This window comes from Lathyrus oleraceus, chromosome 5 (genome assembly GCF_024323335.1).
Source record: "Lathyrus oleraceus cultivar Zhongwan6 chromosome 5, CAAS_Psat_ZW6_1.0, whole genome shotgun sequence".
Classification (NCBI taxonomy): domain Eukaryota; kingdom Viridiplantae; phylum Streptophyta; class Magnoliopsida; order Fabales; family Fabaceae; genus Lathyrus; species Lathyrus oleraceus.
Genome location: NC_066583.1, coordinates 537,501,536 through 537,573,624, shown reverse-complemented (window position 1 = coordinate 537,573,624; position 72,089 = coordinate 537,501,536). Strand labels below are relative to the sequence as shown.

At 39.0% G+C, this 72,089-nt stretch overlaps 3 long non-coding RNA genes across 3 annotated transcripts; 1 reads left to right on the top strand and 2 right to left on the bottom strand.

Moving 5' to 3' along the window:
- Positions 1-26,585: 26,585 nt before the first annotated feature.
- LOC127083066 (uncharacterized) lies at positions 26,586-27,415 on the bottom strand. Its single transcript, XR_007788296.1, has 3 exons — positions 27,107-27,415; positions 26,761-27,018; positions 26,586-26,662 (listed from the first exon to the last, which is right to left on the bottom strand). It is a non-coding gene; the product is annotated as an uncharacterized LOC127083066 (long non-coding RNA).
- Positions 27,416-37,064: 9,649 nt separating this feature from the next.
- LOC127086191 (uncharacterized) lies at positions 37,065-41,032 on the bottom strand. Its single transcript, XR_007789423.1, has 2 exons — positions 40,773-41,032; positions 37,065-38,904 (listed from the first exon to the last, which is right to left on the bottom strand). It is a non-coding gene; the product is annotated as an uncharacterized LOC127086191 (long non-coding RNA).
- On the top strand, positions 40,137-41,294 carry LOC127086190 (uncharacterized). Its single transcript, XR_007789422.1, has 2 exons — positions 40,137-40,777; positions 41,026-41,294. It is a non-coding gene; the product is annotated as an uncharacterized LOC127086190 (long non-coding RNA).
- Positions 41,295-72,089: the final 30,795 nt, after the last annotated feature.

Here is a 72,089-nt window from a genome sequence, read left to right as displayed (position 1 = left end):
ATCACAAAGGATACAAATGTCAGTGGTCTGCATCACCAATACAATACTCAGCCAATCTTCACAGGAGGGAAGTATCTGCCGGAGAGAAAAAGTTGCAAAGGAATGAACATGAATCATCTGCCTCAAAGGCTCAACCCTGGTTGGGGAAAAGGAAAAGGCTTGCCGAAAATCTGCACCATCAACTCTGTGGGGGATTTTAGGTCAACACCATATCAAATGGGAGACAACCTTGTAGAGGATCGAAAATCCTGCTCAAGAATCAGGGCTAACAGGGGTCAGGGATAACTCTGCTGGCGACTTGAGGGGAAACAAAATTTGATGAATCTATGCAACCTGATGCGATAATGCGCCTAGAACTCGAGGGCGGCAGTTACGAACTCAGTTGGGGAAACCAACAAAACTCGGCTAGAGATGTTGAAATGAGGCTGGGGAAGAAACAAAAATCACACCAACTGCTTGGGGTAAACCAAAAATGTTTCGCATTTTAGGGCTTACCTGTTCTCGGACCATTGTGGACATCCCTTAAATGAAATTGATTGCTCTTAAAAAAGTAATTGCTTTTATTATTTAAGAAAACATGATTTCTATTTTAAAACTTTAATTTCAAAATGATCACAATAAAATTTAATTCTATTTAGCAGAATAAATAAGAGTAGAAACAATTGGATAAAAAGCTCAACTTTATTTAATAGGATGGTAGTCTGTAAATGACAAGACCCCATAGATCTTTACAAAAGTTGAAAAATGGTAATTTACATGGAAAAGGGCTACATTGAATACAATGATCACTAATCCTTCTACCAACTCTGATATCCGCTGCGCTCTTACCTTTGGTTGAAGATGAATCAGAACCAAATATTGTGCTCAAGAAAGTCTTCAAGAATGAAGATCAACAGGGTGCAGTTACTTGCCATAAATCCCTAATTTTTGCATAAATTGTCCTGAGGTGGGGTACTCAATTTATCGGGATAATTCTTCTGTTTTATGTCTCTAACTTTTGCCTGGATCACCCTTTCGGGTCTTTAATCCACCGAGACGCTCATTTTTCTCCTAAGCCGCCCTTTAGGGTTTTCAACTTAGCGAGCTGTTCTTTTCTTTTCAGGCGAAGTATTTCTTGACTGCATTAGCATTCACAGGACTAGTGAACTCTTCACCATCCATAGTTGTGAGAATCAAAGCACCGCTTGAAAAGGTTCTCTTAACAACATATGGGCCTTCATAATTAGGAGTCTATTTGCCCCTAGAATCTAGTTTGAAAGATAAGATCTTCTTGAGCACAAGGTCACCTTCTCCGAATACACGAGGTTTGGCCTTCTTATCAAATGCTTTCTTCATTCTTTACTGGTATAACTGACCATGACACGTGGCAGTTAGCCTCTTCTCTTCAATCAAATTTAACTGGTCAAATCTGGTCTGACACCATTCAGCTTCAGTCAACTTGACTTCCATCAACACACGCAATGATGGGATCTCAACCTCTATCGGGAGCCCATCTTCCATACCATAAACAAGTGAGAAAGGGGTTGCCCCTGTTGAAGTGCGGATGGATGTTCGGTACCCATGCAAGGCAAACGGGAGCATATCATGACAATCCTTGTACGTCATAACCATCTTCTGGATGATCTTCTTGATGTTTTTGTTCGCAACTTCAACAACCCCATTCATCTTGGGTCTGTAGGGAAAAGAATTATGATATGCAATCTTGAAGTCTTTGTAAAGAGCTTCCACCATATTATTATTCAAGTTAGATCCATTATCAATAATGATCTTACTTAGCACACCATATCGGCATATAATCTGATTTTTGATAAACCTCACAATAACTTGCTTGGTCACATTCGCATACGATGCCGCTTCAACCCACTTTGTGAAGTAATCAATAGCCACCAGAATGAAACGATGTCCGTTAGAAGATTTGGGCTCAATCATGCCAATCATATCAATTCTCCACATGGAGAAGGGCCATGGAGAGGAAATGACATTTAACAGTGTCGGAGGAACATGAATCTTATCTGCATATCTTTGGCACTTGTGGCATTTCTTCACAAACTTGCAACAGTCAGATTCCATTGCCAGCCAATAGTAACTTGCTCTCAACATCTTCTTAGCCATAGTATGTCCATTGGAATGAGTACCAAAGGAACCTTCATGGACTTCAGTCATCAATAAGTCTGCTTCGTGTCTATCCACGCATCTGAGCATAACCATATCGAAATTTCTCTTGTAAAGCACATCACCATTCAGGTAGAAGTTGCCAGTTAATCTCCTCAAAGTCTTCTTATCTTTCAGAGATTCCCCAGGTGGGTAAATCTGACTTTGGAGGAAACACTTGATGTCAAAATACCATGGCTTCTCATCTTTGATCTCCTCAATAGCAAACACATGTGATAGCCTATCAAGACGCATCACAGTCAAATTAGGAACTTCATTCCAAAACTTCACTACAATCATTGAAGCCAACATTGTAAGAGCATCTGCCATCCGGTTTTCATCTCGAGGGATATGATGAAATTCAACCTTTGTAAAGAAAGTTGAAATTCTCCTCGCATAGTCTCTATATGGTATCAAACTGGATTGATTCATTTCCCACTCACCTTTGATCTGATTCACGACCAAAGTTGAATCTCCATAGACATCCAAATACTTGATTCTGAGATCAATGGCCTCCTTAATCCCCATAATGCAAGCTTCATACTCGGCCATATTGTTCGTACACTTGAAAGTTAATCTAGCTGTAAACGAAAAATGTGTGCCTTGAGGAGTAATAATCACTGCCCCAATGCCATTACCGTACAATTTAATAGCTTCATCAAATACCATGCCCCAACAGGAGCTAGGTTCTGGCCCTTCTTCAAGCAATGGTTCATCACAATCTTTCATCTTCAAGTACAAAATCTCTTCATCAGGAAAATCATACTGCACTGACTGGTAATCTTCAATTGGTTGGTGAGCCAAGTGGTCAGCCAAGACACTACCTTTAATCACTTTTTGAGATCGATATTCAATATCATACTCGGATAACAACATCTGCCAATGGGCAATCCTCCCAGTTAAAGCAGGCTTCTAAAAAATATAATTGATTGGATCCATTTTGGATATCAACCAAGTAGTATGATTCAACATATACTGACACAGACACTTAGCAACCCAAGCTAATGCGCAACAAGTCTTTTCAAGCATAGAATACCGAGTCCCACATTCGGTGAACTTCTTACTCAGGTAGTAAATTTCATATTCTTTCTTTCCAGTTTCATCTTGCTGACCAAGAACACAACCCATACTCTCTTCGAGCACAGTCAAATACATGATCAATGGTCTTCCTTCAACAGACGGAGACAGAATTGGAGGCGCAAGTAGATACTCTTTGATACTGTCAAAAGATTTCTGGCAATCCTCGGTCCAATCACAAGACTGATCTTTCCAAGGAATCTTGAATATAGGCGCACAGGTGGTGGTCATGTGTGAAATGAATCTTGCGATATAATTCAAGCGGCCGAGAAAACCTCTGACTTGGTTCTCAGTTTTGGGTGCATGCATCTCTTGTATTGCTTTGGCCCTGGAAGGATCAACTTCAATACCTTTCTCGTTGACAATAAAACCCAACAACTTACCAGAACGAACACCAAAAGTACACTTATTGGGATTCAAGTGGAGTTTGTACTTCCTCAAACGCTGGAATAGCTTCAACAAATGCTCGACATGTTCTTCTTCATCACTGGATTTAGCAATCATATCATCAACATAGACTTCGATCTCTTTATGCATCATATCATGAAAAAGAGTGGTCATTGCTCTCTGGTACATTGCACCAGCATTCTTTAAACCAAAAGGTATCACTCTATAACAGAATGGTCCATAGGGTGTAATGAATGTGGTCTTCTCCATATCCTCGGGTTCCATCTTGATCTGATTATAACCAGAAAAATCCATCCATAAACAAAAAGATTTTGAATTTAGCTGTATTATCTACCAACATATCAATGTGTGGCAGAGGAAAATCATCTTTTGGACTAGCTTTGTTCAAATCTCTTTAATCAACACACATGCGGACTTTTCCATCCTTCTTTGGAACAGGCACAATATTGGCCACCCATTGCGGATACTCAGCAGTAACAAGGAAACCAACATCAATATGCTTATGCACTTATTATATGATCTTTACTTCCATATTAGGATGAGTCCTCCTTAACTTCTGCTTGACTGGCGGGCTTTCTGGCTTCAACGACAATCTATGCTCCACAATCTCAGAGTGCAAACCAGGCTTGTCTTGATAGGACCAAGCAAACACATCTAAATACTCTCGAAGAAGATCAATCAACCCCTTCTTAACCTCTGGACATAGTTGAGACCCAACCTTGACTTCCTTCACATCATCCTTGGAACCCAAGTTGACTAACTCAATCTGCTCTTCGAATGGCTGAATGGCTTTTTTCTCGTGCTCAAGTAGACGAGACAATTCATCAGACACCTCTTCATCACTTTACTGGAAGATCCACCTCACCAATAACAGTCTTGCGAGAACCCTCAAAAGCTTTGATGATCACGCCACTGTATCTCATCGGATCTCCTTGGTAGGATAATCTTGACAGAGTTGATTTTGGGAGTACATTCAACGAAGAGCCGGTATCCACCAATACATTGGATAATGCATTCTCCTTGCAGTTCATTGATATATGTAGTGCTAGATTGTGATTCCTACCCTCCTCGGGGAGTTCTTCATCACAGAAGCTCAGATTATTGCAGGAAGTAGTGTTAGCCACAATATGGTCAAATTGATCCTCAGTCACATCGTGTTCCATATAAGCTTGCTCCAATACCTTTTGCAATGCTTCTCTGTGCCCTTCAGAATTCATAAGCAAAGATAGCACTGAAATCTTGGATGGAGTTTGAAGCAGCTGCTCCACCATATTGGATTCACTCTTCTTTATCAAGCGAAGCACCTCATCATCATTGTTAGGCTTCAAACTGCTGGATTCTCCAGACTGACACGTTAGAGCACTAACCAGACTCGCTGCAGGCACTTCAACCTTCTTACCAACATCCTTTACATCTTTTGGGAAAATGGGACCAAAAACACGACCGCTACGTGTCACCTTTGTAACATCAGCAATGTTCACAATAGAACTAGTCATAGGCAATGGAACCTCTTGACCATTCTCCAACATGGTAGCATTATATTGATACGGAACAGCTCTATCGGATGCATACGGGACTGGACCCACTAACCGTATTACCAACGGCGATACCGATCTGTTAATGATGTTACTGTTGTTGATGTCAAATTGAATTACTACCCTCTCCGGGGTATTGAACACAGGAACAATTACATTCACGTCGTTACCCAAGTGATGGGACTGAAAAATCTGGATCATACCTTCATCCATCAACCTTTGGATGTCTCTCTTGACAATTACACACCCTCGGGGGTTAACACTGCAAATTGCACAACCATCATGGTCATGCTCACAATCACTCACCATACAGATATCCTTATGCATCGTCACCAATGACCTTCTGATGAAACGAACATCATAGATCTTCAACTCCCCGGGACAACCCTCTACCATATTAATTGAGGGATTACCATGAGCAGGCAATGGATTTTCTTTCATATTTGGCGCACGGTCCTCGAAGGACATCATCCCACTTTTTACTAGCTTCTGGACCTCATACTTTAGCGGGTAGTAATTCTCAATATCGTGGCCGGGAGTTCCTTGGTGAAAGGCACAACGGAGTTCTGGCTTATACCACCATGGAAGTGGTTCTGGAATTTGTGGTGGATTTCTTGGTTGGAGTAGGTTCTTGAGAACCAAAGACGGATATAACTCAGCATAGGACATAGGAATAGGGTCGAAAGAGACCTTTTTTGCTCTCAAAGTTATATTGTTGTTGTTGATTATTGGTGTTGTTGTTGTAGTTGTTTCTTCTTTGTTGTGGTTGTTATTGACGATGCTGTTGTTGAACTAGAATAGATTGATTGTTGGAAAATACTAGAATAATGGATGAAACCTGATAATGATGTTGATGTGGTTGCGTACTTATTCTAACATGAGGCCTCCTCTTCCTCCCAACTGATACTGCATTGGTTTCACCTTCCTTCTTCCTAGCAAAACTGTTACCATACTTCTTGCTCGAAGATACCTCTTCCTTAGACAAATGTCCCTCACGGGTACCCTCTTCTAATCTCATCCCCATATTTACCATTTCGATAAAGTCACTGGGGGCACTAGCAATCATTCGTTCATAATAAAACGAACTTAGGGTCTTGAGGAAGATCCTAGTCATCTCTTTTTCTTCCAACGGAGGGTTGATCTGGGCAGCTAGCTCCCTCCACCTCTGGGCGTACTCTTTGAATGTCTCCTTGTCCTTCTGAGACATCGACCTCAATTGGTCCCTGTCCGGTGCCATATCCATGTTATATTTATATTGTTTCACAAAGGCTTCACCCAAATCATTAAATGTGTGAACACTTGCACTATCCAATCCCATGTACCACCTCAGAGCGGGACCAGTCAGACTGTCCTGAAAGTAGTGAATCAATAACTGATCATTATCAGTTTGCATCGACATTTTCCTGACATACATGATAAGATGGCTAAGCGGGTAAGTATTTCCCTTATATTTTTCAAAGTCATGGACTTTGAATTTCATCGGGATCTTGACATTCGGCACTAGGAAAAGTTCAGCAGCACTCTTACGAAACAAATCTTTTCCCCTTAAGGTCTTCAACTCCTTTCGCAGCTCAAGGAATTGGTCTTTCATTTCGTCCATCTTCTCATAGACATCCGGACCCTCAGACGACTCGAAATGGTAGATGGTGTCCTCAACACGAGGCAGAGTGTGAACAACTGGAGGTGGAACAGACATGACTGGGCTAGATGCCGACATGGAAGCAAAAGTAGGTGCAAAACCTTCAGGCACAAAGTTCGGCGGAATTCCCCACGGGAATTCGGCAGGCATAGCTGGAGCAACCTGAGTGGCAGGCACAGTTGAAGTAGCAACCTCTGAAATAACGGTCCCCTGAGGAGGAGGAGTTACGGGCGTTGGGGGAGCCTGACTCTAAGCAGCTAGAACATACTCCATCATGGCAGTCAAACGAGCAATTTCGTCCTTCAACTCTCGGTTCTCTTGTTCCAGATGTTCCATGATTCTTGGTTGATTGGCACGAGTGTTGTATCAGTGAGTCAGCTTTGCTGAAGCTCAGAAGAATAACCAATAAGACATCTGGCGGAAGAAAAACCTGTTATGCAAATGATGCATGAAATGTAATGTTTTGATTGTTTTTATTTTCAAGGAACATACTTTTTCATTTGCAAATATATAATAACAATTGTAACAATTTGATTGACCATAAAAATCTTTTTTATTCATAAAATTTTGGAAGGATTACACTGAGTACAATATCAGAAACCAAAATACAAATACAAGAGGAAAGTAAACTAATCATCCTAAAGATCCCCTATCAACGGTGTCAGATGACCTAGTTGCTGATGTGTACTTCCTTCGGATGCGTCGGATCTCGGACTCAAAAGAGGTCTCCATCTGAGCCTTCTCGAGGACAAGCTGATCAACAATCTTCTTCCAAGCACCGGAAGGTTGAGGCATACTAGAGGAAGATGGACCCTCTGGCTCTCTGTGTCTCTTCACTTCTCAGTCTTCAAGAAGTTCAACAAGTGCATCCTTATCCTTAGACTCAAGCTGCAACTCCTCATGCTTTCGGCTCAAAGCATGGAACCGCTCTTCCCACATATCCTTCTCTTGCTTCATCTTGGCGAGTGCGTCTTCCAACTCCTCTACGTCTTGGTTAGGGAGAGTTAATGGCTCAACCACAACCAAAGACATAGGTCTCTCACAAGCATACAACATCTTCAATTCCAAAGCTCTTTTCTTCACCCAAAGAGTGTAAGCTTCCAAAGCTATACAGTTCCACGGACCAAGCTCGAATCTTCCTTTCCTATGCACATTATGCCAATAATGCACTATCTCCTGCTTCAAATGTTGGGGATCTTTACCCTCTTGATAGAAAAGACCTTCTAACTGAGTGTTATTAAGTTTGTCTCTCAAGGGGAACCCAAGTTGACGACGAGCCAAAGCAGGGTTGTACTTGATTCCTCCTTGTACACCATTGAGAGGAACATTAGAGAATTCACCATAACTGTGAATGATATCCAAGCTAATCAATGAAGAATCATACCAAACTATATCATCATTAGTGAGAGACATAAGTCTCTGAGACCACCGTAGACATTTTTTGTCCTCCACAAAAGCAGGCGTCTGAGGCAAGTGCGAAATAAACCACTTGTATAGAAGAGGAACACAGCACACAACAGTTCCACCACCTTTAGAATTCCTTAGATGCAAAGAGAAATACATATCACCCAACAGAGTAGGCACAAGATTCCCAATTAAGAAGATTCTAATGACATTAACGTCAACAAAACCGTCAATATTAGGGAACAAAGCCAAACCATAGATGAGCAACACAAAGATGGCTTCGAAATCATCCACACTACCGGCTTGGGAAAAAGTAGTAGCTTTCCCAATAAGGAACTCAAAAGTCAACCCAAACATTCCTCCTTTCTTACCCCAATGAGCCTCAATCTCAAACTTCTTCAGATGAAGAGCTTCAGCTATAAGATGAGATCTGGGAATCTCTTCCAATCCACTAAAAGGCACTTTATAATAAATTGCTATTCCCAAGAGATAGGCATACTCCTCCAACGTAGGCACACGCTGATAATCGGGAAAAGTGAAGCAACGATAGAAGGGATCATAGAACTGAACCAACACACTCAAGAGACCTTCAACTACATCAACAGATAAAACAGATAGATGCTTCCCATGACGTTGTTTGAAATCCAAGGGATCTAATACAAAAGATGATAGCTTCCTTAGCTCTTTCAAGTCGGGACATCTGAAACTGTATTTCTTAGTGTTCCTTCGTCTATAATCCATGGTCTGAAAATATTTGCAAATAAAACCTCAGTTCCTTGAAGTTATTTTTCGTGTGATGAAAGTCATGATGCGTATGAATGCAATAAGGGATCACACACAAGGAAAACAAATAAAGGTCAAGGGATGAATCAAGTCATTATCAAAATCAATCATCCATTTTGGTTGATTATGGTTTTCACCTTATCAACACCTAAGTTCCATTGATATTAACAAGACTTGATTGGATCAACCAAGAATCAAGGGTTTGTTGTGAGTCATGAGCATGGAGTCTGGTTAAGAACCATCCAAAAGGAGTTTACTAAGGATAAAAACTTGTAGATCATGTTCTAAAAAGTTCCCAGAGTCTTAATTCCATCTATCGGATATTACAGGTTAGGATGACTGACTCATCAACCCATAATATTCTCAAGAGAAACTCGTCTGAGCGTAGTATCGCGTAACAACTGTTATCAAGTCTACACTTGAACAGTCTCCATACTACATCCTAAAATAGGCCAAGTTGGGCTAAATGTTCTACGTTTCTCAGCTTCTTGGACCCCAAATCAGAGAAAGTAATGCCTAACCACCAATAACTTGTGTGACATCAATAGCTCCAAAAGGGTCTCCACTGAGTAGATGGGTCTCAAGCCGACTTGTTAAGGACTACTCCACACTAGTCGAACATGACTATACCATCCTCCTATCTTAATTGCACTCAAGTTCGGGTTAGAACTTATCTCACCACTCAAAGATCACCAAACACAACAAGCAAATTATATCATACAAACAAATATACATACATCAAGTATACAATTACATACACATAAAAAAGTAGGATAACCCCACTGAAGACTACTCCCTAGCAGAGTCGCCATATAATTTCTGTAGCGGTAAATTCATGACCATTAAGCTATGGATAAACTTAACGTCAATAAAACCAGAGTCGCCACCGCGCTTTTATTGTTTCCAAGGGAAAAGGGAAAAGTACGAACAAAACCCAAAGATAAGAAGTTTTCAAATCAAAACTAATAAAATGCCAGAGATTACAGGTAAGGGGGTCGGTTACACAGAGGGAAGGTGTTAGCACCCAAAGTGTCCTAGGTACTCCTCGGGAGCCCTTTTTTTATGTGTGTATGTGTTTTGGTATAAAATGATGTTTGCAATAAATAGAGTGTGGGGATGAGAAAAGAATTCATTAATTATATTTTTGTGTTTGACAAGACCTTCAGACTTGTGCCTACGTACCAACATAAAATGAGGGATCAAAACCTCGTAGTTCGTGGTATCAATTTCAAAGTGAGTGGATTGCTTTTAACAAAAATTTAAATTTTCAAAAAAGTCACAAAAAGCCTAAAAGTGTTTGAATGAGTGTTAGTTCTTTTTGTCTTTTGAAATTTTAAGTCTAATATGGTTAGATTCATTTACAAGTTTGATTAAGAAAAAGAGTTTGAAAATGCAATGGCATAAGGCCAAAGTTTCTAATTTGCAAAAGAGTCTAAGCTTAGAAATCACAAGCAAAGAAGATTTTGAAAAGAGGGAGAGATTTGAAATTAAAGAAGTGGGAGGAGATGAAGAGACTAATCCTAAGCAAGAATTTAAAAGTTAAGAGTTGAAAAGATCTGACAAATGGGATGCAATCCAATAGACAAGAATGTCATATAGAGACCCACTTTTCCCTTTGACTTTAGAATCAAGCAATATCAATACACAAATAGCAAGATGAAGAGAAAGGAATCAAATAAAGATAGTCACGTCCAAGCAAGCAACTTCATAGTCTTCTTCTTAAGCTCACTTGTATCAGCTGACATACTCCTTGAATGGCCAAGAATAAGACATTAGACACAGGTTCAAAGTAACATTTGCATCAAGACTATGTAGCAGATGAACTCAAGTGGATCCCAATACTTGCATCAGATGAAAGATCACTTCACAAGCACTTGGTTTCAGAAATGTTGGCATTGGACAAGTCCTTTTGCCTAGGGAATGTTACCTAATCCTAAGTCCAAGTTTCAGATCAAATTCAACAGTCCACACAAATATTTTTTTATAGTTTTTATTGTTTATTAAGTATCTTAAGGTCAAAAGACCACAAACACAAACAAAATACACAAACAAGTATATACAATCACAATATATGGCTCAAGTGAGCAAAGTGAAAAATGGGATTAAAATAAACAAGTTGAATGGTACGTATAATGACAAATGATAAAAGGCTTGAATTTAAAGTGCATAAAAGTAAATGACTTGAAATTAAAAGTTAGTCAAGTGTTAGTTGATTAGAAGTTAGTGGAGTTTTGCTTTTCAATTATTTTAAGTCATTCTTTGGAGAACACTCAACCCTCTAGTCACAAGCATGGATCCTTGAACCAAGACATCTTCCAAAGGAAGGAAAAAAGGCCAAGTTTCCATAGAATACCATGAAAGGGGGGAGACTTACTATCTCACTTACTAGAATGTTATACTTTTTGGGTAAAAATTTAGCACTATGTTAAGCAATCGTAATTGGACTTATGTAGAAGTCATAACTATCTGAGGTCGGGCAATAAAGTTTTTGGTGTTAATGCATGTTAGAGATATGGTATAATGAACCATACTCCTAAAACATACCACACACAAAAAGAAAATGGCAAAGGGTGGACCTAATCTCATCCATACTTCTGTTGCTTCATGAACCAATTAGCTTTAGGATATTGAGATGTCATTGGCCAATGAGAGTAATGGGATAGAAATGGATTGAAGATGAAGAGGTAGGGGAAATGAGACAAACACAAATTGGTCATGGGAGGAAATTTATCAAATTAAAATCATTCATTCATTTTGGGAGATGAAATGTACATTTCATCAATCCCCTAAATCCAATGATTTTAATCCAACAAAGTCAAATCAACCTTGACCAAGGCCTACACACAATAGTCAAACTTCACAAGTCAATAAAATGGCTCAACACAATTTATTTTCAATTAAACAAATTAAAAATCAATTAAAAATTCATTAAATTAAATTATATTTGATCAAAAACCAAAACGCTCTTCAAAACACCAAATAAATTGTCAAGAGATTTATCGTAGGTCAAACAAGGTTAAAGGACCTTGGAGAAAAAAATTCATTATTTTTGGAAAGTCAAAAGTATTTTTAAACAATTAAAAATATGCACAAAAATAATTAAATCATGAAAAATATTAATATTGATCCAGAAATAATTTTAATTCAGAAAATGAAAGAGAAAAATATTTGAAGATTTTTGGTGAAAGTCCCATATTTTTTGGATCAATATTAAAATTAATATAAATTAATGAAAATAAAGCAAATAAAATGAAAATCCATAAATTCAAAAATACGTGGACCATCTGATCTCCCTCATTAATTGAGGTGGCAGATCAAATGGTCTAAAGCACGCGTTCCATTTGATCTCTAGTCAACTGCGCATCACGCGTGGTAATCACAACCAACACTCAAGATTAAAACATTTTAAATGGATCATGTGGTTCAAAAGCTTGCCAATACATCGCCGGAGCCAGAGCTCCAGTCTTCTTCTCCGGTGGACCTCACTGGATTGGTCCACCTTCAACCATCACCAAAATGAAAAAGCAAGACATGGATTTAAAGAAAAAATGCTTAAGAGCTCGAATATGGCCTCAATTTTGTCTAACTCCAAGTATATAGGAAGATACAGGGAGTTGAATTTTGAGGGTCATGATCTTAGTTTCTTCAATTTGTCCTCTAAGCAACTCAATATTGTTGCCTACATTGGTAGGACTTCAGAAAACCAAAAATCAACAAGAATAGTGGAGAAACAAGAGAGAATCGAAGAGTGGAAAATCTGGAAAATCACCTTCAATGGAGCTTCAGATTGGCACGATCTTGCTCTCAATTATGCTTGGCCTTGTTTCAGATGCTTGATGGAATAGAAATGGATCAAGAAAAGTGATGGACTCTTGGAGTTTCAATCTCAAAACAGTTGGAGATTTGAAACTCGATTTTCAAAGAAAACCTTCAAGCTTATCCTTTAATGGTGAGGGTTTGGGGTTGCTGAATCAAAGCTTGGGCATGAGGTCCTTATTTCTGAGCAAGAGAGGTCTTATTTATAGGCCATGAGATTGATAATTGCACACTTCCATTTTTGGCAAAAGGTTGAAAATATCTCTTGCATGCTTGCATGGGCGTGTGAAAGGCCCATAAAGTGATGCACTTAGGTCCAAAATTAAGTGTAAGCCATGCTGAAATCATATCGTCAAGCCATGCATTCGTGTATGAAAAGTGGAACTTGAAATCATCCAAATGGTCGTTCAACTTTAACCCATGTGCAAGTGCCTCATACTTTGTCCAAATGAGATGATTTTGGACTTTTTTGGAAAGGTTAGATCAAGAGGAACAACTTTCACGTTGAAGTTGAGGAAAATCACTTGTTCAATGGTATTGGCCCAAAATGACCTATAATGTTTTCACCTGGCACATGCATTTGCAAGTTGAATTTGCACTTCATTAAAACCTAAAAGTTTAAGTGGACATCTTGAATTTGATAATGAAATTTGAATGGATTTCATATTATAGAAATTGAGGAAGTTATGGTCTTGGGCAGTTGACCTCCAAACTAAGGTTTAGACAAAATGACCTATAATCTTTCACCATAGTAAATGACTTTCCAAGAAAAACTAGCTCTTGAATTAAACATGAAAGTTGTTTGGAATGTAATTTATAGTAACTTTACTCTTGGAATAATTTTCATATGACAAAAAGTGTAGGAGATAGGGTCTAGGGAACTCCAGTTTTGACTAGTTGACTTCCTCTGGTCAACCACCATGAACCAACTTGCTAGCTTGATATTCTCTTGACTTTTTGGACTTATGGAGTATCATATATTCATAAGATGATATGATATGAAGTGTCCCTTGAAATATTTGATCAATTGTTGAAAAACTTGTTGAAGAAGTCATACAAGATACCCAGATGAATTAGGGTTTCCAAGGCAAACCAACTTCAAATTCTTGATGATTTCTTGATCAAAATAACATGTGAAGATCATGGGGATCCATATATGATACTTAGGACCCATTTAAACCTTTTCTTGATTGAGCTCCTTGCATTGAGGGTCTTACACCCTAGATATGAGCTTGATAGAGCATAAGTGAGCATAGCCACTACCTACAAAAGAGCTAAACTATACATTGACATATTTTTGGTTTTTTGGTTAGTAAATGATAAAAATAAAGTATGATACAATCAAATTGTGCTTGGCAATCTCTCTCAGTGCAAACCCAATGAATGAGGGGTAAGGAGGATGCTAAGGTGTGATCTTAATGCTAATGCCTATGATGAGATAACATGAGGGATCTTAGAGTCAAAATTGGGGTCTTACAACATTAATTAATCCAAAATGCATGACCTTGTAGCATAAGGTGCCCCATGGGGTTATGAAAGTGGTCTTCTCCATATCTTCTTGAGGCATTCAGATCTGGTTGTAAACCGAGAATCCGTCCATAAAGGAGAAAACAGAAAACTGAGTGGTGTTGTCCACTAGAACATCAATATGGGGTAGTGGGAAGTCATCTTTTGGACTTGCTCTATTTAGATTTCTATAATCCATACACATCCTCACCTTTTCGTCCTTCTTGGGTACGAGCACAATATTAACAATCCATTGGGGGTAGTTGGAAACCGCTAGAAATTCGGCGTTGAGCTGTTTTTGTACCTCCTCCTTGATCTCCATAGCCATGTCAGGACGAGTCCTTCGTAGCTATTGCTTCACTAGAGGGCATTCTTCTCTAAGAGGTAGATAATGATCCATAATATCAGTATCGAGGTCGGGCATGTCTTGGTACTACCAAGCGAACACATCCATGTAATCCTTCAAAAGCTTGATCAACTTTGTCTTAACCTCTTCTTGTAGATCCGAGCCTACTCTGACTTCCTTGGCTTCCTCGCTTGTTCCAAGGTTGACCACTTCAAATGATTCTTCATGCGGATGAATGAACTTTTCTTCTTGCTTGAGATGTCTGGTTAACTCTTCGGGGAGCTTGTAATCTTCGTCACAATCCTCATCGCATGATTAATCGGGTTATCAAAGTCACATGAGACTATAGCAGAATTGTCATTGATGAGTGTCGAGGGTGATCTTCACGTGTTAGGGTTCATGCTTTTATTGATATGAAAAGGAGGAAAAATGATTTGAAAAAGAATTTTAAAGAATATTTCCATTTTCAAAAAGTGAAATAAATAAACGAAAGACAAGGATCACAAAATTGAATGCGAAACATGGATTTTTCATTAATGATTATCAAAATGAGAATTCATTGAGGCCCTACAAATGGTTCCCCCATGCCTTGGGAGTGACATGGGTTCTTATTGAAAAAAAGGGAAAACAAACAAGGAAATTACATGACTTCAGGCATTTCCATCGCGGTCCACTTGGTGGGCCCCCTTCCTTCAGCTTTCAAGAAGATCAATCCGACATCTTTTTCCTCAACATCTTCCTCAAAAGCATAGACATGACTGTCAACAAGGTGGTCGACACTAGAGAAGTATTATGATAGCGGGAGAACTGATCCCTTCATTGCTATCGGCGCAGGCTTCTTCAAATTATGGGAATTGTATACCAATCCCAAGTGGTCCTTATTGTTTGGGAGATCAAGCATTCTTCCCCATCCTTGGGGGTGTCCATTATTTATGATTGTCAAGGCTTCTTGAAGGAAGGCCATCGGAAATTCAGCATTCTTGGGTTCATCCCTTATAGGGCTAACCATTTCAACGTTGATAACCTCAAATGACTAAAAGGAGATTTCCTTAATTTCTCTTTCTCCTTTGACATATGGAAAAGATGAAATATGACTCACCATAATATCCTCTTCACCTTCTACAACTACCAGTTTGTCACCGACCAAATATTTCAACCTTTGATGGAACGTTGATGTAACGGCTCCGACTGAGTGAATCCAAGGCCTTCCAAGTAGGAAATTGTATGCTGGATGGATGTCCATAAAAAAGAAAGTGATGAAGAAGGTATGAGGACCAATATTTATTGGAAGATACACTTCACCAATCACGGTCCTCCTTGACCCATCAAAAGCTCTCACAATCAGCTCACTCGATTTCAATACGAGTATTTCATTTGTTAACTTAGCAAGAGACCCATTTGGCTTCACATTGAGGTAGGATACAGTGTCCGCCAAAACTCTGGATAGAACTATTTCCACGCACTCAATAGAAATATGGAGAGCCTTGTTATGATTTCTTCCCTCGGTGGGGAGTTCCTCGTCAGTGAAACCCAAACTTAAACTGATGGCTATATTGTTAACCACTACTTCAAACTGGCACATGGAAATTTCTTGGGGTTCATGGGCCGCTTTCAAGAACTTCACCAAAGCATCCCTATGCGCTTCTGAGCACATCAACAAAGACAACATCGAGATTTTGGATAGTGTTTGGTTGAGCTGCTCAACCACTCGATAATCGTTTCTTTTGATAATGCGCAAAAACTCATCCACCTCATTGGTAGGCAGGGAGTCTTGCTTTGGCTAAGTATCATTGATTTGCTTGCCCTTGTCTAAGCTTGAGGGATTGCTAGTGCTAATTGATGGAGGTCCAGGTGCAAAGATCCTTTCACTTTTTGTAACCCCGCTAGTTCTGGCAAGGCCGATTATCGGGTTTTTAGACTCGATTGGTTCTTCTTGAATTCTCTGGCCATGAATGTAGACGAAAGAGTCATAAACCCATGGTACTGCATTGGTGTCTTTGTAAAGGAATAATGTTGGGACCGTAATTATCATTGGAGCAACATGTTTCACTGAGAGAGTTAATTGGGAGAGACCGTATGGAATTTGTAGAGGTGGAACTTCATCGTATGATATCTCGAGTGTGGACACATCTTTGATTTTAGAGGATTAATCTATCAAAAGGATTCCTTGATTTATCAGGTCTTGAATGGTTGTATCCAAACTTTCACATTGTTGTGGATCAACTTAACAAAATTTACAAGTTGGTGCACAAACTGGAATGCGTCATTCTTCATTAAGACATCCTTGATTTTAATGATTGGAGTTCTTAATTCATTAACAAAGGTGATCAATTTCTGATTGTTATCAAATTCTACCATGTTCACATTTGTAGGATTGTGGGGAGGCATAGGATTGTTGTTTAGATTTGAGTCGTTAGGCGCGAACGTAATTGCCTTTGAGTCAATCAGATCTTGAACTTTGTACTTTAGAGCTTTGTAATTTTCAATAGAATGCCCGGGAGCTCTGGAGTGAAACTCACAACGGGCATTTGCATCGTATCTGGGAGGAAGGATTGTTGTTGGGGGTCCCAACTCCCTTAGTTGCATAGGAGATCCTCTTAATTAGTATGGTAGAATATAGTTGTACGGCATAGGAACTGGGTCAAGTCTTTTTCCAGGCCTCCTTTGCCTTTGTTGTTGCGGAGTTTGCTATTGTGGTTGCTGACATTGTTGTTGATAATGTTATTGTTACGGTTGTTGGTAACGTGGTTGTTGTTGCTGCTGAATAGGAATTGTAAACGGTTGTTGTTGAAGTTGTTGAACGGGGGCCACGGTGGCTACTTGTTGGTACAAAAATTGATATGTTGGAGTACTTGTTCGGACAACCGCGGTTGCATTAGTCTCGCCTTCTCTTTTCTTGCCATATAGGACAGAGAGTTTCTTTATCACACCGGACGCACTTATAGGGTTTTGAATCTTGCCCATTTTGATCATGTTCTCAATTCTTTCACCGGCCAAGACCAAATCAGAAAAGCTAAAGGACGTACTTCCTACCATTCTATCAAGATACGGGGCTTGTAAGTTACCCATCCTCTCTCTCTCTCTCTCTCTCTCTCTCTCTCTCTCTCTCTCTCTATATATATATATATATATATATATATATATATATATATATATATATATATATATATATATATATATATATATATATATATATATATATATATATATATATACAATAATGGTTGTACCCTGACTGCAAGTTCCATCCACCTCTGGGCGTACTCTTTAAAGGTTTCCTCAGACTTCTGCGTCCGAATTTACAACTGCGTGCGATTTGGTGCCATATCAGTGTTGTACTGATAATGTTTGAGGAATGCCTCAACCATCTCTCTCCAACTACGGATGTGAGTACCCTCAAGTTGCATATATATCTCTAGCGATGCTCCACTTAGAGAATCTTGGAAAAAGTGCATCAGAAGCCGATCATCATTAGAGTAGGCGACCATCTTTCTATAATAGGCCCGAATATGTATCCTTGGATCATTGGCGCCCTTATACTTCTCAAAGTCGAGGACTTTGAATTTGGACGGGATAACCACGGTAGGCACTGGGCACGTTTTGGCTGCATCAAGACCTAATGCATTAGTACTCTCTATTGCTTTTAATTTTTCCTCAATGGCCCTTACCTTCTTATCCACTTTATTGGTTACGGGACCAAAAGCATCATATCGGGAGGCAACCCTTGGGATGAAGAAAGCATCGTACTGATCATATACCTTGACGACAGAGGAATGGAGATTTACCGGAGGGACGCCGCTGGGTGTGCCTAGATGAATCAGAGGATCGACTTGAGGAGGAAATGGGGTCTCCATAACCGGAGGAATAGGAGGATTTGTAGCGTGAGCATGCTGGTTCATGTCTTCTTGCATCTTTGCCATAATCTTTTGGCCCATAGTAACCGCTTGGATTGTCTCCATTGGTTACCCCATCTGGGACCTCACTTGGGATAATTCTTCTTGAAATACGGCTTGGTTTTGCTGAAGCTGCTCCATGACGATTTGTTGGTATCTTCACGTATTGTATCAGAAAGTCAACTTTAAAGTATGGTTCTGATCAAAAAAGGGTGGATGGATGAATGTTTTTTTTTTAAAGATGTAAATGATGCATGGATGTTTTTATTTATTTTTTTGTTTTCATGTTAAAGCAAATATCTTTTAGTTAATCATGTTGTTTTATTGCGGGAAATACTTAATGATTTATATTTGCAATCAAAGATAAAGGAAATCACACTGGAGTGAATCACAAAAGTTTCTATTCATCGTTTGAAGGGAAATCATACACGTTACAAATACATAAAAAGTTCAAAGTACAAGTTGATGAGACAAATAAGCTAGCTATATGTCAACTCTAAAAGTGACCCCTTGAGACTTTCGGAGAGCCTCAATGTTGGTGATGAGTTTGGCCATCGTCTTCTTGCAGAACTTGAAGAAGTGATAGACCTCCTCAAGGGTATTATCTGGGCACATGATTAAATCAACTTCCTTTAACTTGTCGGAAAAGTCTTGGAGAGCGTAATTTTTTAGCACTGCCATGTTGGCGTATTTGTCCCTCTATTAGTTGTAAAGGGTTTGGAGATTGTGAATGATTTCATCCCTTTCAGCAATTGAAGCTTCGGCTCCATGGCATTGCTCTTCCCAATATTTGCGTTGGTTTTGCAACTTTATGTATGCTTGATCATATATCCCCATCTTCAGGTTCTTGATTTGCTTGCAAGCTCGTCCGAGGTTGAACTGCTCATGCAAGAAACTTCGGTGAATCTTGTCTCTCTAGTTATTCCTTAGCCAAAAGATCCTTACACTCCTCGAGAGTGGTCATAAGCTCGGGGATTTAGGCTTCTTAATCCTCCATGTCTTCTTTCTTCATTGCGTTAGACCTCTCAACGATCTTCTCAAGGTCCTTGATAGTTCAGAATGCTTGATCCAACTTGTCGTTGCGGAAGTCTAGCTCATAATTAGCTCCTTGTAGAGCTTCACCAACCCAAACTCTCTGGCCCTCAGATACTTTGAGTCTCTTTTTTCTATCCTTGAACTTTTCACATACTTGCTTACCCTTGTCTTCCAAGACGTGGTTACGTTCCTTGACACGATTGAGTTGGACTCGTAATTGAGTGTTTTCCAACTCAAGCTCTTTGATTTGGTTGGTAAGCTTATCCATGTCCTCTTGTAGGATAAGCTCGGGCTCAGGCATCAAAGGGAATGAATAATGGTAAAATAGAAATGATATTTTGATAACCCTAACCCTCTCTTTTATCCACACACAGTAGGGTTCCTTGGCTAGGATGTTCTTCTTGCCCCATTCTTGGTCAATACGGACTATGTTTATCCATGCTTTTCGCACTCTCTCCACGTTTGAATCGATCGGATCTACAATATTGACAACGAAAGGAATAAAGTCTCTTTCCTCGAGAGGAGTCATCATGGTGTGCCCCAATTATCTCTTGAGTAAATAGGGGTTGTAGTTGATACAAACTTGCGTTCCTGTTAAGGGTACGTTTGGGAATCCTTCACATCTTACAATGACTTCTTTTATATCCCACTCTATCTTGTACCACATGATTGAATTGGAGGATGGAGATGCGAACTTTTGAGGCCATGTCAGATTGCTTTCAGCAAAGGGTCCACTTTGAGGCATGCGAGCCCTCATCCATAGGTGCAAAAGGGGAACACAACATAGGAAGGTACCTCATTTCTTCTCATGCCTTGTATGAAAGGTATGATAGAAGTCGTCAAGTAGAAACGGAATCGGGTTCTTCGTTAGAAAGGCTTCAACTGCAGAGTGATCCATGAACTTGTCCATATTTGGGAATGGAACAATTCCATGAATCATAAGTGCTATGGTTGCACTACAAAAGTCGGGTCTTTCTTCCTTTAACATTTCCCAAGCATGGGCTTCGAGGAACTTTGGGTTAAACCCTTGATGAAACCTTTGACGCCTCAATTGGCCACTAGCTTGTTAGTGTTGATACCCAAGACGATTGGGAGTTCGGTCAAACAATAACCTTCTTCCAATTTGGGAAAGGGGTTGTATTCTTTGATTGGTCGGTTTAGAAGTCTCTCAAGGTCTTCCAAGGTTGGAGAGATTTGTAAGTCGGGGAAAGTGAAGTATCTTAGCGGGACGTCATAGTATTGGGTCAATGTAGTGATAACACCATGGTTAACTTTATCGGTTATAAGATCTCTGATGTTCCAAAATTGGCTCTAAACTTATTGTCCTTGAGGGCTACAAACTTTGAGCAGAGGACCTTCAATAAGTTGATGTCAAAACTCTTGAATCGGAAGGTAGAAGTGATTTTCCTTGTTGATGAATCCATGAATGTTTGATAAAAAGCCTTGTAATTTTGAGTTTGAACAAACGAAAATGTTAAGAGATTTGCTTATTAGTTTGATGATGAATGAATGTATGTATGAATAAATTATTGGTTTATTAATTTCCACAGAACTTAGGCACGGGTTCAAGTTTTCGGACCATCGTGACTATGTATGAGGTTTAATAGTGACTGCTTTGTAAACCAAGGTTCTCACTTTGTATGATTTAGGGATTTTGAGAAATTGAGTGTAAGACACTACCTTTAGATTCATGGATTTCCTTGATTGTCATCCTCTTATGTCAATTTACTTACCAGGCGACTGCTCCATCAAGGTCATCTACTCTAAGTGAGATCTTTGTATACACCCTTACGAGGAAGGAACCTCGGTACCCTATACTACGTGACCATCGGTCTAGGCTATCCATGGTTAAATCTTCTACAAAATGGGTCTTAGGGTCACAAAATCTAATAAGGGTAAGGTTCTTTATGTCGAAAGCACGACAATTATCAATCCTCTTAAGAGAATCTACCACTAAGTGTGGTTCTCGTATAACCCTAACGAGGAAGGCACCTCGCGGACCAATACTACTCAACCTCTCATATCTCAATCAATCTCTCAGACTCAGGTAGAGAGTCTTTCACACAAGGTTTAAGTTTGCAATCATTATTGCCTCTAAATTTTCCTTCGTCACGGAGTCATAGTTTCAAACCAACAGACAAACAAAGAAAAATATGTACAAGTTAGTAATAAAAGCAAATATATACAAAAAAAATAAATACAGATAAATTTCCACGTGCGTAAGGAAAACCGGGTCCCTAGCTGTCGCCATCGGGGTTCAACACTGATGACAAAACTAGGACTGTCATCTTGTTTAAAGAGAAAACATGAGAGTCGCCACCAAATTTTATTTGTGTTCCCCTATCGGAGGGGCAAGGGGAAATAGTCGATAAAACCCTCAAAAAGGATAAGCACACGGGAAACGCTAAAAAGAAATAATGTATCGGTCTTGCAATCGAGATTAGGGTTCGAAAGTCAATTATGCAAGGAGAAGGTATTTGCACCCCTCACGTCCACAGTGTCGCATCTCGAAAAATACTATCCCTCATGATGGTCGCGGAAAAAATTTAGTTCGAACAGAGTCACCACCAAATTTTATTTATCCCAATGAAGGAATAGGAAAATATCGATAAAACATTTAAAAACTAGAATGATGGTCGTCACAACCATATTCAGGTTCAGAAGTCGATTATGCAAGGGGAAGGTATTAGCACCCCTCACGTCCGTTGTACTCAAAGAAAACCTTTTAGTTTAATTTACAATTTGAATGTTAGTTAATGTTGTTTGTTTTCTTCGAGCGAATAAAAGATATTATAGAGAGATGGATGGAAACCTCAGAAGGGGGAAAAGGGAGGTTTTTTTATTAGTGTGCTCGCCAAGATCTCGCTATATCGTGCCTACGTATCCTTATGGTGCAATAAGGAAATTAGAGCATTCGTAGTTCGGGGAACTACGGTTGGTTGGTGTCTTTTAATGAACGACTGTTTAGATCATATTCTAAAGGTTAAACATTGGCTTGTCTACTCTTGGCGGAGGCTTAAGCACTAGTTTGTTATGCGCGTTAGAAAGGATTGAACAGTGTTCTTTTTGAAAAGAGTTTCGATTGCACGAGGGCGAGGAAAGAGGTTTGATAATTTGGATGTGTTTTAATGAACAAGTGCTTAAATCGCATTCTAATGGTTAAACATTGGCTTGCATGCTCGCGGTGGAGACTTGAGCGCTAGTTTGTGTACGCATTAGAAGGGATTAAGCAATGTTCTTTGTGAAAAGAGTTAAGTTGTTGATCACACGGGGGCGAGAAATTATATTTAATGTGTTTGGTATTTTTTATAACGACAAAAAAATTGATCAATATGGTGCACACCAATCGTTCAATTATTCGAGAAATAATAAGGCGAATGCCTTCTACTCTCTTTTTATTCAAATTATTATTAAAAGTTGTTTGCGGAAGTCGAATATGCGTGGTAGTGAGACGTGCGCCTCCCACTTACTTATTCGAGGAATAATGAGGCGTGCGCCACCTATTCCTTTATCCAAGTTTATTTAGAGTGTTTTAATTGGAGGATGAAATTTTGAGCAATGTGGCGAGCGTCAATCATTCAAATATTCGAGAGATAGTGAAGCTAATGCCTCTCATTCTCTTTTTCACCCAAAGTTTATTTAAGATGTTTTAATCGGACGACAAGAATTCGAGCAATGTGGCGAGCACCAATCATTCGAATACTCGAGAGATAGTGAAGCGAACGCCTCCTATACTCTTTTTCATCCAAAGTTTTTATAAAAATGTCCTTAGAAGTTATATTGATTAGAAAAATGATTTGAATTCGATTTCATTATAATTAATTGGACGACAAGAATTCGGGCAATATGGTGAGCGCCAATCATTCGAATACTCGAGAGATAGTGAAGCGAACGCCTCTTATACTCTTTTTCACCCAAAGTTTAAGTTATAAAAGAAAGTTCTTTAGAAGTTATATTGATTTGAAAAATAATTTGAATTTGCACGATTAATCAGATTTAGATAGAAATACTTTGTATCAACCAAAGGTTGAATTCATTTTTTTAGAATAATTCATAATTATTTATTCATGTACCCCTTTAATATTACTATATACTTATTTATTTAATTTTCTTTTTTGCAATAAATATCTAAATCAATAATCATCAATAAAAAATAGTAAATAATAACAAACAAAAAACACTTTAAGAATAATGATAATTGTATTTATCGAAACCAATAAATATCTACTAAATCATTTAGTTGCAATGTTTCAATAATAGTAAATAAAAATAATATTAAAGTTGTCTTGAAAATAATAGTACACGTATGTAGAGGGTAATAATGTCTGGGAAACATCTGAATTCTATCTCATAAATGCAATAAGATAAAATTTGGACTTTGTGTTTCCTAGAAGAACATGTTTCCAATCAACATAGATATATTCTAATCATATCAAAATAGTAATAAATATACAACAATAAATATATTAAAACCAAATATGAAAAGAAACCAAAAAGGCAATAGCTATAACTAGGGGTGTTCGCGGTGCGGTTTGGGCGGTTTTTGTGATAAAAATCACCCGAACCGCAAGAGAAAAAAGCATGCGGTTCGGTTTAGTTCGGTTGACTTTTAGAAATAAAATCAAAGCAAATCAAACCAAATCAATGCGGTTTGGGTTGGTTTAGTTGGTTCGGTTTTTTATAATATTTTTATTGAGCCATATATACTCTTATAAATAACAACATAACTTTGTGTTTAGTCATTCATATATTACTAAATAACATCAAAATTCATCATATCACTACGCCAAATAAGGGAAAAGAGGGCGCTTATTTTGGCCTATAACAGCGCTTTTAAGCGCCCTGTAAAGTGGCGCTGGCATAGGTAAAGACAGCGCTTTGTTTTCCTGGAGAAAGCGCTGTCTAAAGTGGCCCTTTAAGGGCCACATTATAGTGCGCTTTCAGAAAAAAGCGCCCTCTGGAGTGGTCCATAAAGGGACACCTTAGAGGGCACTTTCTGTAAAAAGCGCCCTCTAAAGTTGTCAATGTAAAGTGTTTAGAGGGCGCTTTCTGGAAAAAGCGCCCTCTAAAGTTGTCAATGTAAAGTGTTTAGAGGGCGCTTTCTGGAAAAAGCGCCCTCTAAAGTTGTCAATGTAAAGTGTTTAGAGGGCGCTTTCTGGACAAAGCGTCCTCTAAAGTTGTCAATGTAAAATGTTTAGAGGGCGCTTTCTGGACAAAGCGCCCTCTAAAGTTGCAATGTAAAATGTTTAGAGGGCGCTTCCTACAGAAAGCGCCCTCTAAAGTGTTAGTTATTTTTAAAAAAATTGTTTGAAAAACAGTGGATATTTAATTGGTAACCTGTTCGCATGCTGCAAAAGTGTAAAATTCATATTGATTTCATCCTTTAATCCAATGTTATACACCATTAATCCATTGATATATACAACATGAATCCATTTATATACAACATTAATCCTCCATATATATACAACATTAATATATGATTCTTTGATCAACAATATACAACAACATATTCATGATTTAGTAAAAGTACAACAACAATATACAACATATATACAACAACAACATACAACAACAACATTCCATACATATATGTACAACAATATACAACCTAGCTATATGATTCTTTGATCAACAATGAATTGACACAATTCATCCTTCATTTCATCCAAATGAGCTCTTGAGTAAGATTTGTATTCCTCAAAGTACTACAATTAAGAGAATAAAACATATTCATGATTTAGTAACAAATTAGATAAAATATCCGATAATATTAAAATAAACCCTAAGTTATTATTCCATACCATTTTTGGGATGTCTATACGATTCAACGCAATGATATCTCTCATAAATATCAATACAAAAAATTCGCAATCGACCGAATTATTTTGCTGAGGACACTACACAGAAAAACAAACAATATATATATAGTTAATTTCTTACAAACACTATTATAAGCAAAAAAACAAACACTATTATAAGCAAAAATAAGATACTTAATATATACCTGAACTCTGATCCAGGTAATGTCCTTCCTATTGCGATAATTCTTTTTCGATCTAAATTTTATTATTGCCCTAACAAAATAAAAACGTATATTGAGATCAATCTGACAAACATAATTAAATATACAAATACACACGAATATTTAGGGGAATTTCACTTACGCGTCAACCGTCTTCTTCATACTCGGATATTTACTCCAATCACCCGATAACGAATCGAGATAATACACTATTAGTCTCGAAAGATCCATAGCAACCAACACCCAGTGACCACTGTAAAATAAAACAAAAATTTAGATGAATGAAAATTTTCTACGTAAAAGATATACATAGATTAGAATGAAATTATTAGAAAGAAAATCTAACCCGTTGCCAGAATTAAACGGTAAAAAATACAAACTGGGTGTAGTATTATCGCCGGCCGCCATGAATCTATCGACTAGATCATTCTTTACGGATGTTGGATTTTTCGTTATTAACGTTGCGTTGATACGGGAAGCAACAATAAAATTGAAACGGTTACACAATTCAGTTCCCCGCAGCAATGTTACATACATATACCTTAAATAGAAACATAATAAACATTAGACTACTCATTGAAATGTGTAAATAAATTGTCCAACTAAGTAAATTATAGATTGATCGGAGTACCATATGTATGTATGAATGACAGCGATGCCCAATTCGTCGTGTTCAAAAAGTTGTTGCATGTCCTCCTTTGCAATTATTTCGAAATGAGCAGCTCCGAAAACACCTTCATCAAAATCTATACTACGAATGGCCCCTTGCATAATATCGGACTCATTCACCATTTTCTCAAGACGCATCATAATTTGAGATTTTGTCCCGGACGTCGTTGGAGGAATATCGTTACCAGCTTTTTTCAACTTTCGACCGGGAACCTAAAAATTCATATAAATTAAATCATGACTTTTTGTGATGCAACAGAATCGTTGCGTATATAATTCAATAGGTATATATATTTGTACCTCTTTTAGAGATGCAACCGACTCGATGCGTCTTGAAATCCCTTTACCAGCTTTATGCGTGGGTCTTGTAGGAGTCTAACATTACCATGTAATAAGGATTGATTAAATATCATAATTGTAGCTGAATTGAAATGTGAATACTAAAGATTCATAATCATTTAGAACATATATACCTCGGCATCTGGGAAAATTAGATCTGACGGCCATCCAACAAAGGATCCGACTGCTTCTCGCATCAACGTTGTCTCGGAAACAACGTCAGGTAATGGTAGAAGCGCGTCGGTATCTAATACAAGGTCAACCGAAACTTTCATATATCCCACCGGGAGGGGATTATGGTGAAGTAATTCACCCGAAGTGTTGTGCACTTTTCCCTTGCCAACCATGCGATAAGTTGGTGACGATAGATACAGCTGACAAGGTGAAATGCCCTAAACCAATAATAAATGTTATTGTTAACGTGTATATGTGTCAAGTAAAAAAGTGCTATTTTAATTTCATAATAACATATATAATTACCTAGGGAAATTTCGGTTGACAATTGATACTAGCTCGGTCACTAGTATCTTTTGCCTCGGAGGCGCACCTTTCCTCTCTATACCTTGCATTCTCGTTTTGCAGTTGGAGTACTTGTGCCCTTAACTCCGCCAAGGTCTCCATCACCTCTTTGTTGGTAGGATTTTTTGTTTTTGGTTTTTTATAAAATGACGACGGAGTCACACCAAAACCCTTACCCCTCACACGACCGGAATACTCAGGAACATTTAGTACTCGACTAAGTACGCTCCTGCAATCCTGGACCTCGGTTGAAGGTAAGGTTTGGGATAAAGTCTCCTGAAATATTATTAGAGGAGATTAAAAATGAATTATATGTCTAACAAAATTTTCGATATAATTAAAGAAATAATGTTACATATACTTACACATTCGTCATAAACAGTTTGGACCGCTTCAACGACAGCCCCATCCTTCCCAACCCGAGCAGCCTTCCATAATACGTGCTCCGGAAGAGATGTTGCGTCACTTTTCTCCTCGGCTAGCTACACATTGAATTAGATTATAAGATCATCAATTATAACATATTGTGACAATGTATAAGCTCATAGCATTTGAATATACTCACAATTCTTTGTTGTAATCGTGCATATCCCGTACGCCCTTTTTTGTACGGATACGCGGGTTTTGATGCCCTTTTCCGATTTATGTCGCTTACTTCCTGGATAAAAAAGTTTAAGGCATATTAGAACCAAGTAACTTAACAATTGTATAATACCATAATTAATAGACATTGCATGGAATTTTTCGTTTCTTCGTTTGGTGACAAAGTTATCCCATTCATCGGCTGAAATAATCTCGGCATACTTCATTGGCCGTTCTGCTTCAACAAATTTTCCTTCCTCATCCTTGAGAAATTTGTTGGACAAAAAGGATCGAAATCCTCAGAGTCTTTTTCCGGCCAATTGAATACAATATTTTTGCCGGCTTTCATCGATGTGAAAGGATCTCTAAAAAACATACACATGGAGTGTGTTATTATAAAGTAATATTATAACAATATATGGTCAACAAATAGTCAACAAAAAAAACATATAACAATATATGGTAAGTACCTGTATCTCGGACCATATTTTTTCTTTGCCAACCTTCAAGTCCGGACTTCTCCAATTATCACATGTAATCGGAATATGTTGTCGAACAAGGAAACCAATGTAACTTGCCAACATTGAACCGTTAGGCTCAATTAGTTGGTCTTCAGCACTCCAATGTACTTCAAATTTTACACCCTTGTCTCTTGCACGAATGATTGACTTCATAACAGTCAATCCTCGTTTGATTTCTTTTTCAACATTGTTACGTGATCCATTCGCGTCATGGGTATCGTCTTGGTTAGCCATTTTATCTGTAATATAGAAATGATTCAATAAGACCCAAGTAAGACAATGATTCAATACGTGAACACATTCATATACCTTCCATTTCTCTCATGTTACAACAATCTAAACTCTTTTTTTTTTATCATTATTGAATATAAACTCACACACACCTACTGCATGCAAAAGACCAATGCAAACTTATGGTGTTTGGAACATGAACAAACTTGCATCCATAATCATCAAACTTCCAAACACAAGCTCAAACACACTTCAAATGATATCAGTTTTCAATCAGAAATAAAAAACTCAGTTTGCCCTAAACAACATTAATCAACATAATGCACAAAATGTAAAACTAAGTTTAGAAAATGCCCTAATCAAACACATGAAGAAAGTGAACGGTAACGATGGAGAAGAGAAATACCTTCAAGGTGACGGTAACGATGGAGAAGAAAGTGAACAGTGACGGTGAACGTGAACTCAGTGAACGTGAACGCAGCAGCAGAAAAAGGCGACGACGACGATGACGGTGAGGGAGGGAGAACGAACGGAGGACGAGAGTAATCGCAGTAGAGAGTAATCGCAGTAGAGAGAAAACCCAGTTACGTTAACAAAATAGCTTATAGAGAGGGAAAATAAAGAGACATGCAGTATATGTTATAATTTTAATGTTTACTAAAGGGGACCTTAGAGGGCGCTTTTGTAAAAAAAGCGCCCTCTAAAGGGGGCCTAAGAGGGCGCTTCTGAAAGCGCTCTCTAAGGCTTTCCAAAAGCGCCTTCTAAACTGGAAATGTACATGGACTTAGAGAGAGCTTTTTTAAAAGCGCCCTCTAAGGGTAACCTTAGAGAGCGCTTTCACTAAAGCGCCCTCTATTGTTGTCCCTCCATTTCTTCATTATTTTTTTTTTGGCTTCACTTTAGAGGGCGCTTTGTTACAAAAGCGCCCTCTAAAGGGGGCCTAAGAGGGCGCTTCTAAAAGCGCTCTCTAAGGCTTTCCAAAAGCGCCTTATAAACTGGAAATGTACATGGACATAGAGAGCGCTTTTTTAAAAGCGCCCTCTAAGGTTACCCTTAGAGGGTGCTTTCAATAAAGCGTCCTCTATTGGTGTCCCTCCATTTCCTCATTATTTTTTTGCTTCACTTTAGAGGGCGCTTTGTTACAAAAGCGCCCTCTAAAGGGGCCTAAGAGGGCGCTTCTAAAAGCGCTCTCTAAGGATTTCCAAAAGCGCCTTATAAACTGGAAATGTACATGGACATAGAGAGCGCTTTTTTAAAAGCCCCCTCTAAGGTTACCCTTAGAGGGCGCTTTCAATAAAGCGTCCTCTATTGGTGTCCCTCCATTTCCTCATTATTTTTTCGCTTCACTTTAGAGTGCGCTTTGTTACAAAAGCGCCCTCTATAGTATGCTCCTTATTTTTTCTCTTCACTTTAGAGTGCGCTTTTGTAATAAAGCGCCCTCTAAGGGGCACTGTCTATTCCAGTTTTTGGCGTAGTGTATTTAGACAAAAACGTTTCATTCAATATACAAAAAACCAGATTAGACAAAAGTGGAATAAAAGACAAATATAAATAGTAGCATAAAATAATATCAAAGACATTATAATAAAACATAAAAAAAACATATGAGATGAGAGATTAGAGAAGATGAAAAAAAGAACATAAGAGATACAAGATTGAGAAGAAAAGTGCAATAAAAACGTAATTGGAAGAGAAAATAGTAACATAAAAGATAAAAAAGAAAGAACATAATAGATGACTTATTAGAGTAGAATAGACGAGACCTACATGGAAAAGAAGATGAGAAGAATGTGTGATACTACTATGATAGATTTAAGAAGGTTGAAATTGAAACCCTAAGTGTGATTAAGAGAAAATCGTTTGTAATTGTAAGGTTAAGACATACTAGGTTTGAGGTTTGGGTTGGATGTGGGATAAGTGAACTTTGGGTTGTAACATAATGCGGTTTGGTTTGGTTTAGTTCGGTTTGCAAATACAAACCGCAAACCAAACCAAACCGTGCGGTTTTATTAAAAAATGACCCAAACGAATCCGAACCAAATGCGATTTTTTACGGTTTCGGTTTGGTTTGGTTTGGTTTGCGATTTTCTATTGGGTTGGTTTGATTTTGAACACCCCTAGCTATAACTGCAAGAAAACAAAATTGAGAAACACACTCTCTCTCTAATATTCCAAACAAACTACTCTCTCTCATGAATCTCTCCCTCTGTTCTTCTTTCCAAAACCTTCTTTCACTTTGTTTTTTCGATTTTGAATCATACATATGAAAATAAACACCAACCGACATGAAAAAACTATCAAACAATGCGTTTCCCATTTCTTTATAGGAAAAAAAAGAACTGATGAACACCGATTGATGTTCTTCAATAGAGACCCGTATTTCTGTCAAACCAATCCAAATCAACAATCTATTGATGCAAACAATCATCGTAGTTCTGAAACAAAAATTGATTTTTTACCCACATTCAAAATCGCTAACAGATCTGAACAAATTGAAAATCCTAGCACAAAATCTAATATGATTTAACAAAGGATATTCATCAACATCAAATTAATCATGCCAATCAACAGAAATATGGAGCCTTAGCGTTTGAAAAATCTAAAATCGGAGGGTAAAAGGGGCTCGCCAGATTTATACTTCTGGAGAGACTTCGGCGGCCATGTTTACCTCAAGTAAGTGTTCTTTTTGGTTCTGTCTGTTGTCTCCTATTTTCTTCAGCTTTTTTTCTTCTGATCTCTCCTTTCTCTACTGTGTGGTTGTTTTAACGCGTCGAATACTATCCGTGTTAAGGTTCAGCTCAACTATTTCAGAGTTTCATTGAAAAACTTTGAATAGTTTGAATATTATGAGCTTTTGGTAAGGTTTTGAGTAAATTTCAGTAGAGCAACACTACCAATTTTCTTCCCCTTTTCAGTGATGGAGTAAGCTCTTATTTATAGAGCAATGAGGGAAGAGAATCCAACTGGAAATTTTGGATAAGAATTCAATCAATTTGAGTAGATCTTGTAGATATTCTATGATTTTTGTCCTTTTTCTGGATTATAATTTCTTCTTCACTGATGTGAATTTCAATTGATATAAATGACCTAAGCATAATCTTACTGATGTAATTTGTTGTTCCTGCAGGTTGATTTACATGAATTCATTTCAATTTTTTTACTGAAGTATAACAACAATTTATTGAGAAAATTTAATGGTTTGAGCATGTTCATTTTTAGGACTAAATATTGATCTATATGAATAGAATAATTCATTTTATTAAGAAAATAATAGAATAATTCATTTGATGGTCTGAGCATGTTCATTGCCGAGAAAATAATATATATAAAAAAAATTAATGAGTAATATATATATATATATATATATATATATATATATATATATATATATATATATATATATATATATATATTTATTTATTTTTAGCAAAGAAAATTGTTTAAATGAAAGAGAAAGTGCTAATGTTAAAATGATTATAAGATGTTATTATAACACTATAAAAATGACTATTCTAAAGAAAGAAAGAGATTTATTATTGAAATAAAGTGACAACTATAATAATAATAATAATAAAAGCCATCTAAATGATGAGGAAACTCCTTTTTTTAGAATGAACTATCTATTAAAGAAAAATTGAAAATGCAAATATAATGAAATTTTGACCTATTTCAATTCACTTTCCTTTTTATTTATTTTCTTTCTTTTGACAATCAAAGAAAATAAAAATATCATTAATACAAGAAATAGAACTAAATCATGAGAAAATTTAGAAATAAGAATTCCGACTTTGCTGATGTAGTTGTATTTCAAAACAAGATGCATGCCAATAAAATTATGCATGACAATGGTGCAGATGAAATACGAGTAAAGAAAATGATGTTAATAATCACCTTTTTACAATTTATCTAGTTCCTATGCGTAAATGATAATGATGCAGATGAAAAAGAGATATGACTGAATGAAACGGTTATATAAATGTCAATGAGTGTGATATAGTTGTGTGGGAAAAAATTGGGGTATGACGATTGCCCCTATCTAATTGCCTTAAACCTAATAAGATAAATTGCTTCAATGTTCATACTTTCAAGGTAGAAGTCAATTAGATACGAAAAAACCCCAATTTTTTCTAAAGAGAAAGTAAATGTAATGAGTTTTAAGAGCACCAAGCTATTGGGGGTAGGATATCAAATCAAAGTCAACCCTCAAGTGGACATTTAATATTTTGCAAAGGTCTCTACTGACATAAGGACGATGGTGAGACCAAAACTGCAAAGGTTTCCGGCACCAAAAGGATGACGATAGAATTAATAAAAATTGCTATCACCAATAGGATGATAGTAATTCACAACGATTTCAAATATCTTCGTCACAAAAAGGATGATGGTTAAATCAAACTTCAACGATCTCCCATCACCAAAAGGATGATGGTTACAATAACAATGACAAGGATCGCCATCACCAAAATGGTGGTGGTAAGATCATCAACAAAACTTGTTATCACCAAAAGGATGATGGTCATCATATTAACCAAAATTATCATCACCAACGGATGATAGTTAGACCAACAAACTCAAAGTTTTCCATAACCAAAAGGATGATGACCATCACCAAAAGGATGATGGTTATCCTAATAAAGCTTTCCATCACCGAAAGGATAACAGTAAGACTATCACCAAAAGGGATAGTTAACTTATCAACTTCAATGATCACCGTCACTAAGAGGATGAAGGTAATATCAATAATGAAACTTGCCATCACCAAAAGGATGATAGTAAGCCATAACAATTTTAGAGATCGCCATCACCAAAAGGATGATAGTTAGTCCAAAACTTCAAAGATTGCTGACACCAAAAGGATGACGGTAAGATCACAACTGACAAAGATTTTCCATCACCAAAAGGATGATGAACATCACCCAAAGGATGATGATTAATTCACAATGAATTTAATGATCGCTGATATCAAAAGGATGATTATAAGATCAAATAATAAAGCTTGTTACCACCAAAAGGATGACAGTAAGCACTCAACTTTAATGATCTCCGCACCTAAAGGATGAAGGTAAGATCAATAACTTGTTACCACCAAAAGGATGATAGTAAGATCAACCACAAAGCTTGTCATCACCAAAAGGATGAGAGTAAGACCATAACTCGCAAAGATCACCATTGACAAAAGAACAATGGTAAGATCATAACCGCAAAGATCACTGACACCAAAAGGATGACAATAATATCAACAACGAAGCTTGCTATCACCAAAAGGATAATAGTAAGATCAACCACAAAGCTTGTTACCACCAAAAGGATGATAGTAAGACCATATCTTGCAAAGATCTCCATTGACAAAAGGACAATCGTAAGATCATAACCGTAAAGATCACCAACACCAAAAGGGTGACGGTAAGATTGAACTTGCCAAACGTCACAATCACCAAAAGGATGATAGTTTAAACCAAACTCAACAATCGCTATCACCAAAAGGATGACGTTTAGATCAAACTGGACGCCATCACCAAAAGGATGATGATTAGACACAACAACAAAGATCACCATCAACAAATGGATGATGGTTAAACCATAATGACAAATATCTCCATCACCAAAAGGATGACGGTAAGATCAAACAACAAAACTTGTTACCACCAAAAGGATGACAATAACCCACAATAATTTCAGAGATTACCATCACCAAAAGGATGACGACCATCACTAAAAGGGGGATGATTAATATTATTGATTAAGAGACTCCCATAAAAAGGATGATACTAAGAAAACCTGTTGGAAAATAAGACTACCGACAAAAGTTCAATAGAACACACTTGTTTGGTAATAAAGCTATTAACAAAAGGTCAATAGAATAAACTTTCTAGGGAATAAGACTGTCAACAAAAGGTCAATAGAAAAAACTTATTGGGTAGTATTGGAACATCAATGGGTAAGACTTTCTTGGGGGTATCAACAACAAAAGGTTGTAGAAAAATATTCTCAGAAAGATATAATTTCCATCAAAAGGTTAAAGGAAAAAACTCTCTAAGGAACGCTCAATGAGAAACAAGCAAGGTAGGAAATTATTCCAAGAAATATCATTGACTTAACTTAGGATAACATCTCATCAACAAAAGGTTAAAGAATGTAACTCAATGGGGAACACCCAATGAGAAAACGACACAGGGTAGGAACTCGCTCGAAGAAAATAACAAGGACGTAACTGAGGATTGACCTGGATACTTATGACTAACCCTGGATCTTGATTTCTGTTATGTGCATTTTATTTTTGTACGATATTCCACCATAGTGGAAGTACTGTGCATACATTGATGCAAGGATGCAACTTTTTGGGATACCCTTTTTTAGGTTCATGTAGGAATTCAAATGATTGACATAACTTTGCATAATGTGTCATCTTAGCATGAATGATATGTATGCAATGATGCATGACATATTTTTATTTTTTGAAACGTTATGCATGAAGTGATGCATGTGATGCATGTATGAATGCAAAAAAGTGATTGGATGTTGGGGATTGGTCTTCTTTCTTTGAAGGTGATATCTTTTCTGGATACCAATGTTGATTGGATTTGGCTTTATGAGGATGCCAGCAAGGTGGAATTTGGTTTTCAGGTAATTACCAACATGTATTGGACTATTGGTTGGTGAAGATTTGACTTCCCGACACTCGATAGTTAATGAAGTGGTGATCAGACAACGTAGGTGTATACTATTGGTGCCCCAAGTTTGATTCCTTACTGATAAGTTGTGTATTTTGTCCTTGAGAAGATCTCGACTTCTTTTCTGATGGGCCCAGACGGCCTGTAAATGAGTATAGCGATGTGATCAACACGTAATAATTATGCTTTTGATATGCCCTAAGGATTCTTGTCAATATATAATGTTGCACTAGCGTGAACTTTCAACACTTTATTGTGAATTCAAACAATTACTAGTGTCTGACACAGCTTGCTTGACCAATTTGAAGATATGGAGGGAACTTGCCCCCTTACAACTTGCCTTGCACCATTCTGTATGGTATTTAAAGGAATTCTCCTCAAAGGAAACCTTCAGGAGTGATTATCCCATGACATAGTCTGAGTTTGTTTTTCCTAATGTCTAAATCTTGCAATGGTCTGCCCCTGATTAGCCAGTTCTTGAAATGGTTCTCTTCAATCGGCCGATCTTTGAGAGTTGGTTTTCGCTGTACTTTTGGGATTACTTGCCCCTGATTGATCCTTTGAGGGACTTGCCTCAAACAAACTGAGTATTGAAGTGATTTTCCTCCTTGATCAACCGATACTTGGAGATTTGTCTTATACTGACTGATTCTTAGGTCAACCCAATTAAAAGATGCCATGCCTTTGATCCATAGGATTATGAGGTGGTTTTGATTTGTGTCAGCATAACAATTACGTACTTCTCTGACTGCCCCTTGTTGGAATTTCCCTGATGTCAAGTACTGACTTGCAGTTAAAATTGTTCATTCAAAAAATGGTAATTTTAATGTGATGTTTATGCAAGTTTTGAAAAATCATTTATTGGAATGATGTAGTAGTGTGTGACGAGTGGACCATGAGTCCAAATGCGGTGTTGATTTAGCTAGTGTGTGAATGATACAGCGAGAATAAAAGATTAGCAAATCTCTAGGAGTCAGTTTATGCAACCTTGCTGTAGTATGCTTTCAGAATAAACCCTACTTCAATTAGGTCTTTTGAGGGTTGTAACGTGGCTTGGTTCATGGTTTGTGAAACAAAGGATATAAGCTCAAATTTGTTTTAACCCACCCCTTCTTCGTGATGATCTCCAGTCCTACGTTCAATTGATTCAATACACACATTCGGAAAAGAGTCTGATGGTGTAAAGATGAGGATTCAAGATTTTCTTGAAATGACAGTCACCTTATTTTGCTTTTCGGATTTCGGTGACCCTTTAATTTTAGTATGGTGGTCACTGAATCTTGTTTGGTTTTGTTGAGGGTTTTCGTGACCTCTTTTGATTTTTTGTCTTGATCCCTAAATTTTTCCTGGACTGCTTTTTGAAGCTTTAAGTCCATCGGGATTGCCCTAATTTTTGCCTAAGTCTACTTTTTCGGGTATCGACTTAGCGGGTTTTTCTTTGATTTAATTTTTGAAGGGTTGTGACTGCCAAGTCAATGGTCATTGAAGAACAACCGACATAACTTTTGGATTTTTCAAGGTTCCTTCGATAGATCAAGATGTGTGAGAAGAATGGCATGTAGTTGATCCACATATGGGATATCTCATCTTGTAATTCGAATGTGTAGTCATATAAACTGAACACTACTGTGCCCCAGGTTAAGCGTAATGGTTTGTATATCCAAAAGAAACACCTACTTCTAGGCTCGAAGTGGTTGACTAGGGATTAATTCCTTATCTCTCCAGTGTTTGGGGATTTGAAACAATGCATGTACATCATCAGCAGGGTTTTATCCGAAAGCATACAGTCAACAATTATGAGTATTTTATTTCCGTTATCCTCCTTCCAATATTTACTAACAATAGTATGATAAAGAAAGTGAAGTGGAAAAGTATGTGTTTGTGCTTTGCAATAAATGAGTGAATACGAAAATATTGATTTAAAATATGCATAATCATTTCATTAATAAGACCAAATACAAATAACAATGCTTAAAGCAAATAGTACTTAGACAAACAAGAACAAATTACAAGAATATGAAATGGTAAAATGGCATAATGATTGCCTTCATTGAGGAATTGAGCTTTCCTTTCTTGATTTACTGTCGGACTAGCTTCGTTAGGGATTGCTCTGCTTGTCCAGGCCAGTATGGAGTTTATCTTCGGCAATCCCTTTAACGAAATTCACTTACTACTCCGCATGCGCCGGCATGGGATTTGTCGCAACATTTGGGCTAACTGGCGTGAAAGAAATTTCCTTACTATCAATCAGGTCTTGAACTTTGTGTTTCAAAGCCTTACAATTCTCCACTGTGTACCCTGGGGCACCCATATGATACTCACAATGAGCATTAGCATCATAGCCTGGTGGATAGGGACGAATTGCAGGCGTCAACTCTTTCAATGTAATCGATCCACCTTTTAGAAGGTAAGGAAGGATCTGGCTATATGATACTGGCAAAGGATCAAAATGTCTTTCTAGCCTCCTTACTCTCTGCTGGTTAGGTTGGCATTGTTATGGAACACGTTGCTGTTGATTTTAGTGTTTTTTGTTGATATGGTGGTTGATATGGTGCGGGCATGACGGCGGCAGCCTGATGGTAAGGCACGAGAACATATGGATGTGTTATATTTCCCCCTCCTCCTATTATGGCATTGGCATGACCTTATAGCTTCTTCGGGTGGTTAGGATATGATTTCTTCACTCCACTTGAAGCATTGCAGCGCATGGCAACTTTCCTTTCTTCACTTGGCTCTCAATCTGTTCCCCAACACAAACAACCTCGGAGAAAGTTGGGAAACTGGACCCTATCATTCTCTCCATATATTGGGCATGAAGAGTTCCCATAAACATATTGAATAGTTCTTTGTCAAGGAGAGGAGGTTGGACACGAGCTACAAGTTCTCTCCACCGTTGGGCATATTCCTTGAATGACTCGTTGTTACGTTGAGTCATGTTTTGCAGCTGGGTGCGATTGAGCGCCAGGCCAGTGTTGTATTAATAATGCCTAAGAAAAGATTCAGCGAGATGTCTCCATGATTGGACTTGTCCTCTCTCTAGCTGCATGTACCATTCCAAGGATGCCCCACTGAGGCAATCTTGGAAATAATGAATCAAGATTTGATCATTACTAATGTGGGCCACCATCTTGCGACAGTAAACTCTAAGGTGATTTCTAGGGAAACTAATCCCTTTGTACTTGTCAAAATCTGGAACTTTGAATTTTTGTGAAATCACCAGACCTGGCACCAGGAACATTTCAACAACATCCAAGCCGAGAGTAGTGTGAACCTCTAAGGACTTGAATTTCTCCTCCAAAGCATGGAGTCTCTCAACAGCTGGGTCTAGGAGACTTCCAACAATAGGTTTTGTGGGTTGAGGCATGAAAAAAGCATCATATTGATCTTCATCATCAATCATAGATCCATCTCGAGCAGATGTGGCAGAATGTTCAGGGGGGTCTACATTGACCACTGGAATAGGAATAGGGATATGGCATCCTTTAGGATGAGAAAGACTACCATTGAGGTTAGTTACTCCAAGGATACTAAGCGACGATGAACCAAACTGAGCAACAACTCTTCTGGCTTCGACATTTGTTTAAGCATCTTTTTCCTTTTGGGCTAAGAGTAACATAGTCTCAAGCAAACAATCCATCTTCTCCTGCATAGAGCCGATGTCTGTTCTCATTGTAACCTGATTTGCTTCAATTTATTCGAGTGTCATACTGTAGTTGTGGCACGTCTCGTACTTGTGTCGAGTAGTCAGCGTTTACTGGACAAAAGGTAGAATATGGTGTAAGTTTCTTGAGTTTTCTGGTTTATCAAAATAATATGCAGTCCATGATGATGATATGCGAATGCATGAAATTTTGCCATGTTTTTTTATGCAAGGGAATACAATGTAATACTCATGATTACATGTATGTCGTGTAAGTTAGGGTAACAGGAGGAAGTATAGGTTTCTCTGATTACTAAAAATCCCAAGGGTAGGCTCTAAGGTTGCGTTTTCAAGGAAAGAGCTCAGAGTCACAGATCATGTTCAAAACTTCCTCGCAACAGTAGGTTGGCCACATCATGATGAAAGTTTTGAATCGATCTAATCTAAGTGGGATCTTTGTATTATTCAAACAGGGTGTAGACCCCTCGGTTCAATACTACACAATCGCCAACCGTTAAAACGGACTTGGGTTAAGGCGAGGTTCCTAGAGTCACGGACCATGTTCAAAGTTTCCTTGCAATAGTGGGCTAGCCTTATTGTGATTGAAATTCCAAACAGATCTAGTCTAGGTGTAATCTTTGTATTGTTCCAACAAGGTGTAGACCCCTCGGTTCAATACTACACAACTCCAGGTTCTAAGTTTTTCCTAAAGCTCGGGTGTGAAGCTTATCTCACAACATGCATCAAGCTTCATAGATCACCCCACAATATTAGAGAAACAATCACAGATAACATAAATAACACAATAAGATAAATAGAAACAAAATTGAAGATTGGATTTTTTTTTAAAGTTCATCGCAAATTGAACTAAATTAGGCTTGAAAAATGATTTCAATTTGCACGGTTAATCGGATTTAGATAGAAATACTTGGTATCAACCCAAGGTTAAATTCCTTTTTTTAGAATAATTCATAATTATTTATTCATGTACCCCTTCAATATTATTATATACTTATTTATTTAATTTTCTTTTTTGCAATAAATATCTAAATCAATTATCATCAATAAAAAATAGTATATAATAACAAACAAAAAAACATTTTAAGAATAATGATAATTGTATTTATCGAAACCAATAAATATCTACTTAATCATTTAATTTCAATGTTTCAATAATAGTAAATAAAAATAATATTAAAATTGTGTTAAAAATAATAGTACACGTATGTAGAGGGTAATAATGTCGGGGAAACATCTGAATTCAATCTCATAAATGCAATAAGATAAAATTTGGACTTTGTGTTTCCTAGAAGAACATGTTTCCAATCAACAAAGAGATATTTTGATCATATCAACATAGTAATAAATATACAGCAATAAATATATTAAAACGAAATATGAAAAGAAACCAAAATGGCAATAGTTATAACCGCAAGAAAACAAAATTGAGAAACACACACTCTCTCTCTCTCTCTAATATTCCAAACGAACTACTCTCTCTCATGAATCTCTCCCTCTGTTCTTCTTTCCAAAACCTTCTTTCACTCTGTTTTTTCGATTTTGAGCCATACATATGAAAACAAACACCAACCGACATGAAAAATATATCAAACAGTGCTTTTCCCATTTCTTTATAGGAAAAAAAAAAGAACTGATGAACACCGATTGGTGTTCTTCAACAGAGACCCGTATTTCTGTCAAACCAATCCAAACCAACAACCTATTGATGCAAACAATCATCGCAGATCTGAAACAAAAATTGATTTTTTACCGACATTCAAAATTGCTAACAGATCTGAACAAATTGAAAATCCTAGCATAAAATCTAATATGATTTAGCAAAAGAATATTCATTAACATCAAATTAATCATGCCAATCAACAGAAATATGGAGCCTTAGCGTTTGAAAAAATCTAAAATAGAAGGGTAAAAGGGGCTCGCCAAATTTACACTTCTGGCGAGACTTCAGCGGCCATGCTTACCTCAAGTAAGTGTTCTTTTCGGTTCTTATCGTTGTCTCCTCTTCGTTTTTCTTCAGCTTTTTTTTCTTCTGATATCTCCTTTCTCTACTATGCGGTTGTTTTAACGCGTCGACTACTATCCGTGTTAAGGTTCAACTCAACTATTTCAGAATTTCAGTGAGAAACTCTGAATAGTTTGAATATTATGAGCTTTTGGTAAGGCTTTGAGTAAATTTCAGTAGAGTAACACTACCAATTTTCTTCCCCTTTTCAGTGATGGAGTGAACTCTTATTTATAGAGCAATGAGGGAAGAGAACTCAACTGGAAATTTTGGATAAGAATGCAATCAATTTGTTAGAAAGATCCTTGATTTTGTGCAAGTGAGTGGGATTGAGGAGGATGTCAAGAAAATCGTTGAGGAGATGTTGTAGATATTCTATGATTTTTGTCCTTTTTCTGAATTGTAATTTCTTCTTTACTGATGTGAATTTCAACTGATGTAAATGACCTAAGCATAATCTTACTTATGTAATTTGTTGTTACTGCAGGTTGATTTACATGAATTTATTTCAATTTTTTTATTGAAAAAAAATTACTTATGTATAACAACAATTTATTGAGAAAATTTAATGGTCTGAGCATGTTCATTTTTAGGACTAAAAATTGATCTATATGAATAGAATGATTCATTTTATTAAGAAACTAGTTTTGTCTTTTTTCTGAGAAAATAATATATATAAAAAAAACTAATGAGTACTATATATATAGAGAGAGAGAGATTTATTTTTAGCAAAGAAAATTGTTTAAATGAAAGAGAAAGTGCTAATGTTAAAATGATTATAAGATGTTATTATAACACTATAAAAATGACTATTCTAAAGAAAAAAAGAGATTTATTATTGAAATAAAGTGACAACTATAATAAGAATAATAAAAACCATCTAAATGATGTGGAAACTCCTTTTTTTTTAGAATGAACTATCTATTAAAGAAAAATTGAAAATGCAAATAGAATGAAATTTTGACCTATTTCAATTCATTTTCCTTTTTACTTTTTTTTCTTTCTTTTGACAATCAAATAAAATAAAAATATCATTAATACAAGAAATAGAACTAAATCATGAGAAATTTTAGAAATAAGAATTTTGACTTTGGTCAACGATACTTGATGAAATGGATGATGCAGGTGTATTTCAAAATAAGATGCATGCCAATAAAATTATACATGACAATGGTGCAGTGAAATACGAGTAAAGAAAATGATGCTAATAATCACCTTTAAACAATTTATCTAGTACCTATGCGCAAATGATAATGATGCAGATGAAAAAGAGATATGACTGAATGAAACGGTTATATGAATGTCAATGAGTGTGATATAATTATGTGGGACAAATTTGAGGTATGACACATGATACTTCATGGGAACCATTAGGTTTTTTTTACGTACGCGGGGATTTATCTCGTTATTGTTTATTTTTCAAAAGAATGTGTGTGAAAGAGAGAGATTTTTGGTTTTTTTATCATGGTGCTCGCCAAGGATTGTGGCCCTTGTGCTTACGTATCATTCATCCGAGATGAGGAATCAGAGCTTTGTAGTTCAGAGTAAAAATGTTTATGTGTTGGTTGATTTTACCTTTGAGAAAAGGGTTTTCGGGTTGATGCTCTAAGGCACGAAAATTAGATTTGATGGGTTGTACTGATATTACCTTAAACAAGGGTTTATAAAAATAGTTTGTGATTTGATTGCACTAAAATCTAGGGGTGAAGGTGAATATTCTAGACAACAAGCCAAACGTCTTGCGTCCAAAATAATCAGAGTGAGGGTAGGAATGCTCCATTCTCACTCATTCTCCACCACTTAAGGCTCGTGGCGCACAATGCTAATCATAATTAGTAAGTGTTTTAAGTTTGATTATGAAAAAGTCACTTGACGTTGGATCAATGATTTGTTTATTTGATTGAGAAATTTGGATTATGCAACATGAATACAAAGTAATCAACAAGAAAGATAAATGAGATCATTGTAAGGTAGCCCAAGATAAAACATTGTGTGTGCAAAAAGTGACATATGCTAAGCAAAGGATAATGGTCTTACAAACATATCCCCCTAAGGTGGTTCCATGATGCCATTCTTACAACAGGTAAGTCAGTACAAATGAAACCCAAATGTTTACAAAGTATCACAAAAGAGTAAAGGAAATGCCTCAAAGAAAAGTTCCTAGATGGGATTCTCTAAGTCCAAGTCATTAAGTGAAGTTGATTGTTTTTTGTCTTATAATTTTATCATGTTTTTGTTGTTTTTAAATGTGATGATAATAAGGTAAATATAAGTAAATAAACATGCATGGTGATGTTTATACAATGATGATGATAATGAGTACTTGAGTGTCAATGACATAAAAATAAATAACAATGAATAATAACAATGATAATAATAATAACAAAAGGTTAGTAGTAATCGAAAGTTAGCAAAGTTATGAACAAGTGGATCAATACTAGAGGGTTATCTATCCTTAGGTCAAAAGATTCAAAATATGGCGCATCAATGGATAACTTATCATTGATACAAAGAATGGAAAATAATCAATGGATCACCTTTCCATAGATTTGTAACAAAGAAATTTATTCAACCTCGAGTCCATCTATCAATAGATTGACAAAAGGAAGACTATACAACCCAAAGTTGAAAGATTAATGATTTATTAAGTTAACAAGTTATATGGATAAATCATAATATTAACAAGCTAGTAATGGTTATTTTATAAACAAAAGAGTGTAAGGTGTTAGTGGGTTCGTACAAACCAAATGAACAACAATGTATCAGATGAAACCAAGTTAATAAGATAAGACCTCATCCACAAGTCAAATGACCATGTTATTTGAAGTAGGGTCAATCTATCTATGATTCAAATTACTATGGATGAATACATGATTATCCAATGATAGGTTTGAAGTATGGAAGGTTTTAATCAACCCTAATCCAAACCTGTCATGACTTAAATATATTTCATTAGTCCTTAAGTTCAAGACTTCATAAGTCTCTCAAAGAATAACCAAATTAAATAAAACAAGTCACCAATAAGTTCTAAGGACAAAAATAATGGGAGTTTATGTTTAACATATTTGCAAAATAATAAAATTGAAAGGGTTAAAAAAATATCAAAATGATAATAAATGTAGAAAATAAATAAATAAAACGATAGAAGTTAAAAATAAAATGTACAGAATGCACACGCTGGGGGTTAAACCCTTGACCTTGGGGTCATGGGGGGATCAACCCCCTCACCCACTGAGCCAAAGACCCAATTGTGGAGGATTCCGTAATGTGCCACTCATAGGGACTAGGGGTTGCATCAATTACAACCCGGTTCTTTCTCTCCGCCAGTTGGGGTTTGTGATGAAGGGAAGACCACTTGAGGCTGAGGTAGCAGAAAGTGTGTATTTTGAGAAGCAGAGTGACCCGGATAGATTGGAGCAGATAGGAAGAGCTTGGAAGTCTATTGGTATGAAGGATGGATCTGTCTTAGGGAAGAAGTTTGCCGTTGCTATGCCCGATTACACTGATTGGGTCAAGGAGAGAGTAGAAACTTTGTTGTTACCCTACGATAGGATGGAGCCGTTGCAGGAGCAACCACCTTTGATCCTTGCTGAGAGTGTGCCTGCGGAGCACTACAAGCAAGCCCTGATGGAGAATCGCCGTTTGAGAGGGAAGGAGCAAGATACCCAGATGGAGTTGTACAAAGCCAAAGCTGATAGTTTGAACTTGGCTCATCAACTCAGAGGAGTGCGAGAAGAAGATGCTAGCAGACTGAGAAGCAAGAAGAGATCCTACGAGGAGATGGAGAGCATGTTAGATGCAGAACACCGGGAGTGCTTGAGGTTGCAGAGAGTTGAGGCCAGCTATCAGAAGAAGATCAGAGACTTGGAGAAGCAACTCAGAGATAAAGACATCCAGTTGAAGAAGGAAGTAGACTTGAGACAGGCATCAGAGAACCACCTTGGAGGAGAAGTGGTAGAGCTTAAACGACAACTGAAGGAGAAGATCACTCTTTTGCCAGAATGTTCAGAATGTGACCTGTTGATAGACCAGTGTCAGTACTTGAAGACTCTCATTCCGGGAGGCCGTTTGTCTTAGCTGGTATCTTTGATATGTATGTTGAGAATCACCTCCAGGCTTGTTGGATGGGATTCATTGTTGTACTCCGATTGTTTGGATTTTCTTTGTCGACTTTGTTGTATGATCCTGTTACTCATATAGATGAGGTTGTTGGTTTCACCTTGTACTCATCACTCTTGTGTATGTTGTTTCTGTGCTTCTATGTTGTTCTTGCTGCAGGTTGCCATCTTTTGAGGATGACTCAGGCTCTTTGAATGCCTGAGGAATGAACATATCATGTGCATCATACGCATCATTAGCACCATACTCATATCATTTTGCATAACAGGTGTTCTTGGTCGTGACTTCTCACTCTTGGTTCCTGTTCAGGCAGAATAGCTGATCAACGTCCGCACCGCTACTCAACAAGACTGAATCAACAGAGAGGTATGGATCAAGTTCAAGCTGAGTTGGCTGAGATGAAGGCTAACATGGCCCAGTTTATGAATATGATGCAAGGGGTTGCACAAGGTCAAGAAGAACTTCGAGCCATGGTTCAGAGACAAGAGGCTGCAATTCCACCGGTCAACCATGCTCCGCCAGAGGGAGGCCCGGTCAATGATAATAATGTTGTTGCTGCTGTACCCATCAACAACTATGTTGTAGGTGATGAGTTGGGGGGTATTCGAATCAACGGTCAACCTATTGCTCCAGATGCCGCTAATGCCAGAGCAGTCCGTGCCCCGGCCCGTAATCCTGCTCCGATTGTTGACAGACAAGAGGATATGTTCACTCTGCTAAGTGAAGACGAAGACGTTCTGGGAAGGGTTGATGAGAGGGATCGTAAAGTTGATGCCCTTGCTGAGAAAATTAGAGCTATGGAATGTCAGAATTCTCTCGGTTTTGATGTTACCAATATGGGGTTGGTGGAAGGTTTGAGAATCCCTTACAAGTTCAAAGCACCGTCCTTCGATAAATACAACGGTACTTCTTGCCCTCGCACCCATGTGCAGGCTTATTATCGAAAAATCTCTGCGTATACCGATGATGAAAAGATGTGGATGTATTTTTTCCAAGATAGTCTATCTGGGGCTTCTTTGGACTGGTACATGGAATTAAAGAGAGATTCGATCCGATGCTGGAGGGATCTGGGTGAGGCCTCCTTGAGGCAATATAAACATAACATGGACATGGCGCCTAGCCGGACTCAGCTGCAGAGTCTGTAACACCCTTCTAAAATACCCCAATAATTTAATTAAATATTAAAATATAACATCAGAGTAATTATGCCCATTAAGGGTGTCACACAATCTTCCACACTTGTCAACAATATAGAGGTCATGCTCTTTTATTAATTTCAAACTTAAACGATTGCATAAAACACAGCGGATATAATTTCATTAATCATGTAAAACATTACATGGAAAATGGTTCTCAACCAACAATAAAGCATTCAAAACAAGTTAAGACAACCCATCCCGATGTTACATCTATCAGAGCACGACCCACTACGGAGACTACACTAGACTCCAATAATTAGCTTCTACTCAACTCATTTCTCGTTACCTGAAAAAGAATTGTAAGGGTGAGTTCCTCAATCAATATAATGAGTATTATAAAATATCATGTTATGTTAAGTGACTCAACACACTTCATCACCCTAATCAAAACACACATTCAGGAACAGCATATTAATTCAACATCATACTCAATAACAACACAACAATACCAACAGAGATACACGTGTAATATTGGAATACATCCATTCATATTACACGCCATACATATATTATGCAATGAGACTCCATGCATGCGGTACCGACTATTTTGTGAACATATAGTTCAACCTCACCGTCCAATCCCGGCACGGCTACCAAGCTCACTAGTCCCACTCATTTGAGACATAGTGACTCACTCACTAATTCCTCACCATGGGAATTAGCTACCACCCCAAATGGGCCATGCTATGCACGCTAATCACCTAGCATGCAAACATCAACAACAATCAAAATGATTTACTCACTAATTCCTCACCATGGGAATTAGCTACCACCCCAAATGGGCCATAATATGCATGCCAATCACCTAGCAATGCAACAACAACAACAACTCAAGAATAGACATATGCTCACACTCTAAGCCATACAACAGTCTATTCACAAATGCATACATAACTGATACATTCACAGCATCATGCATACCATCACACATCATCAACACATTTTATCACAAAAGCATATCATATCATGCCGCATACTCAAACATAGTATTAGCACACTCTACTAATACCTATACTATCCAAAACAGCGGGAAATGATCCCTACAACATCATACCTCAGCTAAGTACATCACTCAGCCTAAACAACCAAAAACTGCACAACCATTGTTCAGGAAAACCACAAGTCTGCCCATACGCGTATCGCCTATGCCCATACACGTATGGCGCATTTCCTCGCCCATCCCATACGCGTATCGCCCACGCCCATACGCGTATGCTACGCGTACCACATCCTCATACGCGTACCAACAGAGACGCTTTCACGTTCAAAACATCATCTCTTTCACTCATACGCGTATAGCATACACCATACGCGTACCACTCCAGGGATTACGCGTATCACACGCGTATGGCGCGTACCAGCGCCAGAACCCCCATTTTCAAGCCATCCCATACGCGTATCGCCTAGTGCCATACGCGTATGACCAGAATCCAGTTTTCCAGGTCTGCTATGGGTTTTCTCTGCTACGAGATCCTTCAGATCCAACCTCTCACAGTCCAATTTTCATACACGTTCGTTCGTTTTATCAATTACAACTCAGATACATTCAACTTCTCAAATCGCTAACCTTACTACATCTAGTTCCTACAATTTCATCAATTATCATCCAATTTCGTTTCATCAATATTTCACAATTTCATCACATATCATTTCAATCAGGGTCAAATTCAGAGGTTCATCACTACCCATTACATGCTATCCCATAAGACCCATCAAACGATGATAAACCCCCCTTACCTGAGTAAATCCGGCAGTCTCTGCGCTCCAAGCTTTCCCTTCCTTCAACCTTCGTTCTTTTGCTTTTTGCCCTTTCTGCCTCTTTTCCCTTTTCACGTGAAAAATAACTTTTTACCAAAAAATGGGATTTTTCTAACTTCCAACTTATATATTTTCCAAATTATATTATTATTCCAATAATAATAATAATTCAATAATCCCAAAATAATATTAATAATCCAATAATTTTCTAATTATTCAATTAAATTAATAAATAAAATATTAACTTAATTTAAACAATTATCTTAATTTCATCGGGGTGTTACAACTCTCCCCCACTAAAAGAGTTTTCGTCCTCGAAAACATACCTCAAGCGAACAACTCTGGGTAAGACTCCTTCATCTTACTCTCCAGTTCCCAAGTCACATTGCCACCTGCTGGTCCTCCCCAAGCTACCTTCACCAAGGCGATCTCTTTACCCCGCAACTGCTTCAACTCTCGATCCTTGATCCTCATAGGTGATGTTTCAACAGTCAGGTTATCTCTCACCTGTACATCATCTATTTGGACTACGTGCGACGGATCATGAATGTACCCCCTCAACTGAGACACATGAAAAACCTCATGCAAATTCGCAAGCGACGGCGGTAAAGCGATACGATAGGCTACCTCTCCTATCCTCTCCAAAATCTGATAAGGACCAATAAAACGAGGTGTCAACTTCTTCGACTTCAAAGCTCGACCAACACCAGTTATCGGAGTAACACGAAGAAACACATGATCTCCCTCTTGGAACTCAAGTGACTTCCTCCTCTTATCATGATAACTCTTCTGACGACTCTGAGCAATTCTCATCTTCTCCTGAATCATCTTAATCTTTTCCGTAGTTTGTTGAACAATCTCAGGTCCAACCACAGCACTCTCACCGGACTCATACCAACATAAAGGTGTCCGACATCTCCTACCATACAAAGCTTCAAACGATGCCATACCAATGCTCGAATGAAAACTATTGTTGTAGGTAAACTCAATCAAAGGCAAATAACAATCCCAAGCACCTCCCTTTTCCAAAACACAAGCTCTCAAAAGATCCTCTAATGACTGAATCGTCCTCTCAGTCTGACCATCAGTCTGCGGATGATATGCAGAACTCAATCTCAGCTTAGTTCCCAAAGCCTTCTGCAAACCTTCCCAGAACTTCGATGTAAATCTAGGATCTCTGTCCGAAACAATACTCGACGGAATACCATGCAAACTCACGATCTTCTCAATATACAACTCGGCTAATCTTTCTAACGGATAATCCATTCTGATCGGAATGAAATGAGCCGACTTCGTCAATCTATCCACAATCACCCAAATAGCTTCAAAATTCTTACTTGTCCTCGGTAAACCCGAAACAAAATCCATACTGATACTATCCCACTTCCACTCTGGAATAGCCAACGGTTGCATTAGCCCAGACGGCTTCTGATGCTCAATCTTCGACTTCTGACAAGTCAAACAGGAATAAACAAAACTCGCAATTTCTCTTTTCATTCCCGGCCACCAAAATAGCTTTTTCAAATCATGATACATTTTCGTAGCTCCAGGATGAATACTCAAGCCACTACGATGTCCTTCCTCCAGGATACTCTTCTTAAGTTCGGTAACATCCGGAATACACACCCGATTACCAAATTTCAAAACACCATTCTCATCAACTCTGAATTCACCACCTTGACCTTGATTCACTAGAGTCAACTTATCAACCAAAAGCATATCGGATTTCTGACCCTCTCTGATCTCATCCAAAATATTACTCGTCAACTTCAGCATTCCCAATTTAACACTATTGTGAGTACTCTCACACACCAAACTCAAATCTCTAAACTGCTCAATTAAATCCAACTCTTTAACCATTAACATAGACATATGCAATGATTTCCGACTCAATGCATCAGCTACTACGTTTGCTTTACCCGGATGGTAATTCAACCCAAAATCATAATCCTTCAGAAATTCTAACCATCTCCTCTGTCTCATATTTAGCTCTTTCTGGTCAAACAAATACTTCAAACTTTTATGATCACTGAAAACCTCAAATCTTGATCCGTACAAATAATGCCTCCACAACTTCAGAACAAAAACCACAGCTGCCAACTCTAAATCATGTGTCGGATAGTTCCTTTCATGAACTCTCAGTTGCCTCGAAGCATAAGCTATAACCTGCTTGTTCTGCATCAACACACCACCCAAACCCAACAATGAAGCATCACAGTAAACCTCAAATGATTCCGACGAACTCGGTAATATCAGAATAGGAGCAGTAGTCAACCTTCTCTTTAACTCTTGGAAACCCTCTTCACATTTTGAGTCCCAAACAAACGCTTGCCCCTTTCTAGTCAACATCGTCAACGGCAACGCCAACTTAGAAAATCCCTCAATGAACTTCCTATAATAACCAGCCAAACCAAGAAAACTTCGAATCTCAGCAACAGACTTCGGAGCTTCCCACTTAGATACCGCTTCTATCTTAGAAGGATCAACAACAACACCACCTCTTGAAATCACATGACCAAGAAAACTAACCTCTTCTAACCAAAATTCACATTTGGACAGTTTAGCAAATAACTTCTTTTCTCGGAGAACTTCTAAAACCACTCTCAAATGCTCAGCATGCTCTTCTTCAGATTTCGAATACACCAAAATATCGTCAATAAACACCACAACAAACTGGTCTAGATACGGATGGAAAATCCTATTCATATACTCCATAAATACACCAGGCGCATTAGTCACACCAAAAGGCATCACAGAATGTCCATACCTTGTTCTGAAAGCAGTCTTCTGAATATCCTCAGTTTTCACACGTATCTGATGATACCCAGATCTCAAATCTATCTTGCTGAACACACTCGCACCAACCAACTGATCCATCAAATCATCAATCCTCGGCAAAGGATACCGATTCTTGATCGTCACTTTATTCAGTTGCCTATAGTCCACACACAACCTCATAGTACCTTCTTTCTTCTTAACCAACAACACTGGTGCACCCCACGGTGACACACTCGGACGAATAAATTTCTTATCCAACAGATCTTCCAGCTGACTCTTCAATTCAGCTAACTCAACAGCAGACATACGGTACGGAGCCATCGATATCGGTCTAGTACCAGGTACCAAATCAATCGAGAACTCAACTTCACGCTCTGGCGGCAATTCATTCACCTCTTCTGGAAACACATCAGGAAAATCACACACCACGGCTAGATCACCAATCGCCAGTTTATCTTTAGCCTCCAAAGTCGCTAATAGCATAAACAACTCTGCCCCATCTGCCACTTCCTCATTCACCTGCCTCGCTGATAGAAACAAATCCTTTCCTTCCTCAATCTCAGGAAAAATCACAGTCTTATCAAAACAGTTGATATAGACTCGGTTAAACACCAACCAGTTCATACCCAGAATAACATCAACCTGTACTAGTGGAAGACACACAAGGTCCATCCCAAAGTCTCTACCAAAAATACTCAAAGGACAATTCAAACAAACTGAAGTAGTAGTCACTGAACCCTTCGCAGGAGTATCAATCACCATACTACCAAGCATCTCAGATATCTCTAACTTAAGTTTCACAGCACAATCCAAAGATATAAAGGAATGAGTAGCACCTGTGTCAATAATAGCTATAAGAGGAAAGCCATTAATATAACACGTACCTCGGATCAAACGATCATCTGCAGAAGTCTCAGAACCTGATAAAGCAAAGACCTTGCCTCCTGACTGATTCTCTTTCTTCGGCTTAGGACACTGTGGACTGATATGACCCAACTCTCCACAGTTGAAACAAGTCACAGTCTTCAACCGGCAGTCTGCAGCCAAGTGACCACCTTTTCCACACTTGAAACACTTCTTCTCAGCACTGGTACACTCATGGATACGATGTCCAGCCTGACCACATCTGTAACACTTAGCAGGAGCACTAGAGTCTCCCCCACTAGGCCTCTTCATCCCACTCTGTCTCTGAAAACCTTTGCCAGCTGCATACGGTTTCCCACGATCAATCTGATTCTTACCTTTTCTATCAACCCTTTGCTGATAGCTCTCTGCTCTAGCCTTGGAATCCTGTTCAAAAATCCTGCAACAGTCAACCAAGTCAGAAAACACCCTGATCCGCTGATATCCAATAGCCTGTTTGATCTCGGGACGCAACCCGTTCTCAAACTTCACACATTTCGAAAATTCTCCAGCAGCCTCATTATAGGGAGTATAATACTTTGACAGCTCTGTGAACTTAGCAGCATACTCAGTAACAGACCGATTGCCCTGCTTCAATTCCAAGAACTCTATCTCCTTCTTCCCTCTAACATCCTCTGGAAAATACTTCCTCAGGAATCTCTCTCTGAACACAGCCCAAGTGATCTCAGCATTCCCAGCAGATTCCAACTCAGTGCGGGTAGCAACCCACCAATCATCTGCTTCCTCTGACAGCATATGCGTACCGAACCTGACCTTCTGGTTATCGGCGCACTCAGTCACTCGGAAGATCCTCTCAATCTCCTTCAACCACTTCTGAGCACCATCTGGATCGTATGCTCCCTTGAACATTGGAGGATTGTTCTTCTGGAACTCACTCAGTTGACGAGCAGCTCCCATTCCTACAACATTCGGATTTCCTCCAAGTACTCCAGCTAGCATACCCAGAGCCTCAGCAATTGCAGCATCATCTCTACCTCTTCCAGCCATCTCTATTCTGAAAACCCAAACAAACTAAAACAATGAGTACTGATAGGTTACACAACACCTATACCGTACAGGGGAAACAGAATAATTACGACTCGACTCGACCGACTATGCTCTGATACCACTAATGTAACACCCTTCTAAAATACCCCAATAATTTAATTAAATATTAAAATATAACATCAGAGTAATTATGCCCATTAAGGGTGTCACACAATCTTCCACACTTGTCAACAATATAGAGGTCATGCTCTTTTATTAATTTCAAACTTAAACGATTGCATAAAATACAGCGGATATAATTTCATCAATCATGTAAAACATTACATGGAAAATGGTTCTCAACCAACAATAAAGCATTCAAAACAAGTTAAGACAACCCATCCCGATGTTACATCTATCAGAGCACGACCCACTACGGAGACTACACTAGACTCCAATAATTAGCTTCTACTCAACTCATTTCTCGTTACCTGAAAAAGAATTGTAAGGGTGAGTTCCTCAATCAATATAATGAGTATTATAAAATATCATGTTATGTTAAGTGACTCAACCCACTTCATCACCCTAATCAAATCACACATTCAGGAACAGCATATTAATTCAACATCATACTCAATAACAACACAACAATACCAACAGAGATACACGTGTAATATTGGAATACATCCATTCATATTACACGCCATACATATATTATGCAATGAGACTCCATGCATGCGGTACCGACTATTTTGTGAACATATAGTTCAACCTCACCGTCCAATCCCGGCACGGCTACCAAGCTCACTAGTCCCACTCATTTGAGACATAGTGACTCACTCACTAATTCCTCACCATGGGAATTAGCTACCACCCCAAATGGGCCATGCTATGCACGCTAATCACCTAGCATGCAAACATCAACAACAATCAAAATGATTTACTCACTAATTCCTCACCATGGGAATTAGCTACCACCCCAAATGGGCCATAATATGCATGCCAATCACCTAGCAATGCAACAACAACAACAACTCAAGAATAGACATATGCTCACACTCTAAGCCATACAACAGTCTATTCACAAATGCATACATAACTGATACATTCACAGCATCATGCATACCATCACACATCATCAACACATTTTATCACAAAAGCATATCATATCATGCCGCATACTCAAACATAGTATTAACACACTCTACTAATACCTATACTATCCAAAACAGCGGGAAATGATCCCTACAACATCATACCTCAGCTAAGTACATCACTCAGCCTAAACAACCAAAAACTGCACAACCATTGTTCAGGAAAACCACAAGTCTGCCCATACGCGTATCGCCTATGCCCATACGCGTATGGCGCATTTCCTCGCCCATCCCATACGCGTATCGCCCACGCCCATACGCGTATGCTATGCGTACCACATCCTCATACGCGTACCAACAGAGACGCTTTCACGTTCAAAACATCATCTCTTTCACTCATACGCGTATAGCATACACCATACGCGTACCACTCCAGGGATTACGCGTATCACACGCGTATGGCGCGTACCAGCGCCAGAACCCCCATTTTCAAGCCATCCCATACGCGTATCGCCTAGTGCCATACGCGTATGACCAGAATCCAGTTTTCCAGGTCTGCTATGGGTTTTCTCTGCTACGAGATCCTTCAGATCCAACCTCTCACAGTCCAATTTTCATACACGTTCGTTCGTTTTATCAATTACAACTCAGATACATTCAACTTCTCAAATCGCTAACCTTACTACATCTAGTTCCTACAATTTCATCAATTATCATCCAATTTCGTTTCATCAATATTTCACAATTTCATCACATATCATTTCAATCAGGGTCAAATTCAGAGGTTCATCACTACCCATTACATGCTATCCCATAAGACCCATCAAACGATGATAAACCCCCCTTACCTGAGTAAATCCGGCAGTCTCTGCGCTCCAAGCTTTCCCTTCCTTCAACCTTCGTTCTTTTGCTTTTTGCCCTTTCTGCCTCTTTTCCCTTTTCACGTAAAAAATAACTTTTTACCAAAAAATGGGATTTTTCTAACTTCCAACTTATATATTTTCCAAATTATATTATTATTCCAATAATAATAATAATTCAATAATCCCAAAATAATATTAATAATCCAATAATTTTCTAATTATTCAATTAAATTAATAAATAAAATATTAACTTAATTTAAACAATTATCTTAATTTCATCGGGGTGTTACAGAGTCTATGTCAGAAATCCGGAGAGAGCTTCAAGGAGTACGCCCAGAGGTGGCGTGAACTGGCTTCTAGAGTTCAACCCCCTATGCTGGAGAGGGAGTTGACAGATATGTTTATCGGTACTCTTCAGGGTGTGTTTATGGACCGGATGGGGAGCTGCCCATTCGGTAGTTTTTCTGATGTTGTCATTTGTGGAGAGAGGACTGAGAGCTTGATTAAAACTGGGAAGATCCAAGATGCTGGTTCCTCTTCTTCTAAGAAGCCGTTTGCTGGGGCACCTCGTCGAAGAGAGGGTGAAACTAATGTTGTTCAACACCGCAGAGATCAGAACAGAAGTGAATACCGTCAAGTTGCTGCAGTGACCATTCCGGCACCTCAACCTCGTCAACAACAACAGCAAAGAGTTCAACAACCGCAACAACAACAACAGCAACGTCCGTATCAGCCCAGACAAAGGATGCCTGATCGACGTTTTGATTCGCTACCCATGTCGTACGCCGAACTGCTGCCCGAACTACTCAGGTTGGGGTTGGTTGAGTTGCGTATAATGGCTCCGCCTACAGTATTGCCTCCTGGGTACGACGCCAACGTCCGTTGTGACTTTCACTCTGGGGCACCAGGGCATCATACTGAGAAGTGTCGGGCTCTCCAGCACAAGGTCCAAGATTTGATCGATGCCAAGGCGATCAACTTCGCTCCAGTGCCTAACGTCGTAAACAACCCTATGCCTCAGCATGGTGGGCATAGAGTGAACAATATTGAGGGGAAAGAAGCTGAAGATCTGGTTGTTAATGTTGATGATGTTCAGACTTCTCTGCTAGTTGTGAAGGGCCGTCTGCTGAATGGAGGTATCTACTCGGGCTGTGATGAGGATTGTTTGGGCTGTGCCGAATCTGAGAATGGTTGCGACCAGTTAAGGGCCGGTATCCAGGGTATGATGGATGAGGGTTGTTTGCAATTCAGTAGGGCTGTAAAAGATCGTGGAACAGTGTCAACTATCACCATTTACTTTAAACCAACTGAAGGACGTGGACAAAGGGTCGTTAGTGCACCTGCAACAAATGGTACCCCAGTTACCATTTCCGTGCCTGTAACCATCAGTGCTCCAACTACTATCGTTGCGTCTGGAAGAAGGGTTGTTGAGAATAGTAGAGCTGTGCCGTGGAAGTATGATAATGCTTACCGCAGTAACAGAAGGGCTGAAAGTCAGACGAGACCAGTGAATCAAGCTCCAGTGACAATTGGTTTACCGAATAGAGTTCCTGCAACTGTTGGTCCGGCTGTGGATAATGTAGGGGGTCCAGGAGGTTTTACCAGAAGCGGTCGTCTGTTCGCACCGCAGCCTTTGAGGGACAATAATGCTGAGGCTCTCGCCAAAGCAAAGGGTAAGCAAGCTGTGGTTGAGGAAGAACCTGTCCAGAAGGAAGCGCTCGAGGGCTCATTTGAGAAAGACGTGGAGGAGTTTATGAAAATAATCAAGAAGAGTGACTACAAGATTGTAGATCAGTTGAACCAAACTCCGTCCAAGATTTCTATACTTTCACTGTTGTTGTGCTCTGAGGCACACCGTAATGCCTTGCTGAAGATGTTGAATCTGGCTTACGTGCCTCAGGAGATTTCTGTCAATCAACTAGAGGGTGTGATGGCCAATGTGAGCACCAGGCATGGTGTAGGATTCACCAACCTGGACTTACCGCCTGAAGGGCGGAACCATAACAAAGCCTTGCACATCACCATGGAGTGCAAGGGGGCAGTGTTGTCTCACGTATTGGTAGACACCGGGTCGTCGCTGAATGTGTTGCCTAAGCAGATTCTGAAGAAGATTGATGTGGAAGGGTTTGTGCTTACTCCCAGTGACTTGATCGTTCGTGCTTTCGACGGCTCCAAACGTTCTGTGTGTGGGGAAGTTACCTTGCCTGTGAAGATAGGTCCTGAGGTATTCGATATCATCTTCTATGTTATGGACATCCAGCCCGCCTATAGTTGTTTATTGGGGCGTCCATGGATTCATGCAGCAGGGGCAGTCTCGTCGACTCTCCATCAAAAGCTCAAGTATGTCTGGAACGGTCAGATTGTGACCGTGTGCGGTGAAGAAGAGATTCTGGTGAGTCATCTATCCTCGTTCAAATATGTTGAGGTGGATGGCGAGATCCACGAAACCTTATGCCAGGCGTTTGAGACTGTGGCTCTTGAGAAAGTGGCGTACGCTGAGCAGAGGAAGCCAGGTGCTTCAATTACTTCTTACAAGCAGGCTAAGGAGGTTGTTGATTCTGGCAAAGCTGAAGGCTGGGGCAAGATGGTGGATTTGCCTGTCAAAGAAGACAAATTTGGCGTTGGTTACGAGCCTCTCCAAGCAGAACAGAATGGTCAAGCGGGTCCGAGTACCTTTACCAGCGCTGGGCTGATGAATCATGGCGACGTCTCTGCGACCGGTAGTGAAGACTGTGGCAGTGATTGCGATCTAGACAACTGGGTTCGCCCGTGTGCACCAGGGGAGTCTATCAACAACTGGACGGCTGAAGAAGTGGTTCAAGTTACTCTTCTGACAGAGTAATTTTCTGTTGTTTTTTCATTTTGCATGAAAATCCTACGATCTGCCCAAGGCGTAGTGATTCATTGTAGGGCCTCATCATGTTTTAATGATTATCATTAATGAAGGACATTTTTGCAATCAAACTTTGTGATCCCTGTCTTTCTATTTTTTGTTTTCATCTTTTTTCAAAAAAAACAATAAAAATGGCAATGTTTTTGTTTTTTATGACTTTATTGAACTCTTTTTCTAAAACAAAGCATTAAACATGCAGAAGCGATCTTATGGCATTCACTATGAACAGTTCTGTTATGGCTCAGTATGATTTCGACAATCCCATCTACCAAGCCGAAGAGGAGAGTGAGGAAGACTGTGAACTCCCTGTAGAATTGGTCAGATTGCTGAGGCAGGAGGAAAGGGTCATCCAGCCTCATCAGGAGGAGTTGGAGGTTGTTAATTTGGGTACTGAGGACACCAAAAGAGAAATCAAGATTGGGGCTGCTTTAGAGGACTCTGTCAAGAGGAGGCTTGTAACACCCCGATAAAATATGATAATTATTTAATTTAAGTTAATAGTATATTTATTAATTTAATTAAATAATTGGAATATTATTGGATTATTATTATTGGAATAATAAAGTTGGAATATATATAAAGGGTTCCACTTGGTAAAAAGGGTTTTTTCACGTGAAAACCAGAGAAGCGACAGAAAGTGAGAAAGAGGCAAGGAGGAAGAGCAAGAGAACGAGGGTTGAAGAAGGGAAAAGCTTGAAGCTAAAGGATTTGCTGGATTAACTCAGGTAAGGGGGGTTTATCGTCGTTTAATGGGTATTATGGGTTAACATGTAATGGGTAGTAATAAGCCATTGAATTGACCCTAATTTGGATGATGAATGTTGCAAATTGTGATGACCAAATTACGTTAAAAACCGTGATTGAATCTATAATTGGATGAGTTGTGATTTTCCGAACGTGTAGCTTTTTACGGAATTGGAATCGGAGGTCCGGAAGTCCTCCAACGGCGGAAAATGCGGAGAATTCTGCATTCTGCTTCGTGTTGGCGCAGGAACAGCTTTCTGTCTTGCGTTAACCGGTTAACCCAGGGTGTTAACCGGTTAACACTGTTATGAATTGTGAAATATTGCTGTCTGTCTTGCGTTAACCGGTTAACCCAGGGTGTTAACCGGTTAACACTGTTAAAATGTGCCAGGAAGCGTGTTCTGTTTGCGTTAACCGGTTAACCCAGGGCGTTAACCGGTTAACACTGTTTGAAAAGTAGAAAAACTGATATTTTAAATATTATGAACAATTGATGATTGGCCTATATTGGTGTATGATATAGGAGGGATCAATTCCCGTTGTTTTGAGCAGTGTAGGTATTAGTAGAGTGTGCTAATACTGTGATTGATTATGTGACATGACATAATATGATTCTGTGATAATTGTATTGATGATGTATGATGGTGTGCATAATGTTGTGAATATATCTATTATGTATGCTATTGCGAATGGACTGTTTATGGCTTAGAGTGTGAGCATATGTCCATTGTGGATTGTTGATGGTTGCATGCTAGGTGATTTAGTATGCATAATATGGCCTTTATGGTGGTAGCTAATTCCCATGGTGAGGAATTAGTGAGTGAATTATTGTGGATTGTTGTTGATGTTTGCATGCTAGGTGATTTAGCGTGCATAGCATGGCCCTTGGGGTGGTAGCTAATTCCCATGGTGAGGAATTAGTGATGTGAGTCACTAGGTCTCAAATGAGTGGGACTAGTGAGCTTGGTAGCCGTATCTGGATTTGATCGGTGAGGTTGAACTATGTGTTCACGAATAGTCGGTACCGCATGCATGGAGTCTCATTGCATAATGTATGTATGGCGTATAATATGAATGGATGTATTCCAATATTATACGTGTGTTTTGTGTTTGTGTTGAATATGATTGTGATTATGAGTTGGTGTTGCCGTTACTGAATGTGTGATCTGATTAGGGTGATGAAATGTGTTAATTTACTTAGCATTACATGATATTTTATAATGCTTATTATATCGATTGAGGAACTCACCCTTACAACTATGTTTTCAGGTAACGAGCAGTTGATTGAGTAGAAGCTAGTGATTGGAGTCTAGCGTAGTTCATTAGTGAGTCATGCTCTGGTAGATGTAACATCGGGACGGGATGTTTTACTTGTTTTCATTTGGTTGTTGAACAACTTTACATGTAATGTGTTACATGGTTTGCATGATTGATTAGATCTCTATCCGCTGCGAATTGTGCAATGTTTTATTTTGATTAATAAATGAGCATGACGAATTATTATGGTGAATGGTGTGAAGTGTCAAGTGTGACACCCTTATATTGCATATCTACTCTGATTTATATTTTGTTGAATTAATTATTATTGGGGTATTTTAGAAGGGTGTTACAAGGCTGATTGAGATGCTGAGAGCGTATGTGGAGATATTCGCCTGGTCATATCAAGATATGTCTGGGTTGGATACAGACATTGTGGTGCATCGATTACCTCTTAGAGAAGGATGTCCTTCGGTCAAGCAGAAGCTTCGTAGAACGAGTCCTGATATGGCAACTAAGATCAAGGAAGAGGTTCAGAAGCAGTGGGATGCAGGTTTTTTGGCTGTTACGAGTTATCCCCCATGGGTGGCCAACATCGTTCCTGTGCCGAAGAAGGATGGTAAAGTCAGAATGTGTGTCGATTACCGGGATTTGAATAGAGCGAGTCCGAAAGATGATTTCCCATTACCTCACATTGACGTATTGGTTGATAATACGGCTCAATCCTCGGTATTCTCTTTCATGGATGGTTTCTCTGGATATAATCAGATCAAGATGGCGCCAGAGGACATGGAAAAGACGACATTCATTACACCTTGGGGCACGTTCTGCTATAAGGTGATGCCATTTGGGCTAAAGAATGCTGGTGCTACCTATCAGAGGGCAATGACGACTCTTTTTCATGACATGATGCACAAAGAAATTGAAGTGTACGTAGATGATATGATTGCGAAGGCGCAGACAGAAGAGGAGCACCTGGTTAATTTGCAAAAGCTGTTTGACCGGTTGAGAAAGTTCAAGCTGAGGTTGAATCCGAACAAGTGTACGTTTGGGGTGAGATCAGGGAAGCTTTTGGGCTTCATTGTCAGTGAGAAAGGGATTGAGGTTGATCCAGCGAAAGTCAAAGCTATTCAAGAGATGCCTGAACCAAAAACGGAAAAGCAGGTCCGTGGGTTTTTAGGGAGATTGAACTACATTGCAAGGTTCATATCTCATCTAACAGCCACGTGCGAACCAATTTTCAAACTGCTTAGAAAGAATCAGGCGATCAATTGGAATGATGATTGTCAGAGAGCTTTTGACAAGATTAAAGAGTATTTACAGAAACCTCCAATCCTTATACCTCCAGTTCCAGGGAGACCTCTGATAATGTACCTGTCAGTGACTGAGAACTCGATGGGGTGTGTATTGGGACAACATGACGAGTCTGGTCGAAAAGAGCATGCCATATACTACCTTAGCAAAAAGTTTACCGACTGTGAAACAAGATATTCACTGCTCGAGAAGACTTGCTGTGCTTTGGCCTGGGCTGCTCGCCGACTGAGGCAGTATATGTTGAACCATACTACCTTATTGATTTCTAAGATGGATCCAGTGAAGTACATCTTTGAGAAACCGGCTCTCACCGAACGCGTTGCTCGTTGGCAGATGATTCTAACAGAATATGATATTCAGTACACGTCACAAAAGGCCATCAAAGGTAGTGTTCTGTCAGACTACCTCGCCGAGCAACCGATTGAAGATTATCAGCCTATGATGTTTGAATTCCCTGATGAAGACATCATGTATCTTAAGATGAAAGATTGCGAAGAGCCTCTTGTTGAGGAAGGACCGGATCCGGATGACAAATGGACACTGATGTTTGATGGGGCTGTGAATATGAACGGTAACGGTGTTGGGGCAGTATTGATCAATCCTAAAGGTGCTCATATACCTTTTTCTGCCAGATTGACGTTTGACGTCACCAACAACGAAGCTGAGTATGAGGCTTGTATCATGGGGATAGAAGAAGCCATTGATCTGAGGATCAAAACGCTTGACATTTATGGAGATTCCGCTCTAGTGATCAATCAAGTCAACGGAGATTGGAATACGAACCAGCCGCATTTGATTCCGTATAGAGATTACACCAGAAGAATACTGACGTTCTTCAAGAAGGTGAAGTTGTATCATGTCCCCCGGGATGAGAATCAAATGGCTGATGCTTTGGCAACTTTGTCGTCTATGATCAAAGTTCATTGGTGGAATCATGTGCCACATGTTGCGGTGAATTGACTCGAGAGGCCTGCGTATGTGTTTGCAGCCGAGTCTGTTGTGATTGATGAGAAGCCGTGGTATTATGACATCAAGAACTTCCTCAAGACTCAGGAGTATCCTGAAGGTACGTCGAAGAATGACAAGAAAACCCTGAGAAGGCTAGCTGGAAGCTTCTATTTGAATCAGGATGATGTGCTGTATAAGAGAAACTTTGACATGGTCTTGCTCAGATGCGTGGACAGACCCGAGGCAGACATGTTAATGCAGGAAGTTCATGAAGGTTCCTTCGGTACTCATGTCGGCGGACATGCAATGGCTAAGAAATTGTTGAGAGCGGGTTATTACTGGATGACTATGGAATCCGATTGTTTCAAGTATGCTCGGAGGTGCCATAAGTGTCAAATTTATGCTGATAAGGTGCATGTACCACCAAGCCCTCTGAATGTCATGAATTCGCCTTGGCCGTTTGCCATGTGGGGCATTGATATGATTGGGAAGATTGAGCCTACTGCTTCGAATGGACATCGCTTCATTTTGGTAGCGATTGACTATTTCACCAAATGGGTGGAAGCAGCTTCCTATGCTAACGTTACCAAACAAGTGGTTACCCGGTTCATCAAGAAAGAAATCATATGTCGTTATGGAGTTCCGGAGAGAATCATCACTGACAATGGTTCGAATCTCAATAACAAGATGATGAAAGAACTTTGTAAAGATTTCAAGATTGAACATCACAATTCTTCTCCTTACAGACCGAAGATGAATGGTGCTGTAGAAGCGGCGAACAAGAATATCAAGAAGATTGTGCAGAAGATGGTCATTACGTACAAGGATTGGCATGAGATGCTGCCTTTCGCTTTGCATGGGTACCGTACCTCAGTACGTACGTCGACCGGGGCAACCCCTTACTCCCTTGTGTATGGTATGGAAGCTGTCCTACCTGTTGAAGTGGAGATTCCTTCTCTGAGAGTTTTATTGGATGTCAAGTTGGACGAAGCCGAGTGGATTCGAACAAGGTTTAACGAGTTGAGCCTTATCGAGGAGAGACGGCTAGCAGCTGTATGCCATGGACAGTTGTATCAGCGAAAGATGAAGCGAGCCTTTGATCAGAAAGTGCGTCCTCGAAGCTATCAGATCGGTGATCTAGTTTTGAAGAGGATCCTCCCTCCCGGTGCAGATAACAGGGGCAAGTGGACTCCTAATTATGAAGGTCCATATGTTGTGAAAAAGGAATTCTCCGGTGGAGCCTTGATACTTACAACTATGGATGGTGAAGACTTTCCGTCTCCTGTTAACTCAGATGTAGTCAAAAAATACTTCGCATAAATTGACCCGCTGGACAAAAAGAAAAAAAGAGTCCAGGCAAAAAATGGGCATCTCGGCGAACCAAAAAACAGAAAGGAAAGGTTCGGGCAAAAATTAGGGATAAAATGAAAAGAATTTGTACACCCGGTAAGTCGAAAACCCGCAAGGGCGGCTTAGGCAAAAATGGGTATCCCGGTGGATTGAAAACCCGAAAGGGCGATCCAGCCAAAAGAGGGATTAAAGCGAAGACTACAGTCTGAGTTGTCTGTACTTCATCAAGCTTTGTCGTCTGCCATCTCGAAAGATGTGATCCGTCCAGTCATTCTTCTCAGAAAGCGAGGAGTTGGGAGGAAAACTGATGATCTGGGAGTTATAACAGAATTGGGAAATAGTGGATGTCGTGTTCACATTGCCATTAGAATAGATTTTTCCTTTTGTGCGCAATTACCTCTTTCTAGGAATTGCTTCCCAATGTATCTGCCTCTTCAGGCACATTTTCAATCAATAAAAGTCGTTATTCAGATAAATGGCTCTTTTGTTTTTATTTTTACTGTTTTGTTTGCAAAAAACGTCCGAATTTTTTATAAGCATTGCATATAAGAACATGAAGGCTACACAATAACGTGCAAAAAGATAAAACATTTGAAAATCATTTTGAATGTTGAGGACACTTGAGCGTATCTTGTCCATGTATCCCCTGGGGGCATTTTGTTGTGCTGCTTTTCAGGTTGGCATCTGTGAGGACGTTTCCTCAGCAGATATTCTCCCCAAGCAAGTTTGGAAGCTATCAGAGCTATGTTCCCCCCAAGCGGAGTCCCCGAGTGGATTGGGTCCTATGAAGGATATCCCCAGCGGAGTTTACCTTGCCCCAGCAGCAGTGCTATTCTTCAACATGAGTGAGAAGTCGTTGCTCTCCCTGCAGAGTCTCCCCGCAGAGTTGGAGTACCCGATCAGTTTTGGCTCCCCAGCCGGAGTTTTTCATCATTTTTGCATTTTTGCATTTTAGTGATCATTGCACCCTCAAACTGCGTAGCATTCCCATTCAATATGGAGCATTACGCCATAGAAAAATTCAAACATATGCATTCATGTGTTAACCTCACCATACCGTATCCCCGGCAGAGGCGGATCATTTCATTCAACATCAGCACAGCAAGTCTGCTACAGTTGCTCTTGACAGCATTCAGGATTGATATCCCCACAGAGGTTTATTACCTCACCCGTTGGTGACAGAAAGTTTGTTTCTCCCCAGTGAGACCCCCAGCAAGTGGTCAACCTTGCCTTGACATATCTAAGATACCGGTAAGTGTCATGCCAGCACCCGCGTGTGTTTCTTTGTTTGGTGTCGGTAAACACCATTGTTTCGGTGTCTGTAAACATCGGGTATTCTCCCCAGTCATCGGTAAATGTCTGGTCATCATTTTTGGTGTCGGTAAACACCATTGTTTCGGTGTCTGTAAACATCGGGTATTCTCCCCAGTCATCGGTAAATGTCTGGTCATCATTTTTGGTGTCGGTAAACACCATTGTTTCGGTGTCTGTAAACATCGGGTTTTCTCCCCAGTCATCGGTAAATGTCTGGTCATTTTTTGATGTCGGTAAACATCATCTTTCGATGTCGGTAAACATCGAGTCTTTTCTGCAGTCATCGGTAAATGTCCTATCTGGTTTCCAGTTGCAAATATTTGTTTTTTCCCTTAGTGAAGTGTTCCCCGGTCATCGGTAAATGTCTGGTCGTTTGTTTTGATGTCGGTAAACATCATCTTTCGATGTCGGTAAACGTCAAGTCTCATCCCAGTCATCGGTAAATGTCTGGTCATGCTTTGTTTCCTTGTTGATAAAATCAAGATCCCCAGAAGTCGTCGGTAAACGTCTTGTCTGATTACACCACAAAGATTTTGCTCCTCCTCAAGTGGAGACGCCATCGGTAAATGGCCCCGTATGCTTCGATATCGGTAAATATTGAATGCCCAGTTTTATCCGCCATCGGTAAATGGCCCCGTATGCTTCGATATCAGTAAATATTGAATGCCCAGTTTTATCCGCCATTGGTAAATGGCCCCGTATGCTTCGATATCGGTAAATATTGAATGCCCAGTTTTATCCGCCATTGATAAATGGCCCCGTATGCTTCGATATCGGTAAATAGCGGATCCCCAGTTGCAGTAGCCATCGGTAAATGGTCGAGTTGAAGTTGATATCGGTAAATGTCAAGTTTCTTTGAAACCACTATCGGTAAATGGTTTTGCTTCCTTTTACATCAGAAGTTGTTTCCCAGCAGCCATCGGTAAATGGTCTTGCTGAAGTTGATATCGGTAAATATCAAGTTACCAGTTTCTAACCATCGGTAAATGGTTTCGCCTTTCTGAAGTTGTCAATGGCAGGCGTCATCGGTAAATGACGTGGTTCTTCCTGTATCATATCCGGCAGAGTGCAAATTTCTACGGTTCTTGGTATTCAATCCCTGTTTACCCTGAAAGTCTGACAGCCGTTGCTATCATCCGTTCGGGTTCCCAGCTGACTGAATAGGGGCAGCTGTAGCACCTCAAATTTGCACCTATCATTGTACATACATTTTCATTATTAGGTCATTAACATTTAACATAGTCCACTGCATAGCATTGCATTGTCCTTTGCCCCAAGTGCAAGATCATCAGACAGATTAGGTCAAACTGGTCAGGAGATCAGTCAGTCAAGCAAGCAAGTACAATTTCCAAGGAGACAAGGCCCTAGGATTGGTCCAACATGTTCACATGACCTAGGGATCGTTTGGAAGTGTTTTGGTCAAGGATTGGATGTTCAGAAGTCATCAGTCAATGCACAATTTACCAGAAACCCTAAAAAGTCAACCTTGGTCAACTGGGCTTGATTTTATGGATTTCAAGGTGGAATTTGGTTTGAAAGGGCTCATTCATGTCCATATAGGCCTCATATAACATGTCAAACATCATCATGGAAGAATTTGAAGCCAGACAAGAAATTTCCAAAAAAATAGAAAGTTGACCTGTAATTGGAATTTGCCAAAAATGGAAAGTCTTGATCCTCAAACTTACATCATGATACAAGCTTCAAATGAATTTTTGCCTAACATGAAAGTTGAAGATCTTGTTCTCCCATTTCCAAAAAGTCCAAGAACACTCAATTCCCATGTATGGTTGGCAAGTTATGATCGAATCATTTTCAGAAATTTTTGAACTTCAAAAGGCCATATCTCTCAAACCATTTGGCCAAATTGGGTGGGGTTTTTTGCAACAAGTCACATTTGATCCCCTCTTTCCAAATATGCAACCATCATTCACCAAAACATCATAGATCAAAATGGCATTTTTGAACTTACATGAATTAATTTCAAGTGAGGTTGAAATTTGACTTTTTAAAATAACCATTTTTAATCATTTTGGCCAATTGAGAATGACTAGAAATCATATTTTGGACATGTTCAAGGCCCATTTTCGCAGCTACAGCTCATGCACCATGCCACTTGAGTGAAATTAGCAAAAGGACACTTTTTACCAACTCCAATTCCACTTTTTCATTAACCTTGATTAGTACCATTAAACAGAGTATATATACATCATTTTCTCTCTGAAAGAAACCCTAGCAGCCACAGAAAGAACAGAAAAAACTCACTCTCTCAAAATCTCATCTCTTGCCATTTTCAAAATCTGTCAACAATTGTCAAAGAACTCAACATTGCCTTGCTTAATACAACATCTAACCACCATCTTGAGCTTGTTTCCACCTTCATTTCACAACTGGAAGGCCATTTCTACGACTGTTTTTGCTAAGCTCCATCAATGGCAGTTCAAGGTTAAAGCCATTTCAAGCTATCTCGAGCCAAGCCAACTTCATCATTCAACTTTGGGGAGCTGGAGGAGCATTTGTTTCACTTCAACTTGGCCAAACAACAACTGTATTGCAACTGCCTTTCCAAATTGGTAAATTTTCGACCTCCTTGTTTCATCAAATTATCACATGCTTTAGAGAGGTCTCTTCATGCTGAGCTTCATGATAGTCTTGCTTTTGAAAATGATTGAGTATTTGTGAAGTAATCTGGATTTTAAATTTGATGTTGCATATTGTTTGTGCTCGATTCATGATTTGTGGTGTGTTTTAATGAAAATGAATGATGGATTCATGTTGCTCGTTGTTTGCTGATCATTTTTGTATACCCAATTGTAATTTCTGGAAAAAAAATTATTTGAGTCGATTGGAAGGGATGAAGATAGCTTGCTGCGTTTTGAAACCCTAGGTTGTTCTTGAATTTCCCAGATTTTCTTTCATTCACGTTGCATGGCCACTGTAGCCCATACTGGCCAATAGAAACATTTCCAGCCTTGGCCCTAAACGACCGTGTTTCAATTAGTGACCCTGGGAATTACAAAATTGCCACTGGCGTGGCATGTGACATATTGAAATATGTTGTTTTTTCATTTTAATTTCACTTTTGATCACAAACTTTGAAAAATCATAACTCTTTTGTTTTTAGTCCAATTTCCATGGGATTTTTTGCATTCTTTTCATCATGATCTCTACTTAATTGTCATATTTTTTCCAGATTTTTGTGATGAATGGATTTTATTTGGCATATTGGTTTGTAACATGTATCCCCATTTTGCACATTCCACCAAATCATTTGTGAAATAGTCATGCTTTATCCTTTGACCTTGAATCTTTTTGTGCACAAACTAGACACATCCATGGTGATTTTGGTATAAGGTTCATGAATTTATCTTATCTGGATTGTGAGTTGTGATTTTCTGAATTAGGGTGTGACAATTTGTGTCACACCATTGATGTGCAACTTGATGATTTTCATAGCCATGCCTATTGACCTCAAAATGGATTGATTTTTTGCATGATTGAGCTTGAGTATGTCTAGTTTACATATGATTGTTTGTGGATTTGTTTATGGCATTTTCGAATTGATTGAGATTTTTGTCCCCTGTTTGGTCCTATGTTGACTTTTTGTGACACTTGCTCCCATTTGTTTTGTGAAATTCTCATACTTTATTAGATGGACATGAAATTTGGTATGTGATTACTAGACATCTTAAGCTTTTCCATGGTTATAGTCCCATTCATTTATCTTATGCCATCCCTGATTTATGATTTTTTCAAGTTGATGCATGTTTGGTTGACTTCTTTGAGCATGTTCAAAATTGCTTTTCCTTTCTGATTTTCATTGACTGCCTTCCACTTGTCCAAATGAGATGAAATTTGACATGCTTACCATGCTGTGGGTTGTGATTGACCATGATTTATTTGGTGATTTTTGGAAATGTTTGAGATCGATTTTGATTCAAGTCTTGCTGTTGACTTCTATGAGCTTCTAAATGTCATACCTTGACTTCTTTTGCTTATGAAATGATGATAATAATTGATATGAATGTGAAACCAATTGGTATTGTTTCTTGATTGTTTGAACATGATTTTGGATGCTTGCCACTTGCTGTTTTAACTTTTTCATTCCCTTTTGACCCTAGGCTTGCCCTAGTGGTCCTGTTACTCACATTTGAGCTCATTTTTTCAGGTTGACCAACAATTGTCCAATGAGACCAACATAAATTGGTTTTGTTTGCTTGTTTATCATGACTAACATGTTATGTTTTGTAGGTTGCTTGGCTTACATGCCTTGAGCCTTGTGCCTTGCACATTCACTTGCTTATGATTGACTGTTGATCTGTTTCCTTTTGCTTTAATCTTGAAGTTGTATACTAATGTCTGTTTGACTATTTTAGGTGCTTTTAGTTGCTCAGTTCCTTGTGAACTTTTTGCTTTGCTTTGCTTGATAAGCAATTTGCATTGAGGTATACCTTTCTATCTTCATGTAGTCTGGAAGACCTGGCCTGTTACTTGGCCAGGCAACTGTCTGAAGTCCTCCTTAAGAGGCAATGCTTGTGTATGTTTACAATTTGTCCTTGTATAGAGTCAAAGACCTCCTAAGTGAAGAGGCAATTGGCAGAACCCAAGGGATATGCAATCTATCCCCTGCTATTCTGTGTGTCATCTGCTCTGTTCACACCACTGTGTTGATGCATTGCAGATACAAACCCAAGATCTTGTACAATTGTACAGTTGAGTCAGTTTCACATGTGTAGAAGGGTTCCCACTTTCTGAACCCACACATTCTTGTCTTAAAGCTCTCCCAGGCCAGGGATAAGAGCTGTGAAGTCCTATCTTCACTCACCTTTCATCTGCTTCACCTTAGCCCCTCAATGGCAAGGTTAAGAGCTAACACTACCCAGTTCCAGTAGTTTGTTTGTTGAGGTTGATATGACCCCTCGACTAAAACCTAACCCTTGTTTGAGCCACTTGCTTGTGTATAGTGTGTGCTATCTGTGCTTGTATGTTTGTTTGACTTGCTTCTTGTGCAAGTTAGGGTTAGTTTAGACTTGCTTCCTGTGCAAGATAGGTTGTGCTTGGCTTGCTTCCTGTGCAAGTTAAGTGTGTGTGTGGCTTGCTTCCTGTGCAAGTCATGTCTAGGATAGGTTGGCCCTTGTGCCAGTTAGACTAGAAACCTTAACTTAGGGACAATCTTGCATGATAACATCTAGGCTCGAGTCGTAGTCTCCCTAGTTGTGTCTCCCTCTGTTATCTGGTTAGGCTAGTCCTGTATCCCTTCGTAGGGGAACTACGTCGCCCTGATCCTCATACCAGATGAGGTACGTAGGCAGGAGATGAGCAGATCTCTCCGGGCGCCTGTGTCTTTGTTTGTGTTGTTGTGTGCTCGGAAGCTGATGTAAGTCCATCGAGTGGCGTTCGGGTTCCAGTGTGTTTCGGTTCGGATGCTGATGTAAGCCCAGTGATTGGCATTCAGGCTCCATGTTTGCCTTCTTGTGTATGTTTCGGTTCGGATGCTGATGTAAGTCCAGTGATTGGCATTCAGGCTCCATGTTTGCCATTGTTTGTGTGGTTTGGTGTGCGTGTTAGCTGAGCTACGAATGCTCTGATTCTCCTTCGTCCAAAGGAGATACGTATGCATAGGATGCGACATCCTAGCGAGCATGTGTCGTTTCCCCAGTCCGAACTACTTTGACTCTGATGTCTATGCCTGATAGACTAAGTAGGCCCAGGATGCGATGTCCTGCCGAGTCAGTCTCTTTTGTTTTCTTGTGTCTCTTTCAGCCAGTGTGTGTGTGTTTGAGCAGTGTTTAGCAACCATTTTCCTTCCTATTGTGCGTGGATCCCGTCGAGTACGACGGATGCGTAGGGGTGCTAATACCTTCCCTTCGCATAACCGACTCCCGATCCCATTCTCTTTGGTCACGAGACCATGCTTTCTTCCAGGTTTACTCTGAGCGTTTCCTTTCCCTCTTTTGGGATAAATAACGCACGGTGGCGGCTCTGTTGTTCTTGTTTTCCCGCCGGTTTTTCGCGTGATGCGACACCCCCTCCTAAATGAATTAGGTCTCGGACCTTGAAACAAAGTTGGAGAGGAAGTCATTTAGGACATTGAAGTGGAACTTAAAAAAACTCAAAAAATGAGAAAGTTATGGTGTTTGGAGCTTCCCATAAGCCATTCTTGTCAAAATGTGACCAACCAACATGACCTAATTTGGGTTTTTTTGTGATTTCTTGATTTCCAAGGCACAATGATGGATTTTTTTAGTTCATGTGATCATACCATGATGGGAAATGAGGGTTGGGCCTTTTGGAATGATTTTAGTTCAAATTGGTGGATGAATCAAGTCACGGAAAGTTGAAAAATCAAGAACAAACGAACTACTTGTAACATGGATTGAATGGATGTTTAAGTGGTGGATTATGATTTTTATGGACACAAAATGATGTTTAATGAATGTTAGGGTGATTGGATGGCAAAAAATGAGCAAGTTCAATGATCAAGGGATCCTAAAACTAGGGTTTCTTGAGCGACAAGTTTCATCAAGAACCAAAGCCAACTAAGTTAGGGTTTGAGATGTAAGGATCGAATTGAGATGTTCAAAGGGTGTAGGGCATGAAAAAACTTTGGATTTGAGGGGTCCCCAATGGCATGGTAAAGATCAATGAGTCATTAAGACTTGTACAAGCCAAAGGAGGGTCAAGAGCTAGGGTTTGGTCCTTGGGTGACCAGATGAATCTTAGAGCTTCTTCAAAGGGGACTCACCACCCAAATTGGGTTTAGTGAGTGAGTGAGATGTCTTGAATAATCCTCCAAGCTTTGTAGGATGCTTGAGGATGAGATTAGGGTTAAGGCGGCTTGGGCACACCTCAACATGATCAGAGGACCTTGAGGTCGTGTAGATGGAACACATGCCTTGGGCTTGTGGATTTTCATGATTATTAAGTATCAATGCATATGAGATGATATGTTTGGTATGTATGTTTATGAATTAGGGTTTTTGGGGTAGCGAAAATTTAAGGGTATGACAGTACCCTGACAATCAATCTATCTTCCTTTGTTTCAGCCCTAGTAGGCTGAACTACGAAAGCTCTGACTTTCTCATTGCATGATGAGAATACGTAGGCACGAGGGTCCGAATCCTCCGTGAGCATATTTATTTATTTCTTCCTGTTCATCTCCAAAATGCATTCATATTCTACATTCATTCACTTCATATGATACATTATCACCTTTGAGCCAAATACATTATCTCTTTGAGCTCTATTCAGTGTCCGCTTGTGAACCAAGAGTTGTTTGTGCTGTGAAACAAAACACTTAATTCTCCTTCTTTTCAGTTATTCCAATACAATGATATCATGCCTTAGGCCCCACAGTTATTGGTTCATACTAGTTTTACTCTTGGGTTCATTTTTAATCCCTTTTTTGAGTTCAAGGAACGTACTCCTTTGGGTCAGACCATACCTTTATCACACTCCTCTTTTCACCTCCCGCCATTAGTTCCACGAACTACAAAAGCTTTGATTTCCTTATTGCACTATAAAGATATGTTGGCATGAGGGACCTAACCCTCAATGAGCACTTTACCTATTCCATTCTTTTACCTTTATTCTTTCGCGAGTAAACCTTATACATAACACTCATTCGATCCAGAACAATCAAAATGGTTCCCATGGAGTACCATGGATGTAAGGGGTGTTAATACATTCCCCTTGAATAACCGACTTCCTTACCCATATTCTCTTCCATCGGGTTTTATCAATGTTTTCCCTTTC